Raw genomic sequence first — 72,089 nt, 5'->3', positions numbered from 1 at the left:
CAGCATTGGTCAGCATATTAGTTCTAGTTTCTGGGGAAAGCATAAAACATGATGCGAGTAAACGTCACATAAAATGACAAGCAGAAGAAAAAATGCATTTTTGACATACCCTCAGAAAACCCGGAACATCTCCGGTGGCCAATGATCAATCCAAAGTTTTGCATGAGAACAGTATACTAGAAGAGTTTTTTCATCAAAATCGGACTATTCTACGCAAAGTTATGCTGATTTGAACTTCGACAAAATTTTGCCTATCTTAACCTTTTTGTCTAACCCCTGTACATATTTCAACCTCAACTGTAAGGTCGTCTTCAGTATCTCGTAGTTGACTTTCAAGTCGAGATATGATCGGGACAGGCAACATTTTGTCAGTATTCAAATGGCCATAACTCTGTGAAGAATCAACCGATTTTCATGATTCTGCCAGCTTTTCCTAGAGCTTTCCCTGAGTTGATTGATATATTGATGTTACAGATCGGTCGACAAACACGAGACATATCCATTCCCGTGAAGTCCGTCAGCCCGATTCCGAGCAAAGTTGGAAATTTAAACTATTTCAAATACACTGGATTTTGTTTTTACACGATTTATATTTTCTCAATTTTCCACTCATCCTAAATGTTTAACGTATATTAATTATCATGTGATTTTTCTTTGATTTACTCTGGATTTTATGAAACATGTTGCGAAGAGTTTGGTGGCAAATTGAAGTCACACGATCAAAAATACGAGCGAAAAAAAATCGTGTAAAAACAAAATCCTGTGTACATCAAGTGGGTGTCCGACTTCATAATTTTAAAGGACATAACAATAAAAATATGATTGGAGAAAGGTCTAAAATACACCTATGGGGGAAAATGGTCCAACGTAAGCGTTCACACTATATTTTGAAACGAATATTTCAATTACAATTGGGCATTATCTGCATTATCTGGAATATCTCCGGTATCCGGCGGTCTTGACAAAAATTTGATCTGGAACTGGTTTTCCAAAATCAGTTGAATTTTGCCGTCTATCCCTGGCAGAATCATTAAAATCGGTTGATATTTTACATGGTTATGATCATTTGAATTTTGACAAAATTTTGCCTGTCCCGATCATTCTGTTCAACCCCTGTACCTCTATTGGACAGCGCTGTCTATCCGAGGAGGTGAAAACTGCATTACTCAGATAACCTCTCAGCAGGGAATCAATATTCGGGCAACGCCTAACAATATACTCTTTGTCATCAACAGAGTTTGTTACTGGAAAACGCACCTAGCGACAAACCTTTATCCGAACCCGAACACAATATGACAAGAATCATTTGCCTTGCATGCGAATATTTCCATAAAAGCAGAATCTATGATAGCATAAAACCGAAATTTGCTCTAGAAATAATGCAAAATAACACATTTTCTACCTAGTAATCACGTCTTCAATGCGATCTTCGGTTTGATCGTTCTCCACTTGACCATTGATTTCAACAGATCGTAGACTATACCATTCGTAAAAGCTAGGGAACTAGAGGCAGCTATTAATGAATATTAACCCTTTCCCGCCCACGACTTTTTCAAAGATTTCAATCTTTGAGAAAAATGCTAGAACAAAAGTATCACATTAATGAAGATAAAAAAATAAAAAATGGAACAAAAGTTATTTGGCATAGCTAAAATTAGTGAAAAACGAAAAAAAAAAATGATTTCAAATCAATAGTTAATTGATTGATTTCAATAATTTAACTATTTGTACTTAAAATTGATTATTTTCTAAATCTTTCGTTTATTTGGAAGGCTCATTTGCCGTGATGCGTTACGGAGCCGAAATCAGGTTTAATAATACATCGATTCTTACGTACATAGTGTTAGTTTTGGGGAACCGAAACACTCGCGGTTTGGTCGAGGCTAGGGAATACAATAATAATAAAATTGATTATATTTGCAGTCAAATGGAACCATAAAGCTTTTTGTTGTTGAAACAATTCGATGAAGGTTAGAAGGTGCAACATTTGATGGTGCACTACAGACATAATAGGCGGGAGAGAGTTAGGTACTTTCCAACTAGAATGAGGAATAGGCCTAGCTTAAGAGCTGCTAAATACTCAAGTAGAGTTTAAAGTGGTTTAGGTGTGCAAATGCGTGGCTCTGTGGGATTCTCAGGTCAAACCTGTGATTTATTGCCTAACCGCGAAGATAACTGCCACGTGATTTTAAACAATACGCCACTATTGTTATAAGTTGATCTTGATCGTTATACTACTAGATCGGCATGTGTCAGTAATTCCAAGTCCCTTTGATTAAACCAAGCCTTGACCTAGGATAAACCAGATAACATTATGTCTTTGGGACCAAGCTAACCTGATGCCTAATTGTTCACGTCAAGCAGGTAACAAACCCGCGTTGACGTGGGTATTATTGTTGAAAATACCGTCACCTATGGTAAACCATCTTTAAGGAGCACGATTGGGTGGTAAAATCCGTTGCGTTCTCCTCACCTCACGAAACCACCCCCGAAACCGACTCTCCGACTCTCCGCCGCTCCGGCAACGAGCCAGTGGCTGCCTCCCATCTTTCGATAGTGCAAGAATCAGGAGAATTGCCATCGTCTGGTGAGATCCACACGAACGTGAATTCCACCGTAATCATCGTTACGGCCCGTCAGGCCATCAACGATGTCCCGATTGAACCTGGGGCTCACAAGCTCGTAGCACGTAGCCAATCCACCTATGGCAAGGCGTCGTCGCGATCCGACAGGTAGATTGCCACCGTTGCTCACAACGTAAACTCGCTGCTTCCTTCGTGCCAAACATCGTCTGCTGAGCGACATGGCACGTGTAGGTCAGCACCATCGCTCCCTTATCCTACTTTGGTTCGAATTCTTTCTGAGTTTCTTTTAGATTGATGAAGCTTAGTGTTCCAGAGTGTCAAGCCTAACACCCGCCTTTATGCAAGAGTCTCTGGCCGGAGACGGATCGTGCATCTGCAACCTTCCTTTTCGAAAGTAGTGTTTAAGTAGCTGACGTTGAGAAGCCAAACTGCCCCTTACAAGTGTTGGAGAACGCTTTTCTCGATTTCCGCCCAGGAGAAAATCCCCGAAGGCTTGGCCAATCACCTATCGATTCAATTCCTCAACCTTTTAGACATTGCAATAAATTCCACAGTTTTAAGCGTTGATCTGAAAACAAATAAAAATATTAAGGTTGAAGAAATAAAATGATCGTAGAACAGCCACAAACCCCAGGAAAATAATAAATAAACAGTCAGGATGATAACCTTGACAACAGTATAAAATTAGACCAATTCATTTTTTTTGCTGAAGCGTTGCTTTGTTTTACTGGGTACCGAAATCTTAGTACATGGAACCATAAAATAAGTACTAATTTGCTCTGACCCCAACATCTTGATTATTATATCTATGGTTATATTACAGATTTATTTCTGAACTTGCTTGAAAGAATGTTCTATTTTTCATAAAACTATGGCAACTTAGAAGGCAATGTTGTTTTCAGTGTATCGTACCTTTGCTTTGGAGTAGGGTAAACGAAAATCTGCAACCAGACACCTGAGAAGACATCTCAAAACGTGTGAAGGTTAGGAAGCGCCCAAGCAGCTTTTGCCGTGCTTAAGCCGAAATTACCTCCTTACGACTATACATAAGCTCATTCGCGCATGTTTCTTGCATGGGTGAGTTTAGCGTCCAATGCATCCTCTCTAAGGGTTTATCCGAGGTCGTAGCTATGACGCGCATAAGAAGCGTAGCATTCCAATAATTTTAGGAACGCGGGCATGTTGATATCACGTGCTGCACCAGTTCTACTTCAGACTTCACCTATGTATTGCGTATAGCACGGGAGGTCTGCAATTCCAAATCTATGCAAGAACTTTTTTTTTTGTTCGGGATGAACCACTGCGTCCATTTCATTGAACTTTTGTAGTATACCCGTGTCATTTGTTTAGTGCATGTCTTTCTGCTCCATTTCTATTGAGAAGAAATGAAGTAGTCATTTTTTATTCATATATTTCTCAACCTCTTTAGATTAAGGTACCGCTATTTATACCCTTCGAAAAATGGCTTATACCAACTCTCAAAGGCGCGCCCCTCAATCAGTTTCGGCTCAACAATAAGTGGGATAATACTGATTTTGACCATGCATCGGTACTGAAGTTCAAACATATTTTTGCTTCTTCTTATGAGTTCCGAATTCGTTTTGTATAGAGATCTGATTTCATTGCGTTTGGCATTTCCGAATCTCACCTTTACACAGAGCTCTAATCAGTCAGAGGGTTCAGCAGATCCACCAAATTCGTATCCGCTTCTTTCCTAATTAATCAGCGCTCTGGAGCTTGGAGATTCATGTCGTCGGCTTCGAAAACCAGCCTAAGATTGAGTTACGTTTTTACAATTTACTCCATTGACTCCATCCAAAAGGAGCAAAAAATGGGTCATCTAAAAGCAAATTATAGTCGTTCCATACTCTTCCGACCATCACTCATAAGTATTAACAAGAATAGTAAGAACTAGAGCACAGCGTGGTAGATCTTACTCCGTAATGCAACACGAAGAGTGTCTACCCAGCATTACAGGCTCCGTTAACTGCCTGGCTAATTGTTTCACCCCCTAGGCCATTCATCCCCTCAGCACGGGTCGCCTGACACCTTGGGATTCGGGGTTAGGTACGTCATATTGGCAGCTTCAGTGTTGTACCGAGCCTGACGATATGACCGGATTTACACCGTTACCCACTACTTCAGAGTATACATATCCCAGCGTAACGAAAAAATGCAAGAACTTAATATAATAGCCATATTCAGACAACACATCTGAAATTTTAAAAGTACATTTGGCCATTGCCCCTATAGATTCAACCAGTTTGAGTTTTATGGTGTTATTGATTCAACAGTTAAGAGTCCATCAGCAAAAGCAGCACGTACCCAAAAAGAAAAAAAAAATCTACAGAAACGAGTTCCAGTATTTTTTTTCAATTATATATAGTTTGTGCTATATTCACTACTGGATAAATATGTTACAAATATTCAAATTCTTTGCTTTCTGTAAGCATTCTTTTCTATCATTTTCCACTAAAATTCAAAATTTTCCATGGAATAATTGCATTTTGAACTTTTTTTTCGTTTCCTTGTTATATTTTTATTCCCCTCCCCTCGTACCTTCCAAGAGCTGTCGGACATAGAATAAATTTAATATTTTAATTTATCGGCCTAATAGAAATTTTGATATTATACTACTACGCGATACTCAACACAAATAGTGTTCATGCGGTCAACATAGACTAATTTTCCTAAACATTGGTACTAGTAACGGTAAAACTTATTTTCGGGTCCAGTTTGGTTTTTTTGCCATTTAAATAATGTTGGTATAATCTATATCATAATACCGTCGTTGGGGGTGAAAATGGGTCAAATGGGGGTAATAATAGGTCACTGTTTCGAGTACTTAGAATGCTTGTAGAAGAGATTGAATGTATCTGAGGGCAAGAAGACTAAAATATAAGAGACCTTTTTGAACGATTTTGCTATCCGACCTCCAGGCTGCCGGTGAAAGCGATGACCCATTCTCACCCCCAGACCCACTGTCACCCCCGATGGCGGTATCTCATTATACTCCTATTTCAAGAAGTGTTACTTGGAGGTGGCAACTGTACCACCCGTTGTCAACATATACTGGTTTTAGGTATTGATTGCCGGCTTCAAGAAACTCTTAACTAAACTTTTCATTCAAATTCTGCATAAGAGTTTCCATTATTTGCTTGGTTTATTATTGACAGACTGACGGGAAAACGACAATGAAAAAGGGAAAAGGGAAATCTATACAAAAACAGAAATTTTGAGATTCTGCTAGCTATCACAATACTAAAACATATAGTGTTCAAGTGGTCAACATAGATTAGTCGTTCTAAGTATTGATCCTAGTAGAAGCAAAACTTCTGTTCGGGTCCAGTCTTGACAATTTAAGCTGCCAGGTAGCTCTAGCTGGACACCCAAAAAAAATTGTATGGGTAACTAATGAGGGATCAAGTGTCCTCATGTTGATGCCACAACTTAAGATACAAAATGGTATGTAGACAATTTTATCAGCACGGATTATTTAGCATATATATGGCACTGTGCTGGGAAAAATGGAATCATTTGGTCGTTGTTGGAATAAGTTATTCAAGTTTTGCGTTGCCACTAAAAAATCTTTAGGAGGGCAAAAATTCACATACCTACCACATAACGATAAATTGTCTAGAGGATATATCCTAAAAAATACGCTAGAAAGAATCCTACTATATACTAATACTACTTTGAATCTCGGTAAAACATGGGGAGGAGGGATCAAGTCTCCCCACATTCTCATATGAATACTGTGGACCACCGATAATTTGAACGGCATTCATATTACCGGAGTACATTTTTAATATGAGCTTCTGGTCACAATTTTAGCATAGAATTAACTGGCTTTTGGTGGCTTCACATATCTGCTGTTTTCATTTGATTCTGCGCTCCGTTTCACAATGTTCCATTTTTCTTTTCTTCAACCCACGTACTAAATGACGATTGCACAATTTGGATTTTGAACGATGTTCAATCAAACGCACGGGGTTCAAATTAAAAACTATTAGACAATTGGGTTGACAAAACCTATCGACGTAATCTTACGTGAATCAATAGCCGAAATCGCTAATGGTCCCACACGAATCAATCCAACAAAAAATCCAATTCTTGAGTCGGTTGTTTTGAACCAATACTGGACCTACGAAATGGTGAGTTGACATTCGGGATGGAGCGCCCAACATAGCATTGGTCCTCACAAGTTCCAATACTCACGCTTCCACGGGTCTTCCGATGACAATTGACCGCCAGCTAAGTGTGTACTTACACTTAGCTGGTAGTGTAGCTTGGGCACTGTTGTTCTTCTCATATCAGCTAGAGTGAAAGGATGCGTCTGATGCGACTGATTTTACGGCGACGACTCTTAGCGCGAAACAACGGACACAAATAGGAACATGGAACGTTTTAACCCTAGCCCAGCAGGGTAAATTGGCACAACTTGCCAATGAGGCACGCCGCATGAAGCTTGAGATCCTGGGACTGAGTGAAATCCGTTGGCCAAACTTTGGAGAACACAGAACGCCATCGGGACAAGTTCTGCTATACTCTGGTTTACGAGGTGAACACGCACCCCGACATCGCGGAGTTGGCTTCCTACTAAGCGCTCAGGCACACTCTGCGCTTATGAAGTGGGAACCTATAAGTGAAAGGATAATCAGTTGCCAGATTCAGAACACGGGTCCGAAACCTTACTATAATCCAATGTTATGCGCCAACCGATGCTGCCGATCTGCAAGACAAAGAGAACTTCTACAGTCAACTCAATGCCGTCGTAGATAGAATTCCGAAGGGTGATATCAAGACCTGTTTGGGCGACTTCAATGCGAAGATCGGATCCGACAACTCGAACCATGAGCGCATTATGGGACGCCATGGTCTCGGAGAAATGAGCGAAAACGGAGAGCTGTTCGCAGAATTTTGTGGTAATAACGACATGGTGATCGGGGGATCGCTCTTCCCTCATCGACCGGTTCACAAAGTCACGTGGGTTTCCCGTGACGGCTTTACAGAAAATCAAATCGACCACATCTGCATCAGCCGGAAATGGGAACGGAGCCTTTTTGATGTACAGAATAAACGTAGTGCCGATATCGCGTCTGACGTCCTCATCGGCGAAATACGCCTGTGCATTACGCGGATTCGTCGACAGGAGGAGAGAGTTGGACGACGGTTCAACACACGCCGACTGGAAGATGCCACGGTGAAACGGTCCTTCGTTGAAGAACTGGAGACGCGTGCTGCAGATATTCCGGAAGGTGGCAGCGTGGAAGACCAATGGACCGCCACCAGCCTTCATCGCCACCAGCGAGAACAATCTGGGCGAACTGCGCACCTAGAGAAAACAATGGATCACCGATGAGACTTGGAGGAAGATAGAGGAGCGAAAAGAAGCCAAAGCCGCGATAGAGCAATCAAAAACCAGAAGAGCCAAAATCTTAACCCGTCAACGACACTCGGCTCTTGAGAAGGAAGTAAAACGCCGACGAAGGAGAGAGAGCCGCACTGCCGTAATCTGGAAAGGTGAAGTAACCGCCATTTTACAACATACATGCTTTCCATTTTTCTGTTAAAGAGCTCGATTAGTAGTACTCGTTAACACCAGCAGCGCAGCAACCGGGGATATTCGCCTCCTCTACGATATCTCACGACGCTTAAGCGCGGCGAAGATGAATGCAACGAAGCCTGTGAAAGACGCGAATGATCAGTTATTGACCGACCCAACTGACCAGCTGAAACGCTGGTTCGAGCACTTCGAACAACTTTTTCAAGTGTCAGCCAGGCCACCACCACCTCGGCATGATCTGCCTAGGATCCGACGTATAACACGCGTCAATACCGAAGCTTCATCACTGCTAGAGATTCAAACAGCCATCCAAAGCATGAAATCGAATAAAGCCCCAGGGGTCGATCGCATATCAGCCGAGATGCTCAAAGCTGACCCCATGACATTCGCCCAACTACTGCATCGTTTATTTCGTAATAATTGGGACACCGCAACTTTTCCGGTCGACAGGATGCAAGGTATCTTAGTGAAGGTGCCCAGAAAGGGGGACCTGACTGTATGCGATAGCTGGCGAGGCATTATGTTACTGTGTACCGTTCTCAAAGTTCTGTGCAAAATTATCCTATCCCGGATTCAGGAGAAGATCGATGCGACTCTCCGGCGGCAGCAAGGCGGATTCCGTGCCGGAAGATCCTGTGTGGACCATATTGTCACGCTCCGCATCATTCTGGAGCAGGTCAACGAAGTCTTTACTTGGTGTCCCTTGGAGTTCCTGAGAAAATCATCGGCCTCAAGGCACAGTACGAGGCCTTCTCGTGTAGAGTGCTGCACAATTGGGTCTTGTCCGACCCAATCCGGGTCGTAGCTGGTGTGAGGCAAGGATGTATTCTATCACCGTTACTGTTCCTCATCGTAATCGACGAGATTCTGGTAGATGCGATTGACCGTGAACCAAACCGCGGGCTGTTATGGCAGCCTATAACCATGGAGCACCTAAATGACTTCGAATTGGCGGATGATGTTGCACTCCTCGCAAAACGGCGCTCTGATATGCAGAGTAAGCTCAACGATCTTGCCGAACGCTCCTCTTCGGCAGGTTAAGTCATCAACGTCAACAAAACCAAATCGTTGGATGTAAACACGGTGACTCCTTCCAGTTTCACAGTAGCCGGGAACCAGTGGAGAATGTTGAAAGCTTCCAATATCTTGGTAGCCAAATGGCGTCAGATGGTGGTACCAAGATCGACATAGTCGCACGGATCAATATAGCAAGGGCTGCCTGTGCGAGTTTAAGAAATATCTGGAAAAACAGGCAGATAAGTGAACGCACCAAAATACGAATTTTCAACTCTAACGTGAAATCTGTGCTGTTATACGCTAGCGAAACATGGTGTGTATCAGTGGAGAACACTCAACGGCTGCAGGTGTTCATTAACAGATGGCTGCGGTATATAATTCGGGCCTGGTGGCCTCACAACTGGATCTCAAACACCGAGCTCCATCGTCGTTGTCCCCAGAGGCCGATAGCAACAGAAATTCGGGATCGGAAGTGGGGCTGGGTCGGCCACACTCTACGTAGGGACGGAAACGAAATCTATAAACAAGCATTAGACTGGAACCCAGCGGGACATCACAGCAGAGGCAGACCCAGAGGTTCATGGCGGCGAAGCCTCAATAAAGAAATAAAAGAAGTCGACCGAAATCTAACCTGGCAACAGGTTAAAGCGATAGCTGGGCAACACTCAGGATGGAGATCTTTCAAGTCGGCCCTTTGCACTACCGGAGGTGCACAGGATCCATAAATAACTAAAAATAAATTCGAGATTCTGAAGGAAATTCCTTTAAAAATTGCTTTAGGAATATCTTCAGAAATTCGACCAGGAGACTCTAAGATAAAATTCTTGGAATTTCGTCGAAAATTCCTTCGGGAATTACTTCAAATTTTCCGCACGGTGCTCTATTAATACATTCTCCTACAATTTTTCTAGAACTTTCTACAGAAATTCCATTAGGAATTCTTTCGGATACTCCTCGCGAAATAACTTCAGAACATTTTCCAAATACTGAAAAGATTCCAAGAATTTTATCTTAGAGTCTCCTGGTCGAATTTCTGAAGATATTCCTAAAGCAATTTTTAAAGGAATTCCCTTCAGAATCTCGAATCCCGAAAGAATTTGTGAAAAGTTAGTGAAATACGAAAGAAATTCCTTTAGGAGTTTCCTAAGTAATTTCTGAATTCATTTGCGGCGACTTTTTCAAAGAATGAATTCCTGAAAGAGCTACAGAATCCTGGAGGTATTTCCCAAGGTTTTATTTAAGGAATTCACAATAAAATGTCTGGACATTCTGGAGGAACGCCTGCATCGAATAGAAATATGGTAATGCATCAATCGCAATCTCGATATTATATAGAGTTTTCTTGGTATGCAGTTCAAATTTCAGATCCAAAACAGGGCTTCGTTTAATTTGTGTACTGGACTTATTCTGACTTTACAATTTTTACTGTCGACGCCAAATTATGAATGAATTGATTTCCCCAAAATAACTGGTGAACCAATATTAACCAGAATTTTGACACCGCCAGTCCTAACGTGCTAATTTACAAGGGTCCAGATGATCTCCTAAGCGATAAAAACTTAATCGTTGTCCTAAACTGAAGAGAGATCTGCATTAATTTGAGAAAACTAAACTACCAGTGACATAGCCAAACTGGGTTCTCTCCAACGGGCACAGTCAGTAGAAAGGATCATTTTTTTTATATTTGATCTGTGCCATCTCACGCTTACACCCCCTTGCAGAGCTCAAGTGATGAACTTACCAAAAAAAATCGTTATAATAAAGCAAATAAAAATTCTTAGTAACTAGGGTGATTTGCCAAATGTTGAACGATTAATTTCTTCGCCTATTGACTTCTCCAAATGAACAGAAGTGTGCGTGATTCCGCAGTTTTCCTGTCTATAGGTCGTTGCGCGCGGCAAACCTAACCTCACTACTTTGACAGGTACTGGTCCTGTTATTTACGTTTCGGACTTAGAATTTTTTAATCCAAATTAAATCTGCATATTTCACGATGTTGAAGACATTCCGTACATTCCGCATTCAAATATTGGTAATTATCAATAAGTTTTGGTAATTATCGATCAGATAATCCAAAGAATGATAGAAGTATCTCATAATTCAAGGCAAAATTTACAAAACGACTTATCTGCTTTTGTAAACAAAGATTCAAACGACGATTTGACGAATCGGATAGCTCTCCCACGCAAACCAACACCATCAATAGGTAGGTGAAGGTTTCCACTACCTGTTGATGATGTTGATTTGCGTGGGAGAGCTATCAGATTCGTCAAATCGTCGTTTGAATCTTTGTTTACAAAAGCAGATAAGTCGTTTTGAAAATTTTGTCTTGAATTAAAATAAAGTCGTCTGTAAACAACAGGACCAGTACCTGTCAAAAGTCGCGTGTGACGTCACTGTGCAATGGAGTATAGAGTTTACTTTGGACTTTCGATTATCTAAATTTACCAAATTTTCTTAACGAAAAAATACCAAATTTGAAATAGAAATTTCCCATCTAACTATTAACAAGACACCCGAATGGTGATAGTGGCAATTTGATACTTATTTATGTTATAATTCCAAATTTTAAAGAACTCAACTTTGAGAACGAAGTTCATATTTTTAATTCAAAAGTAAGTAGTTTTATCACTCCCTCTCATGAATAAAAGAGAGCTGCATCGACCCAACAGGACCCAACAAAAGATATTTTAGTTACCAGATAAAGATTGTCGCTTCGGTTCCCTTTGTTCTGCTGTCCGAAACATGTGTGGTACCTAACTGACAAATCGTATGTATTTTTCCTTCATTGACATTCAGATCCCCTATCCTCGCCAGCAAAAGATGTTCCGGACAGCGACAATGTTTATCTTTGTAACTAAAATATCTTTTGACCCAACACCCAACGTGTGTTGTTCTGAGGAATAAGCTAAATTTGAGTTGTTTTCACAGGTTCACACATGCCGAATCGCACATTAGTGTGCGTGCGCTAATCGTCACTCATCTCAATACAAACGAGCGCCCTTCCCCTCCTTTCCACATCTATTGTTTCAACGACCATGATCTGCTTGATTATTTTTGTGGTCTGCCTAGAGATGTCGTAAAATCCAGATTAATCGATTAGTAACAAAACGATTACTCTCGATTCTTGTCGATTCTTCTTCTTCTTATTGGCATTACATCCCCACACTGGGACAGAGCCGCCTCGCAGCTTAGTGTTCATTAAGCACTTCCACAGTTATTAACTGCGAGGTTTCTAAGCCAAGTTACCATTTTTGCATTCGTATATCATGATGCTATTACGATGATACTTTTATGCCCAGGAAAGTCGAGACAATTTCCAATCCGAAAATTGCCTAGACCGGCACCGGGAATCGAACCCAGCCACCATCAGCATGGTCTTGCTTTGTAGCCGCGCGTCTTACCGCACGGCTAAGGAGGGTTCTTGTCGATTTTTGAATCGATTAATCGTTCACTGACAAAAATCTAATCACATTCATTATGTGTGGCACACATAAATTTTGACTATAGTATTTCCCACATAACGGCTGTGTGCAGAGGCGCATCCACGTTCCGAGTCGTGGGTAGGACAAACAGGAAATGCCAATTTGGGTAACAGTTCTGGTATTTGCATTACCATTAAGCGATTCGCATGCATTCGTAGGTGCTACAACCCTGACAGCATCACTTCTATCCGTTATCAATGTGTTAATTGATTTTGAACTAATCACTATCTCTTAGTTGGAAGCAAGGCACTCCCCAACAGTCAAGATCTGCCCTGGCCACGTTCTTGTAAAAATTGGACTTAAGAAAGGAGCAGAGAACTCTATGACCTCTCATAGGTGCCACGGGAGGTTTTGGAACTGTTAGTGTGGAAGCTATAACAGTAGGAATCGTTTTGGTAGAGCATGAAACACAGAAAGAACTGACATACAGAATAGGCAAGCAACGACCCTGTGATCGAAACCATGACCTCCTGCTTATAGGCAGGAACGATAGCCAATAGACCGCCGAGCTTGTCTCCGATTTGGGCAAGTTCTCGTGTTGAGAAATTGATGCACATTCTATCTATTCTACTGCCGCTGGAAGTATAACTGTCGCTTGGACAAATATTGCTTTCCAAGAAGCATGACATACATCACGGAATTCTAACAATTATCGAATATCTGTACAAGCTTCCAGGAGAAGCCACGGATCACAGAAATTCGAAAAAATATTTAATGGTTCAATTATTACTTACTGCTAGAATTTCATATTATCTTTTAGAATTAGTTATGGATCTAGTGATTCAAAGCAAAATACCAAAAAAAATCGTATGATTGCAAAGAATCTTTTGGAAGCTCAGAATCCCTTACGGACCAGATTCAGAGTGGGCTTTGCTATGTTTCAGGTTGATTAGATTTTAATATATTATTTGAGGTTTGCATGATTTTTTTTTCCGTGGGCTTCTAATAATCCAATCAATGGTGATTTATTTACGAATACCCTAAAAATTGTAATTGATCTCATTTGATGATGTCAACAACTCTGGAATTCTTCAGAGTTAAAGAAAAAGTTTGGACATCATCGAGTGCTTTCGGGATTTTAAATTGCCTGAAGTCCTGAAGAATAATTAGTAGTCTATTGTTTAAGGATCCCTGAAACCGCTGTGATTATTGTTTAGAGTGCGATTAACTTTAAAATCACATTCTGTTAACACACAGATTCTTGCCAACAAATGAGTTCATATGTTCTTACCATAATCATGGGTAGGACAATGCTTTGACTGTCCCACCCAGGAAAATTCATGCGTAGGACATGTCCTACTTGTCCCACCCACTCCCGGCGCCACTGGCTGTGTGAATTCGCATAGCATGTGGAAAAACGCATCCGTTTTGTTAACTAATAACCTTTAGGTGGATTCTTCAATAGTGGGTGGTTATTTACGCAAACATAAAATTTATTTGGAAATTTCTTTTGAGTTTTGCCATTAAAAATATGTGTATTTTTATTAGTGTTAGATATAGTAATCAATTCAAATTTAATCGATTATCACAACGATAAATCGATTAATCGAAGTAATCGATTAATTTGCGACATCTCTAGGTCCGGCTCAACATTGTCTGCTGGTATCTTTTGTTAGAAGCGTCAGTTGTTTACCTCGTCACTGGAAGCTATTGTACCCATCTCTCATTGGCAGTGTACCTATAACCTCGCTCAAAACCCTTTCACGATTTGACGAACGACAGAGTTGACGCACTGTAACCGACCGGACTATAATCATTAGTGATATCCTTAGTATCCTTGCTTTAAGACGAACAAGTATGTCTGAACACGCTAACGGAAACGCCGCCCAGAATGACGACAGGAAGCTCTTCGTCGGTGGCCTGAGTATGGAAACCACGGAGCAGGACGTGCGGAACTATTTCGTCCAGTATGGTGAGATCGAAAGTGTGAACGTCAAGACCGATTCGCAAACGGGTCGTTCGCGTGGTTTTGCATTCATCATCTTTAACAGTGCCGATTCGCTGGACAAGGTCGTGGCAGCCGGGGAGCACACCATCAACGGGAAGAAGGTTGACCCGAAGAAGGCAAAAGCCAAGCAGGGCAAGATCTTTGTCGGCGGGTTGAGTTCGGAAACGAGCGACGAGGAAGTGAAAACGATCGCTGTTAAATGCGCGAGCGGTCGAAGTGCGCGAGCAGTCAACTTCACCATGAGCAACAAAAAGGGGCAGCATGAAAGTGCGCGAGCAAAATAAAGTGCGCGAGCAGTTGTGCCCGAGCATAGTATGACTTGCATGCAAGATGCTCGCGCAAATCTTCAAATTTTGCCGCAATGTTGAGCTAATTAAATCTAACAGGTATGTTTAATTAATAAAGAAATTAATAAATAATAATAAAAATTGGATGTAGTACAATAAAACTGAAACCCAATCATTCTTTTCTATATTATTCCTACATTTGGATATGACTGATCCACAAAAAAAATGATTGACCTTCCGGGACTCGCATAGTCCTGGATCACTCATGCAGACCTATGCAGACCGCCCTCTTGTGAACGATAAGCGAGCTTTTTCGAAGGTGTTGTACTTTTTACAACGAAGCGAGTCCCGGAAGTTAATCCACCCAAAAGGTGATAATGTCTTTCTCCGCGCAGCTATATGGGAAGAGGAAGAAACGACAAACATTATATTTTGTTTTAAATTTAGAACGATTTAATCGAAACAAATAAATCCAAAATACTATTAAGAATAGAAAATTTTGCAGTGATACATAGAGGTAGCATACTAGGAGTACCCGAGCAGGAGTGACGACCTCGATAGCAGAAGTTGATATGAACTAGCATTGCATAAGAGGTAAAATACCAAAAACTAATATGCAAACTACTTCAGGCATAACATGCTAAGGTATTTTAATACCCAACGAATAATAAATTGTTATATGTTTGGTATTGTAATAACAGAGTATGACTGAAGTATTCTGCCTATTAATTTTTGGTATTACTGCTAAGTGGTCATCAACATCACCATGAGCAAAAAGTACTAAGTATGCCAAATCAGATTTGGATACTGTGGGATACACAAAACCAGTTTCACAGATACCAATGACCGCCATGAGTTGCGAAATTCAGACAAAAGTGCACATCATTTGTGGTCACAATCTGATTTCTTACAAAGTTGTACACTTTTGTGTTAATACCGTAGAATAGTCCTAAGACCGCAATAAACATTGGCCATTGGAACCCAAACCTGATTTGACATCCCACCTAAGTATTTAGACTTAAGTATTATTCGCAATCGATAGTTAGAGCGTTTTAGGCACTTCAGTCACCCCATGGCCTCATCAAGGGAAACACTATGAAGGTCTCAAGTGGTTTAGTTTACCGGGCTAGGCCTAAGGGGCTGAGAAATAGTCGCATAATTGACATAGCACTGGTATATGGAGATAGGACAACTATTGCAAATAATCAATAGTTAGAGCGTTTTAGGCACTTCAGTCACCCCATGGCCTCATCAAGGGAAACACTATGAAAGTCCCAAGTGGTTTAGTTTACCGGGCTAGGCCTAAGGGGCTGAGAAATAGTCGCATAATTGACATAGCACCGGTATATGGAGATAGGACAACTATTGCAAATAATCGGCAGTTAGAACGTTTTAGGCACTTCAGTCACCCTGTGGCCTCATCAAGGGAAACACTATGAAGGTCCCAAGTGGTTTAGTTTACCGGGCTAGGCCTAAGGGGCTGAGAAATAGTCGCATAATTGACATAGCACCGGTATATGGAGATAGGGACAACTATTGCAAATAATTGATAGTTAGAGCGTTTTAGGCACTTCAGTCACCCGGTGGCCTCATCAAGGGAAACACTATGAAGGTCCCAAGTGGTTTAGTTTACCGGGCTAGGCCTAAGGGGCTGAGAAATAGTCGCATAATTGACATAGCACCGGTATATGGACATAGGACAACTATTGCAAATAATCGATAGTTAGAGCGTTTTAGGCACTTCAGTCACCCCGTGGCCTCATCAAGGGAAACACTATGAAGGTCCCAAGTGGTTTAGTTTACCGGGCTAGGCCTAAGGGCTGAGAAATAGTCGCATAATTGACATAGCACCGGTATATGGAGATAGGACAACTATTGCAAATAATCGATAGTTAGAACGTTTTAGGCACTTCAGTCACCCGTGGCCTCATCAAGGGAAACACTATGAAGGTCCCAAGTGGTTTAGTTTACCGGGCTAGGCCTAAGGGGCTGAGAAATAGTCGCATAATTGACATAGCACCGGTATATGGAGATAGGACAACTATTGCAAATAATCGATAGTTAGAACGTTTTAGGCACTTCAGTCACCCCATGGCCTCATCAAGGGAAACACTATGAAGGTCCCAAGTGGTTTAGTTTACCGGGCTAGGCCTAAGGGGCTGAGAAATAGTCGCATAATTGACATAGCACCGGTATATGGAGATAGGACAACTATTGCAAATAATCGATAGTTAGAGCGTTTTAGGCACTTCAGTCACCCCGTGGCCTCATCAAAGGAAACACTATGAAGGTCCCAAGTGGTTTAGTTTACCGGGCTAGGCCTAAGGGGCTGAGAAATAGTCGCATAATTGACATAGCACCGGTATATGGACATGGGACAACTATTGCAAATAATCGATAGTTAGAGCGTTTTAGGCACTTCAGTCACCCCGTGGCCTCATCAAGGGAAGTACTATGAAGGTCCCAAGTGGTTTAGTTTACCGGGCTAGGCCTAAGGGGCTGAGAAATAGTCGCATAATTGACATAGCACTGGTATATGGAGATAGGACAACTATTGCAAATAATCAATAGTTAGAGCGTTTTAGGCACTTCAGTCACCCCATGGCCTCATCAAGGGAAACACTATGAAGGTCCCAAGTGGTTTAGTTTACCGGGCTAGGCCTAAGGGGCTGAGAAATAGTCGCATAATTGTCATAGCACCGGTATATGGACATAGGACAACTATTGCAAATAATCGATAGTTAGAGCGTTTTAGGCACTTCAGTCACACCGTGGCCTCATCAAGGGAAGTACTATGAAGGTCCCAAGTGGTTTAGTTTACCGTGCTAGGCCTAAGGGGCTGAGAAATAGTCGCATAACTGACATAGCACCGGTATATGGACATAGGGACAACTATTGCAAATAATCGATAGTTAGAGCGTTTTAGGCACTTCAGTCACCCCGTGGCCTCATCAAGGGAAGTACTATGAAGGTCCCAAGTGGTTTAGTTTACCGGGCTAGGCCTAAGGGGCTGAGAAATAGTCGCATAATTGACATAGCACTGGTATATGGAGATAGGACAACTATTGCAAATAATCAATAGTTAGAGCGTTTTAGGCACTTCAGTCACCCCATGGCCTCATCAAGGGAAACACTATGAAGGTCCCAAGTGGTTTAGTTTACCGGGCTAGGCCTAAGGGGCTGAGAAATAGTCGCATAATTGTCATAGCACCGGTATATGGACATAGGACAACTATTGCAAATAATCGATAGTTAGAGCGTTTTAGGCACTTCAGTCACACCGTGGCCTCATCAAGGGAAGTACTATGAAGGTCCCAAGTGGTTTAGTTTACCGTGCTAGGCCTAAGGGGCTGAGAAATAGTCGCATAACTGACATAGCACCGGTATATGGACATAGGACAACTATTGCAAATAATCGATAGTTAGAGCGTTTTAGGCACTTCAGTCACCCCGTGGCCTCATCAAGGGAAGTACTATGAAGGTCCCAAGTGGTTTAGTTTACCGGGCTAGGCCTAAGGGGCTGAGAAATAGTCGCATAATTGACATAGCACCGGTATATGGACATAGGACAACTATTGCAAATAATCGATAGTTAGAGCGTTTTAGGCACTTCAGTCACCCCGTGGCCTCATCAAGGGAAACACTATGAAGGTCCCAAGTGGTTTAGTTTACCGGGCTAGGCCTAAGGGGCTGAGAAATAGTCGCATAATTGACATAGCACTGGTATATGGAGATAGGACAACTATTGCAAATAATCAATAGTTAGAGCGTTTTAGGCACTTCAGTCACCCCGTGGCCTCATCAAGGGAAGTACTATGAAGGTCCCAAGTGGTTTAGTTTACCGGGCTAGGCCTAAGGGGCTGAGAAATAGTCGCATAATTGTCATAGCACCGGTATATGGACATAGGACAACTATTGCAAATAATCGATAGTTAGAGCGTTTTAGGCACTTCAGTCACCCCGTGGCCTCATCAAGGGAAGTACTATGAAGGTCCCAAGTGGTTTAGTTTACCGGGCTAGGCCTAAGGGGCTGAGAAATAGTCGCATAATTGACATAGCACCGGTATATGGAGATAGGACAACTATTGCAAATAATTGATAGTTAGAGCGTTTTAGGCACTTCAGTCACCCCGTGGCCTCATCAAGGGAAACACTATGAAGGTCCCAAGTGGTTTAGTTTACCGGGCTAGGCCTAAGGGGCTGAGAAATAGTCGCATAATTGACATAGCACCGGTATATGGACATAGGACAACTATTGCAAATAATCAATAGTTAGAGCGTTTTAGGCACTTCAGTCACCCCATGGCCTCATCAAGGGAAACACTATGAAAGTCCCAAGTGGTTTAGTTTACCGGGCTAGGCCTAAGGGGCTGAGAAATAGTCGCATAATTGACATAGCACCGGTATATGGAGATAGGACAACTATTGCAAATAATCGGCAGTTAGAACGTTTTAGGCACTTCAGTCACCCCGTGGCCTCATCAAGGGAAACACTATGAAGGTCCCAAGTGGTTTAGTTTACCGGGCTAGGCCTAAGGGGCTGAGAAATAGTCGCATAATTGACATAGCACTGGTATATGGAGATAGGACAACTATTGCAAATAATCAATAGTTAGAGCGTTTTAGGCACTTCAGTCACCCCATGGCCTCATCAAGGGAAACACTATGAAAGTCCCAAGTGGTTTAGTTTACCGGGCTAGGCCTAAGGGGCTGAGAAATAGTCGCATAATTGACATAGCACCGGTATATGGAGATAGGACAACTATTGCAAATAATCGGCAGTTAGAGCGTTTTAGGCACTTCAGTCACCCCGTGGCCTCATCAAGGGAAGTACTATGAAGGTCCCAAGTGGTTTAGTTTACCGGGCTAGGCCTAAGGGGCTGAGAAATAGTCGCATAATTGTCATAGCACCGGTATATGGACATAGGACAACTATTGCAAATAATCGATAGTTAGAGCGTTTTAGGCACTCCAGGCGCCCGGTGGCCTCATCAAGGGAAGTACTATGAAGGTCCCAAGTGGTTTAGTTTACCGGGCTAGGCCTAAGGGGCTGAGAAATAGTCGCATAATTGACATAGCACCGGTATATGGAGATAGGACAACTATTGCAAATAATCGATAGTTAGAGCGTTTTAGGCACTTCAGTCACCCCGTGGCCTCATCAAGGGAAGTACTATGAAGGTCCCAAGTGGTTTAGTTTACCGGGCTAGGCCTAAGGGGCTGAGAAATAGTCGCATAATTGACATAGCACCGGTATATGGAGATAGGACAACTATTGCAAATAATTGATAGTTAGAGCGTTTTAGGCACTTCAGTCACCCCGTGGCCTCATCAAGGGAAACACTATGAAGGTCCCAAGTGGTTTAGTTTACCGGGCTAGGCCTAAGGGGCTGAGAAATAGTCGCATAATTGACATAGCACCGGTATATGGACATAGGACAACTATTGCAAATAATCAATAGTTAGAGCGTTTTAGGCACTTCAGTCACCCCATGGCCTCATCAAGGGAAACACTATGAAAGTCCCAAGTGGTTTAGTTTACCGGGCTAGGCCTAAGGGGCTGAGAAATAGTCGCATAATTGTCATAGCACCGGTATATGGACATAGGACAACTATTGCAAATAATCGATAGTTAGAGCGTTTTAGGCACTTCAGTCACCCCGTGGCCTCATCAAGGGAAGTACTATGAAGGTCCCAAGTGGTTTAGTTTACCGGGCTAGGCCTAAGGGGCTGAGAAATAGTCGCATAATTGACATAGCACCGATATATGGAGATAGGACAACTATTGCAAATAATCGATAGTTAGAGCGTTTTAGGCACTTCAGTCACCCCGTGGCCTCATCAAGGGAAGTACTATGAAGGTCCCAAGTGGTTTAGTTTACCGGGCTAGGCCTAAGGGGCTGAGAAATAGTCGCATAATTGACATAGCACTGGTATATGGAGATAGGACAACTATTGCAAATAATCAATAGTTAGAGCGTTTTAGGCACTTCAGTCACCCCATGGCCTCATCAAGGGAAACACTATGAAAGTCCCAAGTGGTTTAGTTTACCGGGCTAGGACCAAGGGGCTGAGAAATAGTCGCATAATTGACATAGCACCGGTATATGGAGATAGGACAACTATTGCAAATAATCGGCAGTTAGAACGTTTTAGGCACTTCAGTCACCCCGTGGCCTCATCAAGGGAAACACTATGAAGGTCCCAAGTGGTTTAGTTTACCGGGCTAGGCCTAAGGGGCTGAGAAATAGTCGCATAATTGACATAGCACCGGTATATGGAGATAGGACAACTATTGCAAATAATCGATAGTTAGAGCGTTTTAGGCACTTCAGTCACCCCATGGCCTCATCAAGGGAAACACTATGAAAGTCCCAAGTGGTTTAGTTTACCGGGCTAGGCCTAAGGGGCTGAGAAATAGTCGCATAATTGACATAGCACCGGTATATGGAGATAGGACAACTATTGCAAATAATCGGCAGTTAGAACGTTTTAGGCACTTCAGTCACCCCGTGGCCTCATCAAGGGAAACACTATGAAGGTCCCAAGTGGTTTAGTTTACCGGGCTAGGCCTAAGGCGCTGAGAAATAGTCGCATAATTGTCATAGCACCGGTATATGGACATAGGACAACTATTGCAAATAATCGATAGTTAGAGCGTTTTAGGCACTTCAGTCACCCCGTGGCCTCATCAAGGGAAGAATTATGAAGGTCCCAAGTGGTTTAGTTTACCGGGCTAGGCCTAAGGGGCTGAGAAATAGTCGCATAATTGACATAGCACCGGTATATGGAGATAGGACAACTATTGCAAATAATCGGCAGTTAGAACGTTTTAGGCACTTCAGTCACCCCGTGGCCTCATCAAGGGAAACACTATGAAGGTCCCAAGTGGTTTAGTTTACCGGGCTAGGCCTAAGGGGCTGAGAAATAGTCGCATAATTGTCATAGCACCGGTATATGGACATAGGACAACTATTGCAAATAATCGATAGTTAGAGCGTTTTAGGCACTTCAGTCACACCGTGGCCTCATCAAGGGAAGTACTATGAAGGTCCCAAGTGGTTTAGTTTATTTTATTTAGTTTATTTAGTAATTTTAATTGAAATAATGAATTAAAAAGTCAATTATTTCATATTGAATTCAATTAATTCAAGTTAACTTAGGTCCATTGCACAAATCGACCTCAAATGTCCTTCTGACCCATGGGGGACATTCTAGGATACCCCAAGTTTGTCGCAATTGCATGGCATGCCAACGTACCTCGATGAAAGTAATTTTAATTGAATTAATGAATTAAAAAGTCAATTATTTCATATTGAATTCAATTAATTCAAGTTAACTTAGGTCCATTGCACAAATCGACCTCAAATGTCCTTCTGATCCATGGGGACATTCTAGGATACTCAAGTTTGTCACAATTGCATGGCATGCCAACGTACCTCGATGAAAGTAATTTTAATTGAAATAATGAATTAAAAAGTCAATTATTTCATATTGAATTCAATTAATTCAAGTTAACTTAGGTCCATTGCACAAATCGACCTCAAATGTCCTTCTGACCCATGGGGGACATTCTAGGATACCCCAAGTTTGTCACAATTGCATGGCATGCCAACGTACCTCGATGAAAGTAATTTTAATTGAATTAATGAATTAAAAAGTCAATTATTTCATATTGAATTCAATTAATTCAAGTTAACTTAGGTCCATTGCACAAATCGACCTCAAATGTCCTTCTGATCCATGGGGGACATTCTAGGATACTCCAAGTTTGTCACAATTGCATGGCATGCCAACGTACCTCGATGAAAGTAATTTTAATTGAAATAATGAATTAAAAAGTCAATTATTTCATATTGAATTCAATTAATTCAAGTTAACTTAGGTCCATTGCACAAATCGACCTCAAATGTCCTTCTGATCCATGGGGGACATTCTAGGATACTCCAAGTTTGTCACAATTGCATGGCATGCCAACGTACCTCGATGAAAGTAATTTTAATTGAATTAATGAATTAAAAGTCAATTATTTCATATTAAATTCATATAATTCAAGTTAATTCAGGTACATTGCACAAATCGACCTCAAATGTCCTTCTGACCCATGCGGGGCATTCTAGGATACCCCAAGATTGTCGCAATTGCATGGCATGCCAACGTACCTCAATAAAAGTACTTTTAATTGAATTAATCATTTAAAAGTCAATAATTTCATATTAAATTCAATTAATTCAAGTTAATTCAGGTACATTGCACAAATCGACCTCAAATGTCCTTCTGACCCATGGGGGGCATTCTAGGATACCCCAAGATTGTCGCAATTGCATGGCATGCCAACGTACCTCGATAAAAATACTTTTAATTGAATTAATGAATTAAAAGTCAATTATTTCATATTAAATTCATATAATTCAAGTTAATTCAGGTACATTGCACAAATCGACCTCAAATGTCCTTCTGACCCATGGGGGGTATTCTAGGATACCCCAAGATTGTCGCAATTGCATGGCATGCCAACGTACCTCAATAAAAGTACTTTTAATTGAATTAATCATTTAAAAGTCAATAATTTCATATTAAATTCAATTAATTCAAGTTAATTCAGGTACATTGCACAAAGTATTAGTTGGTCGGGGTTCAGCCACAACGCACCAAGCGGCTTTTCAACTGACTTTTGATATTTTGTTCGTAAAAAGCAAACGGAAATCATTTCATATCAATTTATACGTACATGTGTTGCTGGATATCCTCAGTTATGGGACTGAGGGACATCCGATACGATTCGTAATCAATTAAATCTGCTAAACGAAAATTTGGGCAGAAAAATGGGTAATTTTTTGTTGGCGCTTGGTGCGATTTGGCTGAACCCCGACCAGTTGTATTAAAATACTCATTTTGAAAATATATGTATAAACTTTCTTTCGTCGGTTCAATAAAACTTCCAATATTGGAACCGTTACCCTATCAGAATGAACTCTGTGACATTGAAATGCAATGATCACATACCTAATTCGTTGAATAGGATACGATTTATATTCACATATATCGTGTGTGTTCCGATGGTTTTATGGTAAGGCAAGCGCTTTCCGTTCCAGAGGTCAATGGTTCGAATCCAGAAAAGTTCAATGAAGGGTATTTTGCTATTTTTTTATACGCAAAAACAGTTTTTTGGCCATAACTCCGGATAGCAATGAGCTATTGAACTAATTTTCAATAGCAAACAATGGGACTGAATTCCGCGTCGAATGCAACTTGTTGCGAGCAAATCGGACAATGGGAACTTCCAAAAAATGTGTCTACAAAATTTTTACACATACACACATACACACACACACACATACATACATACACACATACAGACATCACCTCAATTCGTCGAGCTGAGTCGATTGGTATATGAAAATCGGCCCTCCGGGCCTCCTATCAAAATTTTGTTTTTGAAGCAATATTATAGCCTTTACGTATACTTTGTATGCGAGAAAGGCAAAACCATGAAAATATTTTGCAATGTCCGCTGATATTTGAGAATTATCTCGGGAACTCACTCATTCCCGAAATGCATTGGATGGAATTTTTCTTCTTATTTTTTACAAAAAGTTGTTCGAAATTTCAACATGGTATTGCAAGGAGATTTCGAGGAAACATCGGAATTTCCTAAGAGAATTCTTTGAAGTATTTTTGGGAAGTTTTAGTGTTATCAATCAGGATATTTTAGTTGGCTTCGAAATCTGGGTTCTGCAGCCATGGACAGAGGATTAAATTTAATTTTGTTTTCAACTCATTTTGTCTTGTTCGTTTTATTTAGTTTTATTTTATTCGATGTAAAACTTGATTTATGTTGTTATGTTTTAATACTAAAACGGATTTAATTAACTAAATGGCTTAACACGTAAATGAATCATTTGTTTGAGAAACTGCACATATCCATTTTACATAATTCCGAGAGAACAACAAAATACTGTTTTGAACAAATTGGCACCAAATCTTTCAATTTCTTCGATGCAGGTCAATAGTTTTAGGCAAAACTCTACCCCTGGGGCACTTTCAGTTCGGAAATAGCCATCTGAGTTCCGTAATTGCTCTTCAAAGCGCGTGTACTTGTGTAGTTTCTCAAACAAACGAAAAAATTTTCATACATTTCCGAACAAAAATTTTTTTCGTATTTTTGTCAGAACACGTATTTTTGGACGAGGATTCAGAATATATAAAAATCTCATTTTAGCAAAATGTTACGTATGCAGTTTGTCAAACAAACGGTTCAAATAACCTACATATTATTTCGAAATGCACAATACATATAATATTTTGAAAAATTTGGAAAAGTCTACGTAGACTTCAAGGGGGTGGGGGAGGGGTTTTGGAAAAGTCTACGAAAGTCTACCAGAGGGGAGGGGGGGTCTGAAAATGTGAAAATTGAGTCTACGTGGTTTGTGGACAGCCCCTATGGTAAACTCAAACAAAGTTTATGTTGCTTCAACCAAAAGTTTGGGTTGAATTAAGCACAAACAAAACTTCAATTTGAATAAAATGTATTCATTGGTTGAAATTAACTAAAGTTTTATGTTGTCAGTTTTGAGATCTTATAGTTAAGTTTAACCAACGTTTGTTTGAAACAACCACGATTTTGGTTGTTTTGATTTGACAGCTACGGAAATAAGCATAGTTTTGGGTTGATTCAACCAAACAGATTAGTTTGTTACTAACAAAATTTACGTTGAAGCAACATTATTTTCTTGTTTGAATCAATCAATGTTATGGTTGTAATTAATGCTGGATTACTTTTATTCCTTTTTTTCAAATCAAGTAAATCATGATATTATATTTAACTTTATTTAATATATAGGTTCGCCTTTTCACTAGAAGAAATTGAAGATGTTCGTTATTATGACATTAGTTTGCTGGGTGTCAGGAAAAGTAATTTATGGGATTATATGAAACAATCTACTGCGTTTAACTTGGTTCAACTGCTTCGGACCGATGGAATCCGGTTTCCTGGTGTAACATTCCGGCGGCTGGTTCCAAGGGTTCCAATTTCGCAGCAAAAAGTTCAAGTGGCTGCTACTCGGTCGTAAGATCACCTTGCCTGGAGTAAGCAGAAAGTTAAACTTAAATCCGTCTATTTCTTCGAGAGTTTTACTCACATAGATAGGACGGATGAGATTGCCGGGAGACATCCATTGCAGCACTATATCGATCAACGTTAAAGCTGTCGCAAATTTAAGTACAAAAGTGATTTAAATCGGAATTCAATACTAGAATTCAGCACTAGCAAGTTCAACAAACAATTTAATGACAGAGCGCTAGCTGTTAAAAAGCAACCTCAAAGACTAGTGTATCTCAAACTATCTTTTAGGTTCGTTTTTCACTGAGCAATAATTCAAGTTGATTCAATATGTTAAATTAGTTGAAACAACCTAATATCGAAATTTGGATCATGAAACTTACCGCAATTAAATACAACCCAATTTCTGGTAGAAACAAACTAAAAATTGAAACCAACATAATCAAGGTTGTAGTAATCATACATTTGAGGTTAGGAACAAACCAAAAAAGGAATTTCTTTCAAACTGTTTATCGAACTTTGAATCAAACAACTCAGACTTAAAAACAACCAAAAAGTTAGTTTGATATTCAACCAACATTTTGTTTGTTTCAAACTATACTGTTTGTTCTTCGTGTATATATATATATATATATATATCAATTTTTTTTTATTTTTGTTTGTTTTTTTTTTATTTTTTTTTATTTTTTTTTTATTTTTTTTTTATTTTTTTTTTTTTTTTTTTTATTTATTTTTTTTTTTTCAGCTTTTATTTTTCAGCTTTTATTGCTGCTGTTGCTGCTGTTGCTGCTGGTTGCGCAGCTCATCTAATTCACGGCGCAGGTCAACCACCTGCTGCCGCAAACCAGGTGGCCGACCTGCGCCTTGCCCCCCGCCCCCCCTACCCCCCCCGCGCCTATTCCCACCCCTTGGCGCAGGGGGTTCATAAAAATTTATCTCGCCACATTTGTGGCAGTAAAGCATGTGACGCATTATTTTGATGATCGAAAACTTTCTGAGCTGGTAAAATGATCTGAACGAAATTCATTCTGAACTTGATACCAGCGAAAGACATGTAACTCTAGCGATAGATAAAAGCGCAAATAAAGGGATGTTTACAATCGATTAAGTGCACGGTTAGAAAAAAGTACGTAATATTAAGTACTTTTCACTCAAATCGGGGGTTAGTGTGAGTAGCCAAAATAGACGAATCCAAGTAAACATAAGAAGAAGACAACCGACGGTGTTAAACTTTGACAGATCCCACGGCTCAGCATAGGGAGCTCATTCTAGACTAAATATAATTGAAATTGATGTACGATACAGAAAAAATTCTAAAGCACATATTTGGCAGCTTATTTCATTTTTTTCAAAAAAATTCCGGAAATGCATCCATTATATAGTTTAGAACTTTTTCCGTATCGTACATCAATCAGATTTTAACTAAATTTTGTCTAGAATTTATTAAAAGCATTTTAAACTTAGCTCCCTATGCTGAGCCGTGGGTTATCTTCTACTTATTTTTACTTGGATTCGTCTATTTTGGCTACTCACACTAACCCCCGATTTGAGTGAAAAGTACCTAATATTACGTACTTTTTTTCTAACCGTGCACTTCATCGATTGTAAACATTCCTTTATTTGCGCTTTTATCTATCGCTAGAGTTACATGTCTTTTGCTAGTATCAAGTTCAGAACAGGGATGCCAGGTGTTATTTCCAAATGTCTTCACATTGGAGTAAAAATGTCTTCAAATGTCTTCAATATCAAAATCATGATTATCGACGAGAAAATTCAAAATCCAATAGGTTTGTGAATTCATTTATCTCCTTGTTCTTTTGATGTGGGAACGTTTATTTTTTTAACATTAAAATTGATAGAATTCGAACGAATTTCATATTTAACTTTCGCTTGAATGTAATGTAAATAACGAGTTTCCTTTGGATTTTCTACTGGCTGTTTAATAAAAATTCCACCGGCTTTTTTCAAACTGCACAGTATAAAAATGTTACAGCATATATGATGTAACAAAAAGGCTCCATTCGATTCGACTCATTTTTCCATCACTTTTTAAAATTACAGGCCGTCGTTACTATGGAGCTTGTATTCAATATTGCGTGCAAGAAAAAGTTGGATGTAAATTTGGCAGCTATTGAACACAATATTCTAGGTTCAAATTTTTCCGTAGCCTGTAATTTTCAGAATTTTAAGTGTGTGGATTTCACGTGGAACTCTTACAAATTTCTTTTTAGTAGAATTATCTTTAGAAGAATCTACCGTGAAATACCTGAAGGAAGATCCAAAGGATTTTCTGATGGAACTTCCCAAGGAATTGCTGGAGGAACTTCCGAATAAATTCCTGATAGAACTTCCGGTGGTTTTCCTGAAGGAACTTCTGGAGGAACTCCTGCAGGAATTTCCGGGAGAATTTCTGTTGGAACATCCAAAGGTTTTCTGAAGGAACTTCCGGGGGAATCGCTAATGGAACTTCCGGAGGCATTGCTGAAGGAACTTAAGGAGAAATTCCTGGAGGAACTTAAGGAGGAAATCCGGGATTTTTGTGAAGGAATTTCTGGAGAATTTATCTGAGGAATTACAGAAAGAATTTTCGGTGGAATTCCGGAAAGAATATCCAGTGGAATTCCTGAAAATATTTCTAATTTCTAAGAAAGACATCTAACGTTGAATTTCTTGAAAGTAGGGGCTTTTTCGACAAAACTATTTGGTATTATGATATGGAAATGCTAATATCATCATCTTCCAAACTTAGACGTACATGTTTATGAAAAATCATTCGAATTTCCAGAAAAGACTATTCGCAATTCCCGCATAAAACCCTTGTAGTTTTCATGGAAATTTATTCAAATTTTTTGCGAAAAATCCACTGAATTTCCATTGGAATTTATGCCGAATTTCTACGAAAAATTATTCAAAATTCTTGGGAAGGTCCATATAGGAAATTCCTTGGAATTTCGTTTAAAATTGCAAGGGAAATTTGAAAAAAACCCTAATTAATCCACCTAGCGGTGATGATGCCTTTCTCGCTCTTTCAAAAGGGTTGAGAAAAATATGAGTAGAGTCTGAAATAACACTATTAGGTAGATAGGACTTATTTTTCACATCTGCAATGAGTGACGCTTTTACGAGAGTTTGCGTAAGAAATTGAATTTGAGCGTAATTTCGAGGCCATAGTCCGATTCGTCTAATTTTCAATAAAACGAAACGATGGGACCAGGGGTGGCATTGCGCACCTCGACTCGAAACGAGCAAACCATATAAGCGTTCGTACGAAAATGCTGTCGAATCGAGATGCGCAATGCGGCACCAGGATTCTGCGTCGAATGCAACTTGTTACGAGCAAATCGGTTAAAGGCAAGTGCCAAAAAATGAGTGACGCTTTTTGAGAAGTTTGCGCACACACACAAACACACAGACATCACCTCAATTCGCCGAATTTACTCGATTGGTATATAACACTATGAATCTCCGGGCCTTCTATAAAAAGTTTGTTTTTGGAGCGTACATTTAGCTTTTACGTGTACTAAGTATACGAGAAAGGCAAAAATGGTACATTCAATTCTCAATTACTTGAAAGTTGTTATTTATGACAAAAAACTACATATGGATTACTGAAAACTAGTTTACGAAACTTTGTTTTAATTAAAAAGGCCCTTCCGCGATTACTTTTTTTCCTAGCCTTTTTAATACATTTTACGTTATTTGCTCTATTTTTGTAAACAAAACCAAAAACAATGATGTGTTTTAGTGAACAGAAATTGAGATCAATTGGGTTTTGTTCATGAACCTTTTAACCACGAATACTTTTTTCCGTCATTTTTGCATATGCCAATAAAGTTTCCATCATGACGCAGCATTTCATCGCTGTAACTCAATGCTTTTCAAACATTTTGATGAGAAATCTGTGCTGCATTCGGCATACTGAAACTCAAACCTGTCGAAGAAGTTTCCGTGTCATGTAAATTTAAACTATCGTTGAGTTTGGTGAAGAACAATTGAATCACAAAAACGCTGAACCTGTTACATCTTGATCAACGTTTTTCTGCGGAGTGGAAACGCCCGAGGGCTAAGGAGATAGGCTCTAACTTGGCGGTCTAAAGTTCGATTCCCATATTGATCTTATTTTTTATCATTTCATTAAAATATGAACTGTGGAATTACTGACCGTGTAAATTTAAAACAACTTTATGTTGACGGATTTCATTCTACGAACTCAATCGTTATTTTAATACTATTGGTCTATGAGCCCTTCTATCAAAAGTTGTTTTTTTAGTTCGAAAAAAAAAGTTTTAGTAAATAATTCCACAGATAAAAGTATGTTGTAGTTTAAAATTATTTTCATGCAAATGATTGGAGCATGCAAATAAGTGCAACATTTAATCAAACTTACTGTTTTTTAGAATCGAAATAAGTTCAAACCGCGCCGCTTGTAAAATTTAATCTAATTTAATTGAACGTCGTCGTTTACACGTCCTTGAATTACCAATACTTTTTGCTGTTTTGACGTAGGATTACGTCCTTCGGGAAAAGATAGGGGGGCCATTCTGCAGAATGCAATGTGAGACCGTCACGAAAAGTGGTCAGGAAGTATGGGCTAATAACTCAGCCGTCTTCCAACCGATTTAAAATATTATGGTATCAATCGATCGACAAATTCCCTAAGATTTTGCCCAACTATTAAAAACAATGGATTAAATGCTCTAAACTATTGAAAAAATGAATTTTGCCAGGCAATGTTTAAATTTAACTATTTGTTGTAAATTGCCTACATTTCGGCTTTCAGCCATCTGGTGTGAACACGTACAAAATGTTGATTAAATTCCGCACTTACTACCGCACTATACGTAATTCTACGTTGAATTTGCGGTCGTGTCTCTGATACAACATTGTACTTTTTATTTCAAATTGAAATCGAAGGGTAGACAAAATTCAGAAAAATAATCGCCCTGCCTTACACCGTATACCTACATAAAAATAATTCCATCGTTTAATCACTCACTGAGGACAATGAACGTATGATTTTCAATCAAACGCCTCATAAAAATTTGCCACAGGAATCGCGATCGGTATGAATTTCAAAATGTTGCCTTATGAATGCTGATTTTCATTTAAAAAAAAAGTAAAGTGCAACAGACTGGATTCGAACCATGGACGTCGAGGTGGAAGGCCGGTATGTAGACCACATGTCCAACGACGCTTGAATATTCGGGTAGGTAACTGCGTATAAGATTGCGTATTTTTGTTATATGCTTGCATGTTGTTGGTGGGATGGTTGTTTGCACGTTTGCCTTCGTATGGAATACGAACATTAAATATTATTTGTACTTGATTTTTAGTTTTATTGTGAAAACAAGTCAAACACCAAAATTCATATGGTAACGGTGCAAAAATGTAATTACATTGTACAAGGTCATTTTCACAAACAGATCGAAAAACCTATCGAAATTTATGCTAACAATCATGCACATAAAAGAAACACCATTATAAGCTTAAGGACGTAGTTGGTAGAGTACCACGATGGCAGTCAATATGGCACCGGACCTTCAACGGGTCAACCCCACACCTCCCACACTCCTCTCCCACCAACATTCGGATGCGTTGAACAGCATCGAGCAAAAGTCTAATATTGAAATTACTAACCTGTTCACAGCATATTTATTCACTTCCCGTGATAATGAACATGTTTATCCAAAGAGTCCTATGTATTTCGGCTCGAATATTATCATAAATCAGCAGTTTCGTGCCAATTTAATAGCCGTTCGCGATTTGGTGGGTTTATCACTGCACTTCACTTCTTCTCAAAGGGCACGGAAAAAATCAAGTTTTTACTCACTTCTCCGCACATGAGCAGCCCGAAATGTTGATGGAACGCAAATTAAACATCATTTTTCGAAATCTGTCACTTGTTTAAACCGAAAACTTAATATAAACTGCTATTTTTGCCCGAAAAAACGATTAAAAACTGATTGCGGAGCGAATGTAAACACCGCGGTGCACCGGTACCGGCAGCAGCAAACTAATAAGTAGGGTGGTTCAAAAAATAATTTTCCGCTACGCTCAGTCGATTATGATTTATAATTTGAGTGTCATCCAATGGTTTGGCTGGTTCGAATAAAGGCTTAGCGTGCACAAGGCGTTTTGGGTTTGTATGACAGTTGATATGGCGAGGTTGAATTTAACATTATTCTGATTCTGGCACTCCGTCATTGGGCGCTAGCGAGGGGGAGATCATATGACTGGATGAAATATTCAAGAGCTTCAACTCCATAGACAATCCATATTGGATGGTCGTTCCAATAGTTGGGAGTCGATTTTAATCGAGGTTGCGAATCTTTCGCATGATAATTAGGCTTCTTAGAAGGTATCAGTGAAACGTGCAATTCAACAAAATACCCAGAATTTGTATGTGATATCTATCGCACCAGGGGCAGATACTTCTAGTCTAGTCTAGTCTACACAATCGCACCAGGGGCAGATGCTTCATACAAAAAGTGTGACATAAGGGTGAGTGGGGTATAAAATGTTATATTTGCGTAACATAATCAGTGGATCTTTCCTGCAGTGCGGTTTTCGTTCAGTCTCTGGAATGTTGCTTTCAGCAATGTGGGTTCTCTTTTCGCCAGCGTTTGGAGGGGAGGCGCCGTAGGCAGTGTAATAAAAGGTTTAGTTTCCCATACTAGTTTTCATACAAACTTGAACCGGCTTGCACGCAACCAGTTTTTGTTCAAATCGGTTTTCTGAGGACACTCGGAGCATGGGACGGAATCGAGTGAGCGTGGTGGAGCTGGGACGTTTTTTTGAACCACCCTACTAATATTCTTTGTTATTTTATAAATACGACACCAATACTACTACAGTATATGACAGTTTTTATTGTACCAATACTATCAAAGCTTTGTTTTGGTACTCAACCCACCTTCATCTTAATTTCACACGGAATACAGCCTTAATGTATGCACTATTTCATGTAAATAGTCAATATTGTGGATAAGTTTTAAGCAAACTAAGTTAGAAAGTGGATTAGGGTCTGAGGGAAGGTTTTTCCGTTAAAAAAGCACGTGGTAGCTCTATTTGAGAGAGAAAATCGTACGATTTAGCCCGCCAGAATGAAGCTGTCAGTGTCGCCAAAACTATTTCATCATTGTCAGTTTACAATTGCTTGAAAATTAAACCGAGAACAAAAGGGACTGGCAACAATGGAGAAGAAATTTATCACCCGTTCAGCGGAATGACGAGAGAGAAACAGCAGCGCGGATTGATGTGCTGTTTTAGGAATTTGAAACCATGTGCGTTTTCTGGAACAAAATATCATAAAATGATCGTTATGCTGGTGAAGCAAGGCTATGAAATACAAAACACAAATGAGACAAATAAGGCAAACAAGACAAATAAGACAAATAAGACAAATAAGACAAATAAGACAAATGAGACAAAAAAGACAAATAAGACAAACAATAAAAATAAGACAAATAAAACAAACAAACAAATAAAGACTAATAGGCCAAATAGGACAAGATATTTTCTCAGGAATTCCACAAGATATTCCTCTAGGAGTTCATCCGTATATTCCTCCAGATATTCCTCTAGAATTTTCTTTGATTATTCCTCTGGATATTCCTTCATAAATTCCTCCAGAATTGCATTCAAGAATTTCTCTTGATATTCATAAGGAAAACCTCCGGATAATTCTTCGGAAATTTCTCGGGATATTTATCCAGGATTTTTTCCGAATATTCCTTCAAGAGTTTTGATTTGATTTGATTTATTTGATGATAGGCAGCATGCCCATTATCTTATTCTAAAAATACATACATTCATTGGTCATTCAACTAAAAACTATGACTAAGTACATGTTTGATTTGTTCTCTAGACATTATTACATTTAAACGTTCACAGTTTGCATTATACAGAGACATCATACGATACATCGGTTCATTTCTAGCATAGTTCTGAAATCTGTTGGAATTTGAAATTGTCGAGAATATCTTAAACCTACTCTTCCCTCGTAAAAAGTAACTTGTCCTAACAAGTAAGGAGACACATATTTTCCGTCAATAATATCCTTTAAAAAGAGCGCGTCAGCTACCTTTCTCCGGGTTTCTAATGTATCGAGCCCAACCAGCATACATAGCGAGTTGTAGTTGGGTAAAGCATCTCTCCAGCCCAGATTTCGAAGCGCGAAGCGCACAAATTTTTTCTGTATGCTTTCGATTCTTGATTTGTGTGTTTCGTAATACGGTTGCCAAACTATGCCTGCATACTCTATACTTGAACGGACCAGTCCGACGTAGAGGGCGATTATAGTATAGGGATCATCAAAATCATGTCCAAGACGTTTGATCATTCCAAACATTGCGTTTGCCTTCGCAATCACTTTTTCTGTGTGATTAACAAAAGTTAATCCACGGTCCAATTCAATCCCTAAGTCATTTGTACACGTTGTCCGATTTATCAGCATTGTATTCACCCGGTAATCAAAATTAATTGTGTTAATCTTTCTGGAGAACGATACTACACAACATTTTGATACATTAACTTTAAGGTCAAACCTCGCACAGAAATTTGAGAAGAGATCAAGATTTCGTTGAAGATTCCAGCAGTCCTCGAAACGACGTATTGGGAAGAAAATTTTGACATCGTCAGCGTAGATAAGAATATATGCGCCTTCCAGGAAACTCGGCGGTAAACTAAACCACTTGGGACCTTCATGGTGTTTCCCTTGATGAGGCCACGGGGTGACTGAAGTGCCTAAAACGCTCTAACTATCGATTATTTGCAATAGTTGTCCTATCTCCATATACCGGTGCTATGTCAATTATGCGACTATTTCTCAGCCCCTTAGGCCCAGCCCAGCAAACTAAACCACTTGGGACCTTCATAGTACTTCCCTTGATGAGGCCATGGGGTGACTGAAGTGCCTAAAACGCTCTAACTATCGATTATTTGCAATAGTTGTCCTATCTCCATATACCGGTGCTATGTCAATTATGCGACTATTTCTCAGCCCCTTAGGCCTAGCCCGGTAAACTAAACCACTTGGGACCTTCATAGTACTTCCCTTGATGAGGCCATGGGGTGACTGAAGTGCCTAAAATGCCCTAACTATCGATTATTTGCAATAGTTGTCCTATCTCCATATACCGGTGCTATGTCCATTATGCGACTATTTCTCAGCTCCTTAGGCCTATCCCGGTAAACTAAACCACTTGGGACCTTCATGGTGTTTCCCTTGATGAGGCCACAGGGCGACTGAAGTGCCTAAAACGCTCTAACTATCGATTATTTGCAATAGTTGTCCTATCTCCATATACCGGTGCTATGTCAATTATGCGACTATTTCTCAGCTCCTTAGGCCTAGCCCGGTAAACTAAACCACTTGGGACCTTCATAGTACTTCCCTTGATGAGGCCATGGGGTGACTGAAGTGCCTAAAATGCCCTAACTATCGATTATTTGCAATAGTTGTCCTATCTCCATATACCGGTGCTATGTCAATTATGCGACTATTTCTCCGCCTAAGGCCTAGCCCGGTAAACTAAACCACTTGGGACCTTCATAGTACTTCCCTTGACGAGGCCACGGGGTGACTGAAGTGCCTAAAACGCTCTAACTATCGATTATTTGCAATAGTTGTCCTATCTCCATATACCGGTGCTATGTCAATTATGCGACTATTTCTCAGCTCCTTAGGCCTAGCCCGGTAAACTAAACCACTTGGGACCTTCATAGTACTTCCCTTGATGAGGCCATGGGGTGACTGAAGTGCCTAAAATGCCCTAACTATCGATTATTTGCAATAGTTGTCCTATCTCCATATACCGGTGCTATGTCCATTATGCGACTATTTCTCAGCTCCTTAGGCCTAGCCCGGTAAACTAAACCACTTGGGACCTTCATAGTACTTCCCTTGATGAGGCCATGGGGTGACTGAAGTGCCTAAAATGCCCTAACTATCGATTATTTGCAATAGTTGTCCTATCTCCATATACCGGTGCTATGTCCATTATGCGACTATTTCTCAGCTCCTTAGGCCTATCCCGGTAAACTAAACCACTTGGGACCTTCATGGTGTTTCCCTTGATGAGGCCACGGGGTGACTGAAGTGCCTAAAACGCTCTAACTATCGATTATTTGCAATAGTTGTCCTATCTCCATATACCGGTGCTATGTCAATTATGCGACTATTTCTCAGCTCCTTAGGCCTAGCCCGGTAAACTAAACCACTTGGGACCTTCATAGTACTTCCCTTGATGAGGCCATGGGGTGACTGAAGTGCCTAAAATGCCCTAACTATCGATTATTTGCAATAGTTGTCCTATCTCCATATACCGGTGCTATGTCAATTATGCGACTATTTCTCAGCCCCTTAGGCCTAGCCCGGTAAACTAAACCACTTGGGACCTTCATAGTACTTCCCTTGACGAGGCCACGGGGTGACTGAAGTGCCTAAAACGCTCTAACTATCGATTATTTGCAATAGTTGTCCTATCTCCATATACCGGTGCTATGTCAATTATGCGACTATTTCTCAGCTCCTTAGGCCCAGCCCGGTAAACTAAACCACTTGGGACCTTCATAGTACTTCCCTTGATGAGGCCATGGGGTGACTGAAGTGCCTAAAATGCCCTAACTATCGATTATTTGCAATAGTTGTCCTATCTCCATATACCGGTGCTATGTCCATTATGCGACTATTTCTCAGCTCCTTAGGCCTAGCCCGGTAAACTAAACCACTTGGGACCTTCATAGTACTTCCCTTGATGAGGCCATGGGGTGACTGAAGTGCCTAAAATGCCCTAACTATCGATTATTTGCAATAGTTGTCCTATCTCCATATACCGGTGCTATGTCAATTATGCGACTATTTCTCAGCTCCTTAGGTCTAGCCCGGTAAACTAAACCACTTGGGACCTTCATGGTGTTTCCCTTGATGAGGCCACGGGGTGACTGAAGTGCCTAAAACGCTCTAACTATCGATTATTTGCAATAGTTGTCCTATCTCCATATACCGGTGCTATGTCAATTATGCGACTATTTCTCAGCTCCTTAGGCCTAGCCCGGTAAACTAAACCACTTGGGACCTTCATAGTACTTCCCTTGATGAGGCCATGGGGTGACTGAAGTGCCTAAAATGCCCTAACTATCGATTATTTGCAATAGTTGTCCTATCTCCATATACCGGTGCTATGTCAATTATGCGACTATTTCTCAGCCCCTTAGGCCTAGCCCGGTAAACTAAACCACTTGGGACCTTCATAGTACTTCCCTTGATGAGGCCATGGGGTGACTGAAGTGCCTAAAATGCCCTAACTATCGATTATTTGCAATAGTTGTCCTATCTCCATATACCGGTGCTATGTCCATTATGCGACTATTTCTCAGCTCCTTAGGCCTATCCCGGTAAACTAAACCACTTGGGACCTTCATGGTGTTTCCCTTGATGAGGCCACGGGGTGACTGAAGTGCCTAAAACGCTCTAACTATCGATTATTTGCAATAGTTGTCCTATCTCCATATACCGGTGCTATGTCAATTATGCGACTATTTCTCAGCTCCTTAGGCCTAGCCCGGTAAACTAAACCACTTGGGACCTTCATAGTACTTCCCTTGATGAGGCCATGGGGTGACTGAAGTGCCTAAAATGCCCTAACTATCGATTATTTGCAATAGTTGTCCTATCTCCATATACCGGTGCTATGTCAATTATGCGACTATTTCTCAGCTCCTTAGGCCTAGCCCGGTAAACTAAACCACTTGGGACCTTCATAGTACTTCCCTTGACGAGGCCACGGGGTGACTGAAGTGCCTAAAACGCTCTAACTATCGATTATTTGCAATAGTTGTCCTATCTCCATATACCGGTGCTATGTCAATTATGCGACTATTTCTCAGCCCCTTAGGCCTAGCCCGGTAAACTAAACCACTTGGGACCTTCATAGTACTTCCCTTGATGAGGCCACGGGGTGACTGAAGTGCCTAAAACGCTCTAACTATCGATTATTTGCAATAGTTGTCCTATCTCCATATACCGGTGCTATGTCAATTATGCGACTATTTCTCAGCTCCTTAGGCCTAGCCCGGTAAACTAAACCACTTGGGACCTTCATAGTACTTCCCTTGATGAGGCCATGGGGTGACTGAAGTGCCTAAAATGCCCTAACTATCGATTATTTGCAATAGTTGTCCTATCTCCATATACCGGTGCTATGTCCATTATGCGACTATTTCTCAGCTCCTTAGGCCTAGCCCGGTAAACTAAACCACTTGGGACCTTCATAGTACTTCCCTTGATGAGGCCATGGGGTGACTGAAGTGCCTAAAATGCCCTAACTATCGATTATTTGCAATAGTTGTCCTATCTCCATATACCGGTGCTATGTCAATTATGCGACTATTTCTCAGCCCCTTAGGCCCAGCCCGGTAAACTAAACCACTTGGGACCTTCATAGTACTTCCCTTGACGAGGCCACGGGGTGACTGAAGTGCCTAAAACGCTCTAACTATCGATTATTTGCAATAGTTGTCCTATCTCCATATACCGGTGCTATGTCCATTATGCGACTATTTCTCAGCTCCTTAGGCCTATCCCGGTAAACTAAACCACTTGGGACCTTCATGGTGTTTCCCTTGATGAGGCCACGGGGTGACTGAAGTGCCTAAAACGCTCTAACTATCGATTATTTGCAATAGTTGTCCTATCTCCATATACCGGTGCTATGTCAATTATGCGACTATTTCTCATCCCCTTAGGCCTAGCCCGGTAAACTAAACCACTTGGGACCTTCATAGTACTTCCCTTGATGAGGCCATGGGGTGACTGAAGTGCCTAAAACGCTCTAACTATCGATTATTTGCAATAGTTGTCCTATCTCCATATACCGGTGCTATGTCAATTATGCGACTATTTCTCAGCCCCTTAGGCCTAGCCCGGTAAACTAAACCACTTGGGACCTTCATAGTACTTCCCTTGATGAGGCCATGGGGTGACTGAAGTGCCTAAAATGCCCTAACTATCGATTATTTGCAATAGTTGTCCTATCTCCATATACCGGTGCTATGTCAATTATGCGACTATTTCTCAGCCCCTTAGGCCTAGCCCGGTAAACTAAACCACTTGGGACCTTCATAGTACTTCCCTTGATGAGGCCATGGGGTGACTGAAGTGCCTAAAATGCCCTAACTATCGATTATTTGCAATAGTTGTCCTATCTCCATATACCGGTGCTATGTCAATTATGCGACTATTTCTCAGCCCCTTAGGCCTAGCCCGGTAAACTAAACCACTTGGGACCTTCATAGTACTTCCCTTGATGAGGCCATGGGTGACTGAAGTGCCTAAAATGCCCTAACTATCGATTATTTGCAATAGTTGTCCTATCTCCATATACCGGTGCTATGTCCATTATGCGACTATTTCTCAGCTCCTTAGGCCTATCCCGGTAAACTAAACCACTTGGGACCTTCATAGTACTTCCCTTGATGAGGCCATGGGGTGACTGAAGTGCCTAAAATGCCCTAACTATCGATTATTTGCAATAGTTGTCCTATCTCCATATACCGGTGCTATGTCAATTATGCGACTATTTCTCAGCTCCTTAGGCCTATCCCGGTAAACTAAACCACTTGGGACCTTCATGATGTTTCCCTTGATGAGGCCACGGGTGACTGGAGTGCCTAAATCGCTCTAACTATCGATTATTTGCAATAGTTGTCCTATCTCCATATACCGGTGCTATGTCAATTATGCGACCACGGGGTGACTGAAGTGCCTTAAACGCTCTAAATATCGATTATTTGCAATAGTTTTAATTTTTATATATTAGGCCATTACAAATCTATATTCTATATACCTACATAAAATGAATTTCTGTCTGTCTGGCCCTTATGGACTCAGAAACTACTGAACCGATCGGCGTGAAAATTTGTATGCAGTGGTTGTTTGGGCCGGGAAGGTTCTTAAGATGGTTCGAGACCCCTCCCCTCCGGACAGGGGGGCTCCCATACAAATGAAACATAAATTTCTGCATAACTGGAACCAAATTTGGCATGCAGGACAACGTCTGCTGGGTCAACTAGTATTTAATAAAAATAATGTCCTACTGGTCTCCAACAGGTCTCCTCCTTGATAATAAAAAATAAATATTATAATGAATCAAATAACTCCTCGGTTGTGTTAAAGAATGTTTTAAAATTCCTTAAAATTTCTTAAATTTTATTTGCATCTTCAAAATTTTATTTTTGGGCTAAAAATTCCGGGGACATAATTTGGTCGGCCTTTGATGACTTTTATTCTAATCAATTAAGTCGTTCTTATGTGTAACAAAAAAGTTTGTCACTCCACACCTCATAGCATTGTTGAAAAATACACTTTCACGTGGTTGAATCATTTTGCTGTGGATTCTTTCATTTCATGTCGGATCAGATACAGATGTACAAATATTATAAATACAAAGATGGTTTGATTTCAGTTTCATTTCACTATTTTTTTTTAATGCTGTTGTAATTTTTTTTTTGTTCAATATATTCGTAAGATTTTCATTTCACTCAAAATTATTCGTCTTTGCACCTGGCTGCTGCAAAATTCATGATTTGCGCGAGCACCTTGCATGCAAGTAGGCATGATTTCAATTGCCCCATTTTCCCATCGCTCATGGTGTGCTCGCAGCAGTACTTCGGGCATTTATCCTGGCTGTGAAAACGTTTTTCGGACAATTCGGTACGATCGTCGAGGTGGAGATGCCCTTCGATAAAATTAAAAACCAACGGAAGAATTTCTGCTTCATCACGTACGATTCGGAAGCTGTGGTGAGGGAACTTTTGAAGACACCCAAGCAGACTCTGGGTGGTAAGGAAGTGGACGTGAAGCGAGCGGTATCCAAGCAGGACGGTATGCAGATGGGCGGACGTGGTGGAATGCGCGGTGGACGAGGAGGTGGCTTCGGTGGTTCGAGACAAAGTTGGGGCGGTGGGCAAGACTTCGGTGGAGGGTACAATCAAGGCGGCTTCGGTGGAGGATATGGGAGCGGATATGGTGGCAGCAACTACGGCAATTATGACTTTTCTGCGTACGGTGGCGGTGGCTTCCACGGTGGAAAGCAGCGTGGTGGCGGAGGTAACCGGCAGTATCAGCAGAGGCCGTACTGAGACATTGGTGAATTAGCAATTAGGAAATCTTTAACTAGTTTGTAAGATACTTGAAATGAATAAACTATAAACAAAAAAGGATTTCTATTTTTTCAATTTGATGGGAGAGAATAGTATCGAGAGCATCAGGTTTGAAAACTATAATGTTATCACTGACTGGGTTGAAGGTCCAATTTCGTTGTTGTTTCGCTGCATTTGGGTCGGAGAATATTGGGTTACTGTTCGCCTCTTCATCATACCTATGTTAAATTCAATCAAAACAAAGCAATGAAAAGCATGTTTATTATAGATAGTGGAATATATAGATGAGCGGAGATAAATCCTCTGTCTCTAAACGAACTGTCAAACGTGTCTCCAAACGAGCATGACGTCACGATTTCAATCACAGACAAGCAGACGTAACGGGCTTGGTCAAAATGATAGGGCGAGATGTTTTCTGCCTTTCTCGTACAACCGAAAGGCTATCATGTCACTCTGAAAACGAACTTTTTACAGGAACATCTGACAGTAAAGTTTCTTATACCATTCGACTCAGTTTGATGAATCGATAATAATTATAATGTATTATGCTTATTTTACAGAAAAACGAAATTGCCAACATTTTTGGTAGATAGGAATTGGAAAAAAAACGAAGTTACCACCTTCAGTATATTTTGATTTAATCGAGAAAGGCATCGTCACCGCTAGGTGGATTAATTTGGGTTTTTCAATATTAAATTGGCGATTGCTCAGTGAAATATAGGTTCCTTCGATTTTGGCATGGTTCGGCAGGAAATTCATCTAGTTTTGAAAAACGGGTTAAAAATCATGCTCTGGCCGCAGGAGAAATTCCGGTTTATTTAAGGGCATGTCAAAAATGCTATGGATTTGAATGGATTAAAATAAAAATACATAAATAATAGATTATAATGGATGAAATTTTGGCCATTATTATATTCTTCTACAGAAACTAGAGCTTTTACTGAGGTGATTGATATATGGATGACAAACATCTTAGATATGATATGGAAATGCTAATATCATCTTCCAAACTTGGACGTACATGTTCATGATAGCATTAGAGGCGAAAGTATAGAATTGATAGTTCCGTTAGGATACGGCAGGCATGAAGAATGTTTTTATAGAAGTCGATTTGAAAGCGAGCGGAGGGCAATATTTGTGATGGCACATATCGCACGACCTTCCTTCTGCCAAGCTCCCGTATGAAGGGGGAGGGAAGAATATCAGTGTGGAAGCTGATATATCTCCACTTGCAAAAGGAAGGTGGTTTGACTTGCTCATATGCCATCGCGTGCGGAAGGATTTGCTATCGACGAGTACTGTCTCCAAATTTCTAATATGACATCAGCATTTAGTCGAATAGGATTTTATTGCACAGTTCTGTTTTCTCATTGCGTCCGTCTCGTCGCAACCAACTTGGCTGCCTCGGAGAGAACAAAGCAGAGAAAGGCACTGCTGCTGTACCGTCGACCAATAACAGCTGAATTGATGGATGCCCCCACCAAGGGTAGTACACTAAATTAATGATTTCGTGTGTGTTACTTCTACGTGAAGTTAAACGATTTACAATGATATGGAAAAATCTTAGATATGGATGTTTCCATAGGGGAGGAGAAGACCACCAGCTGTCATCGAGAGAAAAAGTAGAATCATTGAAATTTCACATGTTGTGGTATAGAAAATGTAGTATATTTTTGTTATAAAACAAAAATTAAGGACGTTTCTCAAAAAAATCTTGGTTTACGGGGTTAGAAGGCCAAAATCACACAAAATATAGACTTGATATCTCGATTTTTATTTTTTTTTCGAATAAGCAGTTAAGGCTTAAGATTGTTGAATTTCTAACCCCACAAACTAAAAATTGTTTGACATTTATTTTCTTTAACGTTCTAGAGACATTTTAATTCTCATTTTCTATATCATGCCATGTCAAATTTCCATGGTTCTACTTTTTCTCTAAACTTTTCCAGGTGGCAGCACTGATGAAGGAACCTCTTCCATGAACGAGGTGCGTTGTATGGAAATATTCGCTCAGGAATGTAGAAATTGTACGAAAATGTGTGTGTGGAGCGTGAATGCCCAGATCCCCCTTTTCTTCACCCCCTGATTGATGATCCCACTGTCAACCGAACCGATTAAGGTTGAAATTTGAGCTAGTTTATTGTGGATTTACTTGACCAATGGATTCGAAGGTCGGTTCACTTGCCTATTTCAAACGATCCCTTTTCCTGCAAGGTTCCTGTTTGGTAGATTACCTTGTTTTTTGCTCCTTGTCTATCAAAACAGATGTCAAAACATCGGAAAAAGAAAGAGAAGTCCGAGGGAAACAGCAAAAACCACGTGGCAGACTTGTCAGTTTTGACAGATTTTACTATGAAGACGGGTGTGAAGGTGAAAACGGCGATTTCAACGACCGTTCAAGGAGCGACTATTTCGAACGGTCGGGTCCAATAGGGAAATCCTCGTACAATATCTCCATTTCTCTGTCAAAACATTGCTCACTTTACCCCCAGGCGACATGTTCAATTTACCCCCATAGCTACATATTTTTCAAATAACACCTAAACTGAGAAAAAAGTTAAAAAACTATCTTCCATCAACCAGCTCCGCTTCATAACAAGCAAAATGAACGATGTGAACGATATTTTGGTTTAGAACTACTAACGCAGAGTTTTCATGGCTTAAATGCAACAGTGCCAAAATTATGTCAAACTAGCATTTTGCGAAAGCGCGCAGAATTTTGCTAAAATCTAGCTGTTAAATAGATGTTTCATGATTCGAAATAGCTCGGACAGCATGAAATGCTTAATTCATGATGTAGCATGGAAAATAATACGAAAAATCCATAAACAGGGGATAAACAAGCCGTTACCCACTTTACCCCGCCTGTTCACTTTACCCCCGATACCCCTATCAGCTAACCAGGGCTGCCAAAAGATATTTTAGTTACTAGATAAAGATTGTCGCTTCGGTTCCCTTTGTTCTGCTGTCCGGAACATGTTGGGTACCAAGCTGTCAAATCGTATGGATTTTCCTTCTTTGACATTTAGCTCCCCTATCCTCGCCAGCAAATGATGTTCCGGACAGCGACGACAGCGACAATCTTTATCTAGTATTGTGGATTTACTTGACCAATGGATTCGAAGGTCGGTTCACTTGCCTATTTCAAACGATCCCTTTTCCTGCAAGGTTTGCCAAACTCAATAAATGTTTAGTAGATTACCTTGTTTTTTGCTCCTTGTATATAAAAAAAAATGTCAAAACATCGAAAAAAGAAAGAGAAGTCCGAGGGAAACAGCAAAAACCACGTGGGCACGTGGCAGACAGATTTCAACGACCGTTCAAGGAGCGACTATTTCGAACGGTCGGGTCCAATAGGGAAATCCACGTACAATAACTAAAATATCTTTTGTTCTGTTCGGAGACGAGCCAGCCTCGGGCTGCAAGTCTCTTAAATAAAGACAAAAAAAATCTTTTGGGCTGCCCAACGTACGGCACGCGGGCCGGATGCGGCCCTCGGCTCCATTTTTTGTGGCCCGCAACGTGTAAGAAAAATAACCTCATAATCGGCCCGCCAGCTTTTCTACCTGGCTCGAGAAGTTTTTTTTTATTATTCATTAAGGCCATTACAAATATTTAATTAACATTCTGGCCTACTGGTCTCCGAAAGGTCAAGGGGGGGATGATAAAAAATAAATATCAATATGAAGCAAAACTCCTCGAATTTGTTAGAGAATGTTTTGAAAATCCTCAAAATTAACCGAAATTATACTTTGTTGCTCCATCAAAATATTTTTTTGCAAAAAGTTTTCTATATTGAAGGAATAAAATCTGAATCCAAGCATTTTATGAAATATGGTATTTGAAAACGCCCTAGTAACGCTCCAAGTGTACCAACACGGAAGGCTGTGTTGGAAGTAAGGTGCTGCGAATGGCCGTTTTCGTTCGTCAGCCGGTGAGCGCTGAACCTCCCGATAGTCGGTCTGAATTCCTCCTCTTGGACAACCTGAGCGTTCAAATCTCCTGTGATGATTTTGACGGCGTGGCTTGGGCAGCTGTCGTACTCATGTTCCAGCTACGCATAGAGTGCGTCCTTATCATCATCAGTGCTTCCGGAGTGTGGGCTATGGACGTTGATTATGCTGAAGTTGAAGAACCGGCCTTTGATCCTCAACCTGCACATTCTTTCATTGATCGGCCACCACCCGATCACGCGCCTTTGCATATCGCACATCACTATGAAAGCTGGTAGATGGTATGATTACCTCTAAACGTTCGCACCATTGATCCCTTCCAACAAACCTCCTCCAGCGCTACGATGCCGAATCCACGGTCCTTGAGCACATCGGCGAGTATGCGTGAGCTTCCGATGAAGTTGAGAGATTTGCACGAACCGAGTTCCCAATCGCTAGTCCCTTTGCGTCGCAATGGTCTTCGCCGATGGTTCCGGGCCCTACTCTTTTGTTGATTATTCGTTGCGTATGTTTTTTTTTAAGGCTAACTTGTCAGGCCTGACGCCAAACCCCCTAAATTTCCGGACAATTCCTCCTTATTGCCATGGTGCACAGTTTCACTTAGAGTCCCTCGCTGGCACTCGGACGATGATCGGCCGACCCTAACATGGAGAACAGACGCTCAATAAGATTTGCACCTCCGGAGAGGATCAAACCCCCCCTTCCCTGTCAGCACACATACATAAATCCCACATACAACCCCATACATTTAGTTCCCACCGGGGTTGGTTACCCGATCTTCCCTAAGGTTGATTGTATCCCGGCCAGCACCACAAAGAAGTAGAGATGGGAGTTGCTGGGTAAGCAGCTAAGGACCGCAAGATGGGGTCTAATTTAATCCTTTAGGTACGCGAAGTACCAAAGGAACGCTTTACCCAGCATTTGTCGTGCCATTTTTTCAAGCATGTTGCAAAGATTTTGGTGGTAAATTGAAGTCAAACGAGCGAAAAAAATCGTGTAAAAACAGAATCCTGTGTATTTGATTTAATGAAGGCATCGAACGATATCGAAGATATTTGATTCATTAAAATATCTAACTTTGTTCGAAACATTTTAGAAAACAGTCTGTTTGCCACATTGCTAAGTTCCTGTTTATATGCGCATTTTTATCTTGCAAGGAATATTCACCATTTTTGTAGATTATGTAAATTTATGGAACGATACTTACTGGACTAGTATTTACTGGTTAGATCTTCCAAACCAAGCCAAAGTTAAGAGAGGGATCCTAGAGATTTCAAGTAATTGCATTTTAGCCTAACCACTTGAACCACGTGAACAGTTCAATTTTGATACATGGGTAGATATCTATTTATTTATTACCAGACTAAGGCCGGAGTGACCTGTGCTATACATAAAAGACTTCTCCATTCAGCTCGGTCCATGGCTGCACGTCGCCAACTACGCAGTCTGCGGAGGGTCCACAAATCGTCCTCCACCTGATCGATCCACCTTGCCCGCTATGCACCTCGCCTTCTCGTTCCCGTCGGATCGTTGTCGAAAACCATGTTAACCGGGTTCTGTCCGACTTTCTGGCTACGTGCCTGGCCCACCACAGTCTTCCGATTTTCGCGGGGTGAACGATAGATGGTTCTCTCAACAGCTGATGCAGTGATGCAACTCGTGGTTCATTCGCATCCTCCACGTACCGTCCGCCATCAGCACTCCACCATAGATGGTACGCAGCACTTTCCTTTCGAAAACTCCCAGTGCGCGTTGGTTCTCCACGAGCATCGTCTAATAAGGGTTTTGTAGATAGTCAGTTTGGTACGGCGGCTCTCTATTCGATCGGAGCGTTTTGCGGAGTCCAAAGTACGTACGATTTCCTGCCATGATGCGTCTCCGAATTTCTCTGCTGGTATCGTTATCGGAGGTCACCAGTGAGCCCAAGTACACGAATTCTTCTACCACCTCGATTTCGTCACCACCAATACAAACTCGTGGTGGGTGGCTTACATTGTCCTCTCTTGAGCCTCTTCCTATCATGTACTTCGTCTTCGACGTGTTGATGACTAGTCCAATCCGTTTAGCTTCGCTTTTCAGTCTGATGTAGGCTTCTTCCATCCTCTCAAAGTTACGTACCATGATATCTATGTCGTCGGCGATACCAAATAACTGGATGGATTTTGTGGAAATCGTACCACTCGTGTCGATCCCTGCCCTTCGTATTACTTCTTCCAAAGCCATGTTGAAACCTTGCCGTAACCCTCTGCGCATTTCGAAGAGACTCGAGAATGCCTCTGAAACTCGAACTACGCACATCACCCGATCCATCGTCGCCTTGATCAACCGTATCTGTTTATCTGGAAATCCGTTTTCGTGAATTAGCTGCCATAGCTGGTCCCGATCGATTGCATCATATGCGGCTTCGAAGTCGATGAATAGATGATGTGTGGGCACGTTGTATTCGCGGCATTTCTGCATAATTTCGTTTATTCATAAATCCCGCCTGGTACTGCCCCACGAACTCTCTTGCAATTGGTGATAGTCGGCGGCATTAAATTTGGGTGAGTACCTTGTAGGCGTTCAGCAATGTAGTTGCTCCTGCGGCAGAACCTCAGCCTCCCAATCCTTGGTAATCACCCAGTGCAGCGCTCTGCCTCCCCACCGTGTTTAAACAGCTCTCCTGGTAGTTGGTCAACCCCAGGGGCTTTGTTGTTTTTCAGCCGATATCCTCCTGGATTTCCTGGAGATTCAGAGCCGAAAGTCGTATGTCCTGGGCGCGTTCTCCCAGGTTCATTACCATACCGCCACCGTTGTCTGCCACATCGCCATTCAGGTGCTCTTCGTAGTGCTGCCGCAACCTTTGGATTGCCTCACGCTCGTTTGTAAGAAGGTGCCCGTTCATGTTCTATCGGGTTGTGGCACGTGGCCCTTACGTGAACGGTTTAACTTCTCATAGAACTTTTGTGCGTTATTAGCGCGGTACAGTTTCTCCGTCTCTTCACGGTCTCGATCTTCCTGCTGGCGCTTTTTCCTCCGAAAAATCGAGTTCTGTCTGTTCCGCGTCCGTTTGTGTCGTGCCTCGTTCGCTCTTGTGCGGTGCTGCAGCAATTTCGCTCATGCTGCATTCTTCTCATCGACTAACTGCTCACATTCGCCGTCATAGCATTCGTTTCTCTGATTCTAGCCGCGGCGGACGTGGTGTACACCGTCGAGAGTTTTGAGCGCAAACATACTGCAACGAGGTAGTGTTCGGATTCAATATTCGCACTGCGGTAAGAGCGGACGTTCATGATTTCGGAGAAGAATTTGCTGTCGATTAGAACGTGGTCCATTTGGTTTTCTGTTACTTGATTAGGTGATTTTCATGTGGCCATGTGGTCTTGCGGGGGAAGAAAGTGCTTCGGACTACCATTCCGCGGAAGGTTGCGCTTTGAGCAGCACACGGTCGCTTTATAGGAGCCTACTTGCGGATACATGCAGCTTTTATAGAGGTGCTGCCCGCGATTCTCCACGCCGAGCGAATCGCGGAACAGATTAACGGTGTCGCAAAGCTCAGGGCAAAATACCGGCGCCCACGAAAAACTTTGACCGTGACGATCGGAATTAAACTCTCTAGGGTGTTCTGGAACATCGATCGGTGTAACTCACGTATTCGGGAGCTCGTGGCCGGAACAATGGGTAGTTACTGAACGTTCCCGGGCTAGGCACTACCGGAACAACCACTGCCAACTGCGAAGGTAAACCCACGATAAAAAAGAGAGATCGTACGAGCACATTAAAAATTTAGGAGGAATAATAATTTACAGCAAATTTAAATCACTCTAGTAAATAGTCACGACTATTATTCTTTAAATTGTGGTCGAGATAGTTCCAACTTCGTTTAAATCTAACCGTAGTTAGATGTCAGAACAGGAATGTATATTTTTTCAAAAAATCTTGTTTTTCAACTTGGTTTAATTAATAAACTAGGATGTTATCACGCTTTGCAAACACTTAATTAATTATTGGCAAAGTAAGTGATTGGCAATAAAAATCTGACAAATCTATGGACTTGACATTTTGCAACGACAAGTTCGATACTTTTCTGAAAAAAATATCAAAGAAGGCATGCGATGCGATGAGGAATAAGGAAATATTTTTGTGATATGTAATTCAATTTCAAAATTTTCTGGGGGGTGGGGCACAAGTTTTGTTTCAAAAGCTCCCGTTTCTTGAGAGCTGTAGCTGAAACTTATAAAATCGTTTTTCACTCGCTCTTTGTCACGAACGGAACCGATTCAATTGAACAGTGAGCGTTCGAACATTTTTTGTCCAGTGGTGGTCTGATTTAATCATATTCAAACATAAATTAATAGTGCTTCTGTAATCACCCCCCCCCCCTTGTATGGCTTTTTGTTTTAAATTTATGTATGTATGTATGTATGTATAGCCACCATCCTGGCTAGAGTCTTGCTCTGCATGCGGTTCCACTTAACAATAAGGTCAAATTTCAATATCATTTTGAATTCAACATACTGCTGTATGAAGGGCCAAAAATGGGGGTGGTGGACCTGTAAGCAGAGACACTTACACGAAACCCACGGGAAAATGAGAATTTCCTTCCAGCAGAATGATCCAACAAATATAATAATGATATTTGCAATACTTATCAAGCTTTCCACGGGATGGTTTGTTTGAAGAAGGGCGCGTCAACTGGTTAACAACTGTTGGAGATAAAAGTAATAGACGCGAACAACTAATACTTTCCTTCCTTGACTCCGATTGGCTACCACTTCATTGTCCAGTTGTAACTTCATTGATGCCCTGATGCACCCTCCCAACCCCATGGCATATATTTATAGTCAAATCAATAATATTGTAAGGGAATTTTATGCATGTGTAGAGAATATATGAAATAGTGATAAAATAGGCAGATAATACTGTAAAGCTACCGTTCTTCAATATTTATTAAAAATATAAAAGAAATATAAACACTAAATAGAATTAGAAAAAACAAAGTTTACAAAGAATATAGTAAGTAAGTATTATGTCGTGCCTTAGTTGCAAGGCCAAGTATTGCAAATCCAAAGATGATGAGTTCCTTTTTTAAACCTAGTCAGGAAGCATTCTAGACCATGGCATATACATTTATATGGAGAAAATTTGAACAATGAAATACACAATAAGTGGAATATATGGGCAACTGTAATATATGGGATTTATAGATTATATGATAAGAATATTCCTCGTACCGAAAGCAGCATAGGATCAGAAAATATATAAAGCTACAGAATACAGGAGTTGTTGAAGTATACTGTATGAAATATATGGAACAATCCTGGGTTGTATTTAATTTTTAAAATTTGTTTTAAATTTCATTATAAATTTTTATATATTTTTTATAAAACTTCTCAAACCCCTTTCCTCCTTTCAGTTTTTTCAGTTTTCATATCTTTATTGCTTGGAGCAGGGAAAAGCCCCTGGGAGTGGCGTTCTTTTGAATCACTTCTCCCAAAGGCATAAAACCTCCTCTTCTTTTCAAACCACTTTACAGTTTCGGTGCACTTCCAATGAGAATTCATGAAGGAAGTGCAATAAGTTCATCAATACATATTTAAATTCTTATGCTACTCTCAATGACTTATAATCTATAAATTACTGCTAACTAATGTTAAATGCAACTCAACACTTATTCAAGTCACTTCATGGGCAACGTTAATGAATGATCCTAGGTTCGATGGGTAGCTTAGCGGCAGAAGATTCAAACTGACCGAGCAGCAAGGAACAGGAGCCATCAGGTGGATCTAGAGCCGCGTCATCGTCTGGTGTTCATCGACAGTAGGTTCCGCCGGAAGAGAAACTGGCGATTCTAGCTAACTGATTCTAGAAGTAGAAGCTGTAGAGGCATTTAAAACCATGACATCGGCTGGTGTCAACAAGGAACAGCAGCTGCTAGATGGATCTGCAGCCGTGACATCGTCGGTGTGCATCAACGGTAGGTTTCGCTGGAAGAGGAACTGGCGATTCCAACTGACCGAGCGACAAGGAACAGGAGCTATTAGGTGGATCTGGAGCCGTGGCATCGTCGGTGTGCATCAACGGTAGGTTTCGCTGGAACCATTAGATTCATTTAAAGAGGGAGCAGTATCTTGACTTCGGCCAGACATATACCAATTCCTGTTACCTGGAAGAGAAACTGGCGATTCCAACTGACCGAGCGACAAGGAACAGGAGCTACTAGGTGGAACTGGAGCCGTGGCATCGCCGATGTGCATCAACGGTAGGTTTCGCTGGAAGAGAAACTGGCGATTCCAACTGACCGAGCGACAAGGAACAGGAGCTACTAGGTGGAGCTGGAGCCGTGGCATCGTCGGTGTGCATCAACGATAGGTTTCACAATTTCTGTTACGAACACGGCGACTTTCAGCATATGTAGGTTACAATGAAATATATAGTGTTTTGATTGTGTAGGGATCCTGAAAGTTGAAGCAAAAACGCTTGATAAAGCCTAGCATATTATGAGCTTTGTGGATGATTGTGTTATAGTGATCAACAAGAGTTAGTTTCAAATCTAAAATCACTCCTAAATCCCTACCTCTTTCGTGTCTTTCTACAGTATTGTTCCCTAATACAATTTGTGTATTTGGTGTTATTCTTTTTCTGCTGAATGATATTATGTTGCATTTCTTAACATTCAGTTGTAATAGGCTTTTTCTGCACCATGTATAGAACATGTGTATTTCATTCTGGAATATGATTATGTCGTCTTCATTTTTTATTTCCATAAATAGCTTTATGTCATCGGCATAAATTAAAATCTTTATATTTTTGAGAATGAAGGTAATGTCATTTACATATAATATAAATAAAAGAGGGCCAAGATGAGAGCCTTGTGGAACTCCTGAAGTGACTTGAATGGGATTGGATTTCTTTCCGTTAAATTTTATTATTTGTTGCCGGTCTGTGAGATAAGATTCAAGCCATCTAAGGAGTCCTGGCTCAATTCCAATTTTTTGCAATTTGAAGAGTAACATTGGAATGACAATGCGATTAAACGCCTTGCTAAAGTCAGTGTATAGAGCTTCCACGTAGTTACCATTATCTATTGCATTAAGAGAATAGTCAATAAATTCTATTAAATTTGTAGCGGTTGAGCGACCTTTGAAAAATCCATGCTGCTTATTCGTAATTCTGGTTTTAAGGTCACTCCTGACCAAGTTTAAAAGTGCTCGCGTTTTCGAGGGCACACCACTCGATACGGAAGCAAAGCACAACTGTCATTTTTATTATTTCACGCATGCTGCGACGCAGCAAAGCTAAATCAACAAAACTGACAGTTGTGCGCCGCCTCCGTATGGAGTGGTGTGCCCCCGAAAACGCGAGCACTTTGAAACTTGGATTCCGTCAGGAGTGACCTTAAGTTGAGAAAATAATTTTTCATTGATAATGGATTCAAAAATTTTGGGAATGCAAGAGATAATGGCTATGCCACGGTAATTACGAATGTCAGATTTTTTGCCTGATTTGAAGATAGGCACAAGATAGGAGCTTTTCCATACCCTGGGAAAATTTCCGGATTCCAACGACAATCTGAAGAGCCAAAACAAAGGTGCAGTCAGCTCTTTAGCCAGACTCTTCATAAATATCGGTGGAATACCGTCAGGACCAGGGCCTTTAGATGCATCTAAGTTTTTTAAAGCGTTTAGAATATCACCATAATCTGATTAACACCGATATCACTAGCGAATTCTGGGATAGGCGCAAAAAAAATCTAGGTCGCGATCTTGCTCCGAAAAGGTGATGTATATTTCTTGGAAGAAATCTCCAAAAATATTACAGATGTCTTCCGAGCAATTACCGACGCGTTCGTACATGGTTGACGGAAAGTTAATTTTGATTTTACCTAATTGAAGAAGTTCTTTGGACATGACTTTATTTTGTTTTCTGTTTTCGTGTTGTGTTCTTCAAATGCTACATCAATTGCTAATTTTAATTGATCGCAGATGTTCAAATATTTTTCCAAATTTTCATTCGTCTTGTCTAGCTTGTAAGTTTTATGTAATTTTTGTTTGCGATTCTTTAAGTTTTTTATTCGCCTATTGTACCAAATTGGATATTTTGAATTTCCGCTCCGTCGTTTTCTTCTTTTTGGGACCTCGTCAATAATAATATCAAAAATAATGTTATAAAAGACATCAACGGAAGATTCAAGTTAAATCTACTTAGCTTATGTCTTATGTTGCCTTAGTTTGCTTTATTGTATTCAAGGACTTCTTCAAAGTCACAGTCGCTGGGTTTTTTATATTCATGAACGAACACAGAGTATTCGATTGCCGTGTGGAATGTTTCGTTTTTCCATAAGGGATTCAATGATTTAGTCACACAGAAATCTTCTTGAATATTGGTTAGTAGGAGATCAAGGTAACAGTTCTGTTGATTTTTAATGTGATGGATTTGGTTAAGTCCTAGGCTAGCAGTTCTGTCAAATATAAACATAAGTGTTTCATTTTCCCCAGCGACTGGAAGTAGAATTTGTTCGTTCTCTGAATCCGGAATAAAGTCAACGGTGCGTTGGTTAAAGTCTCCGTAAATATGTACTTTGACTTCAGGTGGAAGTCCCGATGAAATTTCTTCTGCAGTTTTTAAAAAACTTTCATAAGATGTTGTTTGCGCATGTTCCGGTGGGAAATACACAGAGGAGAAAACATGGGTTTCTCCTGCAATGTTAGATTTCACCCAAACATGCTCAAAGTTTCAAACAACGATTCTGGGTAGATTGCAATCTTTTCAGGCCGGTTCTGGATGCAGCACCCCAAATGGATACCAAGTATTGAAGTTTGGATTGTACAAAAGCATAATAAACTGATAGCATGCTTTTTTTGGGCAAGTATTTAGAAACTTTCCAAAGTACTCCACACGTAGCGCTCATTTCGCGTTGTAACGCCGAAATATGATCATTCCATTGCAGTTTTGGATCGAAAATAAGGCCAAGGTACTTGAAAGATGCTACGTTGTCTAAGCTCATTGAACCGATTATAAAATCGTCGTGGGGAGGAGCTCTTAAACGAGGTGAGTGAAAGAGAATATATTTTGTTTTTGCAAGGTTCAATGACAGCATGTTCTCAGCAAAATACTCTCGTAGAATATACAGATCCTCCTTCATCTGATGAATTATCGCATCCGGATTGAAGTTTTCGTATGAAAGCGAAGTATCATCAGCAAACAAGCAAGGTTTCCCATTCAATTTTATGTTTGCGATATCGTTTATGTATAAGAGAAATAGCAAAGGTCCCACATTGCTCCCTTGAGGAACTCCTACCGAAACGAGTTTTTCTTCACTGTATGCACCATTTATTAAGACATATTGTACATCCTTGATGTGCTTTAGAGACTTTTGGCAATTTTTATGAGCTTTACGTCCGCCTCTGCAATGTTATTTGAAACATACTCAAAAAGAGTAAAAAAGAAGCGAACAATGTATGGGGAACTGCTCCGTTTTCCATCTCACTGAACATATATTCATCTTATCGCGAAACAAAGAAATACGGTACCAATTTTGTCGCTTCTTTTGCTAACATACGTGCTCACTGCTGAAAAATCACAAAAATAGGAAAAAATCAAATACCTTTTCATTGCTTTGTTTTTCATGAGATTTCAATTCAGGAGCAGTAACCCTACATGTTTTTTTAGCTGAGTTTAATGTTTTAAACTTAAGTAATTTAGTTTCCCAATATTACAATCCTTTTGATTGTAGGCTCCGTGACCCATAGTGTTATGTTCCAATCGACTCAGCTTGACCTAAATCTGTTTATTAATGTCTGTGCGTATGCACAACGTATGTTCAACTAACTCAACCGAACCGAACAACAACCCCATCTTCTAATCTTACAGAACAATTAGACAGCTATATTGATTAAGTTCGTATGTTCAGTAGTGATGAACTTTCTGCAAATTGTCTAAATAACGAAGCGTCCTCAAAGCATTTGATATATCGGAGCAGATGTTCTTCTAACCGTTTTTACATAATGAACTTGTAATTGATAAAAAATCACGAAAGCAAAGCTTTAAAAAATTCTAATCATCTGTAACTCAAACTTTTGGTCCTAACCCCTGATATTATTGCTAGCCGGAGTGGCGCACACAAACATGAGAAAAATTAAAGTGGGCGGGAGCTTCAAATCTGCAAAAAGTTCAGAATAACGAATAGACAAATATTTTTCTTTGAAACTGGTGCACATTTCTACCTCTGACACTTGAGAGGTAAAATTCCACACTCTTGATTCCACACCATTGATACTGGACGCATGTGTACCAGTTATGTGTGGAAATATACCTGCGAGACTCGGATAAAACCTTTCCACCGGAGACGAAACACCAGAGTTAACAAACAGCAATCGACCGAACTATACACATTGTGATATTAGCATTTTTAAGCTAAGACAAACAAGCAATGGCAGAGCAAAACCAGAACACCAACCAGCAGGATGTGCCAACCAACGGAAACGCTGTCCGGAATGACGACAGAAAGCTCTTTGTCGGTGGACTAAGCACGGAAACTACGGAGCAAGACCTGCGGAACCATTTCGTCCAGTACGGGGAAATTGAGAATGTTAACGTCAAGACCGATTCCCAAACCGGTCGGTCCCGGGGTTTTGCGTTCATCATCTTCAGCAGCGCCGAATCGCTCGATAAAGTCGCTGCAGCCGGAGACCATACCATCAATGGGAAAAAGGTAGACGCCAAAAAAGCTAAATCCAAACCGGGGAAAATTTTTGTGGGTGGATTGAGTCCGGAAACCAGCGACGAGGAAGTGAAAACGTTCTTTGGCCAGTTTGGTACGGTTGTGGAGGTGGAGATTCCCTTCGATAAGTCGAAGAATCAGAGGAAGAATTTCTGCTTTATTACGTACGAGTCGGAAGCCGTGGTGAAGGACCTACTGAAGACGCCCAAGCAGACGCTGGGAGGTAAGGAAGTGGATGTGAAACGTGCAGTGGCAAAGCAGGACGGTATGCAAATGGGTGGACGTGGTGGAATGCGCGGAGGTCGAGGAGGCGGCTTCGGCGGATCAAGACAAGGCTGGGGTGGTGGTCAAGGTTTTGGTGGAGGGTATAATCAAGGTGGTTTTGGCGGAGGATACAACCAAGGCGGCGGTTTTGGTAATGGGTTTGGTGGTGGGTACGGTGGTAACAATTTTGGCTTCGGAAATTATAATAATTTCGGTTTTGGTGGCTTCCACGGAGGAAAGCAGCGAGGACGCGGAGGAAATCGCCAGTACCAACAGAGGCCGTACTAAAAATTCTGTACAATTATCGTAAGAAATGAAGAATATGTAGATGGCAAATAATAAACATTGAATAAATTTATAAATTGAAATATTAAGACTTTTAATTTAGGAATGTAATTGGGTTTGTTGAAGTTGATATAAATGTTTGTAGTTTGTCAGACATTAAAATAGTATGAATATTTTACTTATCTAAACTGCTGGGGAGCAGAGTTGCGCAAAGAGTGAAACCAAATCTATGCCTATTAAACTGTCAAACCTTCTACCTATCCATAGAGGTTAAATTCCCGAAAAACGCGATCGTTCGCTTGTTCGGTGTGAAATCGTGTTTTAATTGATTAATTGTTCAGCAAGTATGTTGCACACATTATGAGGTATCGTTCGAATTTTTTTTTATTGGTTCACCTAAAAGTGAGATAAATTTTCTTTTTTAAATTGTTTGAAACAAAATGGCATCTTCCGAAAAATTGTCAGAAATAATGTACAGAAAAACTTTGTTTAAGACACTGCGGGTCTATCTATCGAAACGAACAAATTATTGTAAAATGATATGGAAATGCTAATATCATCTTCCAAACTTGGACGTACATGTTCATGATAGAATTAGAGGCGAAAGTATAGAATTGATAGTTCCGTTAGGATACGGCAGGCATGAAGAATGTTTTTATAGAAGTCGATTTGAAAGCGAGCGGAGGCCAAGTTGGTTGCGACGAGACGGACGCAATGAGAAAACAGAACTGTGCAATAAAAATCCTATTCGACTAAATGCTGATGTCATATTAGAAATTTGGAGACAGTACTCGTCGATAGCAAATCCTTCCGCACGCGATGGCATATGAGCAAGTCAAACCACCTTCCTTTTGCCAGTGGAGATATATCAGCTTCCACACTGATATTCTTCCCTCCCCCTTCATACGGGAGCTTGGCAGAAGGAAGGTCGTGTGATATGTGCCATCACAAATATTTGCCTCCGCTCGCTTTCAAATCAACTTCTATAAAAACATTCTTCATGCCTGCCGTATCCTAACGGAACTATCAATTCTATACTTTCGCCTCTAATTCTATCATGAACATGTACGTCCAAGTTTGGAAGATGATATTAGCATTTCCATATCATTGTAAATCGTTTAACTTCACGTAGAAGTAACACACACGAAATCATTAATTTAGTTAAATTATTGTAGTGTTCGCTTTATAGAGCTCGCACTGTATGATAGATATACTGTGGTCTGAAAGCATGGTCATCATTTATAGTTATATCTACGAATAAAATATCTGATCCGTTCACTTTCTGTTCGGTCTCTAGCAGCATTCGGTTGTGTTTTAGGTCCCTGCATTGTCGTGTAGAAAGAATTCCACAAGGGTATTGCCGATTTCACCAATTTGAAGAGTTATGTGCAGTGTTGTAAAATGTCATTTGCATTCGTTTCTATAATTTTCCCAGAACTTTTTTCAGAAGTTAGCAATTGATTCTTGATGTATGAGGAACTTATAGCGCTTAAATGTGCCTACAACTTTGTCTAACAAGACATTGCTCTAAATATGTAATCTGGGGCGTGGGAGGCAAAATGTCATTCAAATGACATTATGTCAAATGACACGTGACATTTTGGAGAGTTTTCACTCTCCAGCCTTAGATGTTATATTTAGAGCAATGTACCTTTGAACAAAAATATAGCCCTACTCAAGCTTTATGAGTACATCTAAAATTATGATGTGAATTTTACTTCTGAAGAAAGTTATTAACAAATTAGTCAAATGACATGCAGATGACATTTTACAAGCCTGGTTATGTGTAGATTGTGATTTGCCCGCTTCTTTTCTCACACGCACTCTCATTTCGAGTTGATCGATTTTTGTTACTGAAATTTACCCAATTATAACCCATTACTCGTGAGTCACATGTAAGCGTGTACACTAAATCGATTCCCGCCATGATTTGACGTCTGTTTGTTTTCAGATTGAGCACTCACACACAAATATTATACACGGAAAATCAAGCTTTTTGAGTGTATTGAGTGTGAGAAAAGATAACTGTGAGAAAAAATCTCGCAAAACTCTTATAAAGTGCAAAAAGCGCAATACTTAATCTAACTTATTACGGAAACAATTATAACAATTGGACACTAAAATTATGACTTATTTTTAGATAATAGGTTGATTAACCCTATAAAAAGTTTTTATTGGTATACTGGTATACAATGAATAACTTTGCATGGTCGAATCAATGTTCTAGAAGCTTATTCATCACATAAAAATACAGCATTCAACTACAAAATCATAACAATAATTTCAATTTATAGAAGGAAATTCGAGATTTAATCAAAATTAAACAATTTTCACACTAAAATATCTCGCAAGGTTGCAAAAAGTTGCAGCCAAATCACTGCACATTCAAAAGATAAGGTTCAAAGCTTCCTATTCCAAGTGGTTTTATTTGTATCTCGCTGTACCCTCGTCATACATTTGTTATTGAAAAATAACTATTTTTCTACATGTTCGAGCCAATCTTTGATACCGTTGAGCATCGAAATTCGTACACTTAAGCACCTTTTTATTTATTTATCAGACTAAGGCCGGAGTGGCCTGTGCTGCACATAAAAGTCTTCTCCATTCAGCTCGGTCCACTCGGTACGTGGTCCACTTCGCCAACCACGTAGTCTGCGGAGGGTCCGCAAATTGTCCTCCACCTGATCGATCCACCTTGCCCGCTGTGCACCTCGCCTTCTTGTTCCCGTCGGATCGTTGTCGAGAACCATTTTCACCGGATTACTGTCCGACATTCTGGCTACGTGCCCGGCACACCGCAGTCTTCCGATTTTCGCGGTGTGAACGATGGATGGTTCTCCCAACAGTTGATGCAACTCGTGGTTCATTCGCCTCCTCCGCGTACCGTCCGCCATCTGCACCCCACCATAGATGGTACGCAACACTTTCCTTTCAAAAACTCCCAGTGCGCGTTGGACCTCCACGAGCATCGTCCAGGTATCGTGTCCGTAGAGAACTACCGGTCTTATAAGCGTTTTGTAGATAGTCAGTTTGGTACGGCGGCGAACTCTATTCGATCGGAGCGTCTTACGGAGTCCAAAGTACGTACGATTTCCAGCCATTATGCGCCTCCGAATTTCTCTGCTGGTATCGTTATCGGCGGTCACCAGTGAGCCCAAGTACACGAATTCTTCAACCACCTCGATTTCGTCACCACCGATAGAAACTCGTGGTGGGTGGCTTACATTGACCTCTCTTGAGCCTCTTCCTATCATGTACTTCGTCTTCGACGTGTTGATGACTAGTCCAATCCGTTTAGCTTCGCTTTTCAGTCTGATGTAGGCTTCTTCTATCCTCTCAAAGTTACGTGCCATGATATCAATGTCGTCGGCGAAACCAAATAACTGGACGGACTTCGTGAAAATCGTACCACTCGTGTCAATCCCTGCCCTTCGTATTACTCCCTCCAAAGCGATGTTGAATAGCAGACATGAAAGACCATCACCTTGCCGTAACCCTCTGTGCGTTTCGAAGGGACTCGAGAATGCCCCTGAAACTCGAATTACGCACATCACCTGATCCACCGTCGCCTTGATCAACCGTATCAGTTTAAACGAAAATTCGTTTTACTGCATTAGCTGCCATAGCTGGTCCTGATCGATTGTATCATATGCGGCTTTGAAGTCTATAAATAGATGATGTGTGGGCACGTTCTATTTGCGGCATTTCTGCAATACCTGACGTACGGCGAACACCTGATCTGTGGTGGAGCGTTTACCCATAAATCCCGCCTGGCACTGCTCCATGAACTCTACTGCAATTGGTGTTAGTCGGCGACATAAAATTTGGGAGAGTACCATGTAGGCGGCGTTCAGCAATGTGATTGCGCGGTAGTTGCTACAATCCAGCTTATCACTCTTTTTTGTAGATGGGACACACGACACCTTCCATCCACTCCTGCGGCAGAACCCCATCCTCCCAAACCTTGGTAATCACCTAGTGCAGCGTTCTAGCCAGTGCCTCACCACCGTGTTTAAACAGCTCTCCTGATAGTTGGTCAACTCCAGGAGCTTTGTTGTTTCTCAGCCGGCCAATCTCCTCCTGGATTTCCTGGAGATTCGAAGCCGGAAGTCGCATGTCCTTTGCGCGTGCTCCTAGGTTCATTACCATACCGCCACCGTTGTCTGCCATATCGCCATTCAGGTGCTCTTCGTAGTGCTGCCGCCACCTTTGGATCACCTCACACCCGTTTGTGAGTAGGTTCTCGTTTATGTCCTTACACATATCGGACAGTGGCACGTGGCCCTTACGTGAACGGTTTAACTTCTCATAGCGTGCGTTATTAGCGCGGTACAGCGCGGTATAGCCAATTCTTTGGAAAATTTGTTTTTGATTTTTTAAGTAGTTATAGGCTTAAAAATATGGATTCTTTAGGGAAAGTGGATTTTCAGTAAGTGAAAAAATTACACTATTGAAAAATTATTTCTCAAATAAAAGAGAACGAGATACAAATAAAACCACTTGGAATAGAAAACTTTGAAGCTTATCTTTTGAATTTGCATTTATTTGGCTGTCACTTTTTGCATCCTTCTATAAATAGAAATTGTTGTTATGATTTTGTAGTTGATTGCTATATTTTCATGTGCTGAATAAGTTTCTAGAATATTGTTCACTTCAAAAATTCAATCATGCAAAGTTATTAACTGTATACCGGTTTTTATACAGTGAACTCTCCCTTACTCGATATTGAAGGGACCATCGAGTTAGGGAGGTATCGAGATAGAGAACGAATTTATATTTGGCCGAATGCTGTTTAATCGAACAGTTAATTTTTTTTCCTTATTAAGTGAAGTGAGAGAAGAAATGTTCGAAGTGAATGATGAACAGCGAGAACTGAGAAGTGAGAAATGAAATTTTTCAATGAGTACAGAGTAGTGAGAAGTGAGTACTGAGAAACGGAAGCGAGTATTAAGTAGTGAGATGTGTGCAGTAACATGTAAGTAGTGGAAAGTAAGAAATGAGAAGTGAGGAGAAAGTAGTGAGAAGTGAGTTGTGATAGTTGCAAAGTGAGAAGAAGGATATGAATAGTGAAAAAAACAGAAGCAAGGGGTGAGTAGAAGAGAGGATAATTATGATGTGGGAAGCGAGATGTTAAGTAGTGAGAAGTAAGTGGAGAGATAAAAGTCAGGAGAAGGAAGACAGAAGAAGAAAGAGAAAAAAATAATGAAGGAAAAGGAAAGAATATTGTTTCTCACTTCTTGTTCCTCGGTCCTCATTTTTATTATTCCCTTCTCACAACTTACTTCTCACTCCTGATTTCTCACTTTTCACTTCTCACTACTTACTTCTTTCTTCTCTTATCGCACATTTCGCTTCTCATCTCCCTTTTCCCACTACTCACTTCTCACTTTGCACTTTTCACAATTAATTTCTCACCTCTAACTTCGCACATCTCATTTCTCACATCTCTTTTTTCACTTCTTAATTCTCACTTGTAACTTCTTATATCTCACATCCGACTTCTCATTTCCCACTCATCACTTTTCACATCTAACTTTTCACTTCTAACTTATCCCTTCTTACTTTTCACTTCCCACTATTCGCTTCAATCTTCGTACTTTTAACTCCTCACTTCTCACCTTTCATTTCTCACTTCCCACTACTCACCACTTACTTCTTTCTTCTAATTTCTCACTTTACGCTTCTCACTTTTAACTTTTCATTTCTCACTTTTTCTAACTTCTCACTCCTCACAACGCACATCTCACTTCTGACTTTGCACATATCACTTCTAAACTTTCACTTTTCAGTTCTCATCTCTTCTTCAACTTAATATATCTCACTTCTGACTTCTCATTTCTCACGTATCTTATTTCACTTCTAACTTCTAGCTTTTCACTTCTCACTTCTAACTTCTAACTTTTCACTTCTCACTTCTCCCTTCATACTTTTCACTTCTCATCACTCTCTTCGCACTCCGAATTTTTCACTTCCCACTACTTATTTTTCACTTCTTACTTCAAGCTTCTTACTTCTCATTTCTCACTTTCCTTCTCTCACTTTTAACTTCTCACTTCTAACTTTTCCTCTCTCACTTCTCATATCTCACGTCTTATATCTCACGTCTCATATCTCATTTCTCACTTCTCGCTTATCACTTTTCACTTCTAACTTCTAACAACGTCGTGCATGTACTGTTTCTGACAACATCGAGTTAGCTAGGTGAAAATGCTGTGAAAAATTACTTCGACTTAGAGAATATTGAGTAAGGGAGATATCGACTTACGGAGGGAGCGCAATATGCTAGATTCAAGGGACTTTGGATTTCATCGAGTTAGAGAAAATATCGAGTTACAGAACATCGAGTTAGGGAGAGTTCACTGTAGTGTTAAATGACCTATTATCTAATTGAGTCATATTTTGTTCGTTTCAATAGATAGACCCGTAGTGTCTTTGACAAAGTTTTTCTGCACAATATTTCTAATAACTTTTCCAAAGACGCCATTTTGTTTCAACCAAATTTAAAAAAATAATCCTAACTCACTTTTAGGTGAATTAATCAAGAATAAAATTTTCTCAAATGATACCCCCCACAGTAAGCACAGTAAAAAACATTTTAATTTTAATTAAATAACATTTAATGCTTGTTGGTAAGGCGGAAGTATTGTTATCACGTAATGATTATTATTGCGAATTAAAACGCAAGAATTAAAATATATTATTCAGAAACAAATTAAAAACACTTTTGAGGATGTACCCCAATAAAGTAGCAACAAGAAACTTATTTGCTTGCACTCTATTGATATCTTGGTTATCGAGTTTAAAAGCTATCAAAGTGAACACTCCTGTGAAGGGTTGATCAAAAAGTTGCCAACATAATCACATGAGCATTATTCAGAATCAGTGCAAGCAGATCATATTTGCGCAACTTTACTATCATCTACTTTGCTGGGAAGATGGTTCAGTTCAGAATTCTTACCAAGCCTTGCTCGAAGAATTCTTTATCCAGTTTTCACACATGGTAAAGGCTGGTTTACAGTTCGGAAAACGTGTCCGCGGTATTCTGCTCCGTGTTTTGTCAGGGAAAATTTTCCGCCGATAAGTCTCCACTGTCAAAGCCGAGGTCAAAACATTTTTCGTTATGGGTTTTACACTTCAGGATTTTGCTTCTGGTTTTGATAATCTGCGTATCAGCATCCGTGCTTGAGTTAACACTTCTGGGTTTCTTTATACAAACACATATACGAGCGAAAAGAGGGAAAGATAGAGAGAAGAGGGAGATATAGCGAGAGAAAGGGAGAGATTGAGTGGGAGAGTGAGAAAGAGAAAATGAGTGAGCGTGTGAGTGAGAGTGAGAGTGAGTGAAGGTAACTTAGTGGGAGTGAGTGAGTCAAAGTGAGGGTAAGAGCTAGTGAATGAAAGTGAGTGAGTGGGTGAGAATTAGTGAGTGAGTGTGTATATGTGAGATTGAGTGAGTGAGAATGAGTGGGTGTGAGACTGAGTGAGTGAGCGAGAGTGTGTGAGTGAGAGAGAGTAAGTGAGAATGAGCGAGAGAGAGAGTGAGTAAGAGTGAGTGATTAGGGAACGTTCACAAATTACGTAACGCTTAGAGGGAGGAGGGGCGCGGTGAGCGGAGTGTTACGATCCATACAAAATTTTCAGATGTTTCATACAAAAAGTGTGGCATAGGGGGGAGAAGGTTGAAAATACTCAAGAGTGAGTAAGTGAGTGAGGGTGACTTAGTGGGAGAGTGAGTTTGTCAAATTGAAGGTAAGAGTTAGTGAGTGAGAGTGAATGAGTGGGTAAGAGTGAAGGAGGGAGTGAGAATGAGTGGGTGTGAGATTGAGTGAGTGAGCGAGAGTGTGTGAGTGAGAGAGGGTGAGTGAGTAAGAGTGAGTGAGTGAGTGAGAGTGCGTGAGTGAGAGAGAGTAAGTGAGGGAGAGTGAGTAAGAGTGAGTGAGGGAGAATGAGTAAGAGTGAGTGATTGAGTGGCAGTGAGTAAAAGTGAGTGATAGTGAGTGAGTGAGTGAGAATGAGTGAGTGATAGAGAGTTAGTAATAGTTAGTGATTAAGTGGGAGTGAGTCATTGAGTGAGTGAAAGTGATTGAGTAAGTGAAAGTGATTGAGTGAAAGTGATTGAGATTGAGTGCGCGTGTGAGATTGAGTGAGTGAGTGAGAGAGAGTGAATGAGTGACAGTGAGTGAGTGAGAGTTAGTGAACGAGTGAAAGTGAGTGAGTTAAGTGAGTGAAGTGAGTGAGTTAAGTGAGTGAGTGAGAGTGATCGAGTGAGAATGAGTTAGAGCAAGTGAGTGAGAGAGAGTGAGTAAGTGAGAGAGTGGGTGAGAGAGGATGAGTGAGAGAAAGTGAGTGAGTGAGAGAGAGGTGGCCGTCTCACTACTGACTATTTCTCACTTCTCGTTCAAACTTCTCAATTTTCACTGCTCACTTTTCAATTCTCATTTCTTACTACTCATTTCTCACTTTACTCTCCATACTTTTCATTCTCAATTCTCACTTCTTACAACTCATTTCCTACTTCTCATTTTTCACTTCTCATTAGTCACTTTTCACTTTTCTTTTCTCACTCCTCGTAACTCACTTCTCGCGTATCATTCACTAATCATTTATCACTTTTCACTTCTAAGTTTACACGGTTAGAAAAAAGTACCGTCAACTGGGGGAAGATGATCATTGAGGTGGAGATGATCATTTGATGTGTCAGTCAAAAGTGCCAAATTTTTTTATGAAACGGTAGTCAACAGTATTCTCCGTTCAAGTAATGTTACCGCTAGGTAGAAATCCGAGTTTTTCGATTATAATCATGAAAATGCATTTTGTGGAAGAAAGAGAGAGATAGTCATAAATGACGCTATTTTCGTTTCAAATGTTGACTTCGTAGACTTCTTTACGTAGTAAATTCAACATTCATACAAATAACGTAGTGTATTTTGACTATTAGGTCATAATGATTTTAGTAGAGCTGTCTTGATCAACTTCACCCCAAACCAGATTACCCAAAAAATGTGTGATAATTAAATTTATTTTAATAAATGCGAATGCATTTCAGAAAATTAAAGTTGTTGATTATTGCGTACGTGTAGCAGTACATGTTTTGAAAATATTTGTTTGGATTTCAAATGTAAACACACATTGTTATTGCATGTTTTGTCTTAAAAATGATCATCTTCCCCCCAGTTGACGGTACCTAATATTAGATACTTTTCACTCAAATCGGGGGTTCAATGTGGGAACCCAAAATTGAGCAAATTTTCTCTAAAATTAAGTAAAATTCACTTAATATTAAGTAAAATATACTGAATATTAAATAGAAACTACCCAAAAATTAGGTAAATTTTACTCAACTTTTGTAAACATGAGATTATTTAACGTTGGGTTCCCACACTTTACTGCCCTTGTTGAGTGGTTTTGCTCTTCATTTTATGACAACAAAGGGAAGAGGGAGGGAGATGCAAGAGAAAAAAGTACCTAAAATTAGGTACTTTTTTCTAACCGTGTACACTTCTTATTTCTCATTCTCACTGCTCACTTCTCACTACTCATTGCTCACTTCGCATTATTCAGTTTCCTCTTCGCACTTCTCACATTTCTCATTTTCACTACTCGCATCACTAGGTTCTTTCCATAATTAATTTCCGTCAGAAATTACGCATTTCCTGTGCGGAATAAATTCAAACGGAATTGTTTCCCCACGGGATTTGCATCTCTACACATGGGATTTTTAACCTTTCACTTTTCCCGCGATTGGGTTTACAATTCGGGAATTTTTTTTGTGTAGACTTCTTCTCCTGTCACGAAAAACGCAAATTCCGCAAACCATTTAAATAACATGTGAGACCAAATCCCGGACACGTTTTCCGAACTGTAAATTGGCCTTAATGTCGATTTCTGTGGGTATTATTGTATCCATCCTAGTAGTTTTTTTTTAACATCCAGCACATCTGAAACATTGCTTAAGAAAATTATTTTGAGCTTTTTAGTGGAATGTCTTCACTTGGCATAAGACGAGTTTGTACACGGAAGAAATAAACTACCCAATAGTGAGTTTAATTCACCCAACCTCGAACATCCGTACGGGAAGCCAAAATTGAGTAAGTAGGGTCGAAGTAGTTTGCCTTTACTCCCATGTTAAAAAAGTACCCAACGGAAAATTTATTGACCCAAATTTAAGTTTAATTCACTCAATTTCGACCTCAGGTAATAAAACTCAAAATTGGCTTCCCGTATTGAACTGGCGTCGTTGATTGTTTGGCTCTTTTGTTTTGACAACAAAAGAAAGAGTGGATGAAAGCGAAGATAAAAATAACTCAAAAGTAAGTTTAAAAGTACTCAATTTTGGGTACTTTTTTCTTCCGTGTACAGTCCCATTTAATTCCACCACTTAATTGTACCTTGATAGATACGTATTTCGACCTCAACAGTAAGGTCGTCATCAGTGTCTCGTACTTGACTCGACGGAGATTGCTTTGTTATTAGAACCTCAATTTTCCTCTTTTTTTAAAATTCTTAACCTCATTTTTCTCATTCGAAAAACAAATCCATTTTGTGTAAAATAATTTATTTCGCAATTCAAGCGATATCGGGTCATAATGGCAAATGTCACAACGGAGTTCTTTTCGTTGGCTTTCCCTTCTTTTAAATAGAAGTGTCGAACCGAGAAGGCTTGGCTGTGGGCAGAATGTACACGGAAGAAATAAACTACCCAATAGTGAGTTTAATTCACCCAACCTCGAACATCCGTACGGGAAGCCAAAATTGAGTAAGTAGGGTCGAAGTAGTTTGCCTTTACTCCCATGTTAAAAAAGTACCCAACGGAAAATTTATTGACCCAAATTTAAGTTTAATTCACTCAATTTCGACCTCAGGTAATAAAACTCAACATTGACTTCCCGTATTAAACTGGCGTCGTTGGATTGTTTGGCTCTTTTGTTTTTGACAACAAAAGAAAGAGTGGATGAAAGCGAAGAGAAAAAATAACTCAAAAGTAAGTTTAAAAGTTCTCAATTTTGGGTACTTTTTTCTTCCGTGTAGTCAATTTGACAACCGTCATGTGTTTCCCAGACGAACATGACAAATTTCCATAGGCTCAAACGATTTTTTTTATTTATTTGATTTCAGCTTTCCCGAAGAATTAATATTTTTGACGCCTCGACCTATTTTTGAAATTCGAAACAAAAAATCGAAAAACTATAGTAGGACTTAGGCCAAAAGTTGATAGGCCGAATATATTATTTGACCGAACAAACCATTTGGTCGAAACCGAAAGTAATTCGGCCGAAAATGTCGTTTGGCCAAAAATGTCAATGTCGAAAATGCCATTTGGCCGAATAGATCATTTGATTGAAATAGTTATTTGATCGAAATGGTCGTTTATCCGAAAGGGCTATTTGGCCTAACGGGTCAAATATCGCCGAAATTAACGTTTGGCCGATCAGCCGAACAGGTTCATTGGCCAAAAATGGCTGTTTGGTTGAAAGAAACATGGGCAATTAACTTTGAATGTAATAAAAATTGTGTTATTAAACGCTAGCGAAACATGGTGTGTGGCAGTGGAGAACACTCAACGGTTGCAGGTTTTCATCAGCAGATGCCTGCGATATATAATTCGGGTCTGGTGATGATGATGATGATTATACTACCATCTATTGTAGCTAGGCACCTGCCGATCGATAGCACTGGCCATAGCTGACAAACGATTTGATCATGATTATACTATTGTTTGAACGGTCAAAAATGGGTGTGTGGTTTCATGAGCAGAGAAACTTATGCGAATCCACGGGATGAATAGAGAGTCTCTTTCCAGAAGAAAGTTCGTACATACAATAATATAATCCAGCCCTCGTTTCCCAGATTGACCCAATAGAATCTATGGGGAGGAGAGCCCACCCGACGATTCCACTCTTCCTATCAAAATCGCTTCAATCAAGTGCCCTGATGGTTATTTTTTATGGCATATAATCATATAGTTTCTTCAAAGGGTTAAATCCCATGTAGGGTTACCATGTTGATATGGACCCCTACACATTTTGGCTCAATTGAACAGCTTTTTAGTTTTAAACAGATTGGCCAATTGGGGCCGTCCAAAATGTGAACATTTTAGGGTTCAAAGGTTATTTATTCCGCAAGAGCTACATTTTGCTTTGCTGATGGCGCTGAAAAAGCTCGGATATGAAAGAAATCGAGCGAACCAACTTTCCACGGCAATCAAAGTGTGCGAAATGAATAGGACTATTATGTTATTCTTTCCCGAAAAATGATTTCTCCCCGAAAGTCTTTGTGAGGCAGCATCCTGTGCTTCTGAGATTGAATGAGCATTACGAACAACCCTGATTTCGAGAGCTATGTCTCGCCAAGACCCGATGCATAAAAACGCACTAGTAGGAAATGCTACTCCTTTTTGTTCAGCATAAAAATCCTGACATATGACTTTCTTTCGTACTGTACATTGGTGTAACCCCTCAAATCAAAAGAATCAACATGATTTATTTTTCAAAATTTATTCGACCTAAGTTACTCACAATCTATATACATACAGATTTCTCACAGCAAGTTACCCAAATTTTTCAGTACGGTTGATACTGCCGGTTTCCTCCGCCGCCTCGCTGCTTGCCACCTTGGAATCCACCATTTCCTGAATTATCGTAATTACCGAAGCCAAAATTGTTGCCTCCATATCCTCCCCCGACATCGCTTTGGTTGAATCCACCGCCGAACCCTTGATCGCCGCCCCAGCTTCTTCTCGCACCGCCGAAACCACCTCCACGGCCTCCGCGACCACCCATCTGCATACCTGAACCACCCATGTCCTGTCTGGACACTGCCGCTTTCACATCTACTTCCCTACCTCCCAGCATCTGCTTGGGTGTCTTCAAAAGTTCCCTCACCACCGCTTCCGAATCGTATGAAACGAAGCAGAATGCTTTCTTCTGGTTCTTCATCTTATCGAACGGCCTCTCCACCGCCACCACCGTACCAAACTGTCCGAAGAACTCCTTCACTTCCTCGTCGCTGGTTTCAGCACTTAGCCCGCCGACGAAGATCTTACCCTGCTTGGATTGGGACTTCTTCGCGTCAACTTGCTTACCGTTGATGATGTGTTCCCCGGCGGCGACCACTCTACCAACAGAGTCGGCACTGTCGAAAACGAGAAAGGCAAATCCCCGCGAACGACCCGTTTGGGAATCGGTCTTGAGCGTCACACTTTCGATTTCACCGTACTGGACAAAGTGGTTTCGCAGATCCTGATCGGTTGTTTCCGCGCTTATACCACCGATGAAGAGCTTTCTGTCGTCATTCCGGACACCGTTTCCGTTGGATTGATTTCCCTGTTGGTTATAGTCAGACATTTCTGTTCACTCTAAATTGAATATATTTATCTACTAGTAAATGGTCTGTTCGACTATTGTACGGATAATTGACTATATTCTCCTGCCGTTGGTGAAATGTTTTTATTTCAAGTTCATAGGTACATTTGACTTATAAAGACGGGTACACCAATTTGGTTTGCCAATAATAGCTACCTCCTCCAGCTTCAAAACTACTTGCGGGTAAATATTTCGGGGTATCTTTTCAATGGCTGTGCATTCCAACTAGAATTTGGTCTGCTTTTCATCTTATAACACAACAAAAGTTTCGAATCGAAACTATTGGTACATTTTTTGTCTTTTGGCGTAACGAAGTCATAAATTAAACATTAAAAAATACCAAAAAGCAGCACAATTTGTGGCTACAAGTGGTCCAAGATTCAGTAACAATATGTTATAGAAAAAAATGTTATAGCATTTTGGGTTATTTACTGCTTCCTTGATGCAATTCAGATCCGATGAACCAGGAGTGTATAACAAACTCCCGAAACACAATTTGCTTTGATTTACCAATCATACGAAAAAAGGAAAGGACTAATAACTAGGCGCCTGGGCATGGTGGTTTCCATTCCACTAGCCAAGCCAGCTCAAACCAGGATGTTAGGCAAGAAGATTCAGGCTTTGATTGTATGCTTTTCGATAGATGGTCTCAATCCATCCCTTTCACAGTTTTTGTTGATTTTCAAAAATAATAAATTTCGATTACTACTCCCTTATACTTTGAATAGGACTGACCGATAAATCCGATAAACAGCAACTATCATAATCACGGTCGTAAAATTGAGGCAGCTAAATAAAATTTCCATTTAAAATTAGAAATTTTCCATAAACAATTAGGAAATTGCCAATAAAAAAATCAGGGTATGAGCAATAAATAATTATAAAATTTCCACAAATAAAACAAAATTTCCATAAACTATTAAGAATTTTCCACAAAACAAAAATAAATAAGCACTTTTAAAAGCAAAAATAGCAATTATAAAAGAAGAATTTTCCATAAAGAAATGAAAATGTTCCACGAAAAAAATACAAAATTTCCATAAATAAATCAATATTAGCAATAAACAATCACAAAATTTTCCTCAAAATAAATTTTTTTTTCACAAAGAAAATAAAAAATTTCCACAAAATAATCAATAAAGAGCAATAAAAAAATAAGAAAATTTCAATTAAAAAATACAAGAAATCAATAAAGCTGATGAAATTTTACATAAACTTTAAAAGCTTTTAAAGAAGGGGTCGTCTATGGAAAAAACGCACAGTTTGGTTGCTTTTTTATATTTTTTTATGGAAATTTTCTTTTTTATTGCTTTTTGTGATCATTTCGTGGAAAATTTTTATTTTGTTATGGAAAATAAAATATTTATTTTGTGAGAATTTTTGTAATTGTTTATTGATAATATTGATTTATTTAGGGAAATTTTGTATTTTTTACCGTGGAACTTTTTGATTTCTTTATGGAAAATTCTTCTTTTATAATTGCTATTTTTGCTTTTAAAAGTGCTTATTTATTTTTGTTTTGTGGAAAATTCTTAATTGTTTATGTAAATTTTGTTTTATTTGTGGAAATTTTATATTTATTTATTGCTCATACCCTGATTTCTTTATTGGCAATTTTCTTTTTTTATGCGAATTTTCTAATTGCTTAGGGGGAGTATTTATTTTAGTCTGAAATTGATACTGCCAGTGACGTTCATATGCCTGATATGTGGACGTCCGCACGCCCCTAACTAGCTCACCTCCTATTATGGAATTCTGAGGGCCGGCGACTGCTTGCGACACACTTACCTTACCTAACAGAACTGAGGTAGACAATACAAAAGAAAGGCAGACTCACTGAAAAGGAAATCAAGGCGGTCATAAGAAAGACTAAATGATACAATACAATAAATTAGGCTTAAATAAATTCATTTATAAAAGACTCCATAGTAAGAAAAAGTAGAAGGTTGTATCCGAGACACGACCGCCAATTGGACGTAGGATTACGTAAAATGTAGTGTATTCAATTTTGAAAAAAAAATTCAATAAGTTTACTAAAGCTGATGGTAAGCAGCTGGGTCCATAACCGAAGCCATCGTTGCGATGAACTGCAGTCATCAGGTAATTGTGGTTATCATTTTGAAGAAAATTCTTCTCAGACCAATTTTTTATTGTATATTTCATAGAGAACCTTCATTATTGTGTTTTTCCAAACGCAACAAGCCCAAAATCGAAACAACAATAAAACCAAAATCTGAAACTTGAGAGAAAATTACAGCTAACTGTGTGGGTGTGAGAGCTCTTACGTTCTAGTGTATAACAAGCTTAATATTAGCTACTCACTACTGCGTAATCGGCACTCTCCTCGAGTGCCATCGCGGCCATCGCAGTAGGCTCGCCTTGGCGGCAAGTCCATCTGTCACTTTCTACTTC

The 72,089-nt window shown here is 40.2% G+C and overlaps 3 protein-coding genes across 3 annotated transcripts; 2 read left to right on the top strand and 1 right to left on the bottom strand.

Moving 5' to 3' along the window:
- Positions 1 to 14,281: 14,281 nt before the first annotated feature.
- LOC134221808 (RNA-binding protein squid-like) lies at positions 14,282 to 41,185 on the top strand. The gene is made up of 2 exons (XM_062700988.1): positions 14,282 to 14,789; positions 40,648 to 41,185. Exons 1-2 carry the CDS (start codon positions 14,451 to 14,453, stop codon positions 41,089 to 41,091), a joined length of 783 nt encoding a protein of 260 aa, XP_062556972.1. The 5' UTR covers positions 14,282 to 14,450; the 3' UTR covers positions 41,092 to 41,185.
- A 14,202-nt stretch (positions 41,186 to 55,387) lies between these two features.
- LOC134208105 (RNA-binding protein squid-like) lies at positions 55,388 to 56,399 on the top strand. The gene has a single exon (XM_062684190.1). It carries the CDS (start codon positions 55,477 to 55,479, stop codon positions 56,317 to 56,319), a length of 843 nt encoding a protein of 280 aa, XP_062540174.1. The 5' UTR covers positions 55,388 to 55,476; the 3' UTR covers positions 56,320 to 56,399.
- A 12,377-nt stretch (positions 56,400 to 68,776) lies between these two features.
- Positions 68,777 to 69,746, bottom strand: LOC134208104 (RNA-binding protein squid-like). The gene has a single exon (XM_062684189.1). The coding sequence runs from the start codon at positions 69,657 to 69,659 to the stop codon at positions 68,877 to 68,879; it is 783 nt and encodes a 260-aa protein (XP_062540173.1). The 5' UTR covers positions 69,660 to 69,746; the 3' UTR covers positions 68,777 to 68,876.
- Between the last annotated feature and the right edge of the window lie 2,343 nt (positions 69,747 to 72,089).

The sequence above is a fragment of the Armigeres subalbatus genome, chromosome 1, assembly GCF_024139115.2.
Source record: "Armigeres subalbatus isolate Guangzhou_Male chromosome 1, GZ_Asu_2, whole genome shotgun sequence".
Classification (NCBI taxonomy): domain Eukaryota; kingdom Metazoa; phylum Arthropoda; class Insecta; order Diptera; family Culicidae; genus Armigeres; species Armigeres subalbatus.
The sequence above is the reverse complement of the archived record's forward strand: the minus strand, read 5'-3'. Positions and strand labels throughout refer to the sequence as shown.

Excerpts from the sequence above, each read along its gene's own strand:
- LOC134221808 (XM_062700988.1), top strand. The coding sequence starts at position 14,451 with ATGTCTGAACACGCTAACGGAAACGCCGCCCAGAATGACGACAGGAAG. Across the intron at positions 14,790-40,647 it reads GCGACGAGGAAGTGAAAACG|TTTTTCGGACAATTCGGTAC; the intron begins ATCGCTGTTAAA and ends GCTGTGAAAACG.
- LOC134208105 (XM_062684190.1), top strand. The coding sequence starts at position 55,477 with ATGGCAGAGCAAAACCAGAACACCAACCAGCAGGATGTGCCAACCAAC.
- LOC134208104 (XM_062684189.1), bottom strand. The coding sequence starts at position 69,659 with ATGTCTGACTATAACCAACAGGGAAATCAATCCAACGGAAACGGTGTC.